At 42.3% G+C, this 59,441-nt stretch overlaps 6 protein-coding genes and 1 long non-coding RNA gene across 12 annotated transcripts; 2 read left to right on the top strand and 5 right to left on the bottom strand.

The window, feature by feature from the left end:
- On the bottom strand, positions 7,145 to 9,869 carry LOC8077319 (ferredoxin-thioredoxin reductase catalytic chain, chloroplastic). The gene is made up of 6 exons (XM_002436610.2): positions 9,511 to 9,869; positions 9,293 to 9,417; positions 8,173 to 8,222; positions 8,000 to 8,071; positions 7,538 to 7,598; positions 7,145 to 7,410 (listed from the first exon to the last, which is right to left on the bottom strand). Exons 1-6 carry the CDS (start codon positions 9,620 to 9,622, stop codon positions 7,366 to 7,368), a joined length of 465 nt encoding a protein of 154 aa, XP_002436655.1. The 5' UTR covers positions 9,623 to 9,869; the 3' UTR covers positions 7,145 to 7,365.
- On the bottom strand, positions 10,635 to 15,965 carry LOC8070746 (fatty-acid-binding protein 2). Its single transcript, XM_002436609.2, has 11 exons — positions 15,691 to 15,965; positions 14,397 to 15,000; positions 14,067 to 14,277; positions 13,589 to 13,664; positions 13,381 to 13,483; positions 12,698 to 12,766; positions 12,567 to 12,603; positions 12,400 to 12,474; positions 11,855 to 11,906; positions 11,726 to 11,770; positions 10,635 to 11,059 (listed from the first exon to the last, which is right to left on the bottom strand). The coding sequence occupies exons 2-11, from the start codon at positions 14,909 to 14,911 to the stop codon at positions 10,962 to 10,964; spliced, it is 1,281 nt and encodes a 426-aa protein (XP_002436654.2). The 5' UTR covers positions 14,912 to 15,000; positions 15,691 to 15,965; the 3' UTR covers positions 10,635 to 10,961.
- LOC8077318 (serine/threonine-protein kinase RIPK) lies at positions 26,547 to 29,218 on the top strand. The gene is made up of 4 exons (XM_002437977.2): positions 26,547 to 27,105; positions 27,265 to 27,400; positions 27,493 to 27,629; positions 28,324 to 29,218. Exons 1-4 carry the CDS (start codon positions 26,719 to 26,721, stop codon positions 29,014 to 29,016), a joined length of 1,353 nt encoding a protein of 450 aa, XP_002438022.1. The 5' UTR covers positions 26,547 to 26,718; the 3' UTR covers positions 29,017 to 29,218.
- LOC8077317 lies at positions 32,157 to 34,417 on the bottom strand. Its single transcript, XM_002436608.2, has 2 exons — positions 33,527 to 34,417; positions 32,157 to 32,479 (listed from the first exon to the last, which is right to left on the bottom strand). Exons 1-2 carry the CDS (start codon positions 34,189 to 34,191, stop codon positions 32,476 to 32,478), a joined length of 669 nt encoding a protein of 222 aa, XP_002436653.1. The 5' UTR covers positions 34,192 to 34,417; the 3' UTR covers positions 32,157 to 32,475.
- LOC8077316 (40S ribosomal protein S17-3) lies at positions 41,811 to 42,576 on the bottom strand. The gene has a single exon (XM_002436607.2). The coding sequence runs from the start codon at positions 42,463 to 42,465 to the stop codon at positions 42,037 to 42,039; it is 429 nt and encodes a 142-aa protein (XP_002436652.1). The 5' UTR covers positions 42,466 to 42,576; the 3' UTR covers positions 41,811 to 42,036.
- Positions 44,447 to 51,290, top strand: LOC110431221. 6 transcript variants are annotated; one of them, XR_002448604.1, is made up of 9 exons: positions 44,447 to 44,787; positions 44,872 to 45,279; positions 45,359 to 45,438; positions 45,715 to 46,314; positions 46,741 to 46,945; positions 47,043 to 47,829; positions 49,047 to 49,127; positions 49,954 to 50,011; positions 50,535 to 51,290. It is a non-coding gene; the product is annotated as an uncharacterized LOC110431221 (long non-coding RNA). The 6 variants fall into 6 exon arrangements; XR_002448606.1 differs by having other exon boundaries at positions 44,449 to 44,787; positions 44,872 to 45,010; positions 45,715 to 45,810; XR_002448603.1 differs by having other exon boundaries at positions 44,449 to 44,787; positions 45,715 to 45,810; positions 49,038 to 49,127.
- On the bottom strand, positions 56,643 to 57,314 carry LOC8077315. The gene has a single exon (XM_002436606.2). The coding sequence runs from the start codon at positions 57,312 to 57,314 to the stop codon at positions 56,643 to 56,645; it is 672 nt and encodes a 223-aa protein (XP_002436651.2).

Below are 59,441 nucleotides of genomic sequence, written 5' to 3'. Positions count from 1 at the left end.
CTTATTGTTCCCATATACCAGTCATTGTTGTCAAGGCCATGTAATTCTCTTCTCTCTTCAAGGATTTTTGCAAAACTTGTTTACATCATATATTGGTAGAAGAAATAAATAATTTCTCATAGTTGTTTATGCCTCATGGTCTAAACCATGTTATCATACTTACAACGACTCGATCTAAGGCTAAAACTTATAGCAATAGAGTATTCCTTGTACTCCATTTGTCCTAAAATATAAAGTATGATTTGTTTTGGTGCAGTCTCCAAAGTCATGCGTTGATCACTAGTTTCTCTTATAGTATATCATTTGTGGCAGCAAAAGTTTAAAAATTAGAGATTTTAAATACAAATCTTATATATCTCATAGGACAAACTTCTCATACTATTAGACTAATTATTGATGAAGTTTAAATTTTACAATATGTGTGCATCTTAAATTTTAGAGGAGAGTAGTAGGCTTCGGACGGTCACTGTGATCCACAAAGAACTCTAGTTGTAAATGTCACTTCCATTTAGAAACTACTTTAAATCTCTTTTATGATGTGAGTCTTTTAGATATCTTCCATTTTACTTTATTTTGTGCAAGAAGTTAAACTTTGTGTGTAGTATATACATATACATATACATACACACACACACACACACACACACACACACACATATATATATATATATATATATATATGTAACTTGCTTTTTTTAATGGAAGAGATATCTATCGCTAGAGTTCTCTATCTGGATCACACGTTGACCTAAGGTACGTTCTAGATGTATAATAAAGGCTTTCATCGATCTTTATTAACCCATTCACTAATTTGCTAAAGTGATGAGTATGCCAACAACACAAGAAAGCTGCAAAGCCGATGCAGATGCAAATATTGATTTACGATTAAACTTAGCACCAATTGTAACGAATTATTCATATATGATATATACCATTATTATACAAAAGTGATCCAAGAAATACTCATATATTAATTCTCTATCTCTATCTCTATCTCTATCTCTATCTATATTTATATCTATATCTATATCTATATCTATATCTATATCTATATCTATATCTATATCTATATCTATATCTATATCTATATCTATATCTATATCTATATCTATATCTATATCTATATCTATATGTATATCTATATGTATATCTATATCTATATCTATATCTATATCTATATCTATATCTATATCTATATCTATACTCATATTAATTACTTATCTCTATACTATATCTATATATAATACTCACATATTAATTCTCTATATCTATAACTCTCTTATGAACTTAATTAATTCACTTGATGTCAGCAATTCACATCACCCCACTAACTATCCATAACATCTCCCACTAATTAATAGCCATATTATTCCACTAACTTCTAGTATTTTAATTGTAAGCCAACCACATACACCATACTTAATTTTATTTCGAATTCTTTGCAAATGCCCTCATAATAACGCGTGGGGTATATTCTAGTTACCAAAACATTATATGAAATAACATTGGTGGATATGAAAAGCAGGATGTTGGAGCAAATTGTATGAAAGATATGAACTATTGCATCAAGTTTGGGATATATATCTCTCTAGGTTATAGCGTTAACCAACCAATGAACAAAAGATGTACAATAAACACTAACGAAGCCAATGACTAGAATAAGACGTGAGAGTAAAAAATGGGTGAGAAGAGTGTAAGCTAATTTGCATAAAAAAAACTGAAATGATACATTAGCCGAGCACTTTACAGTTTACACGGATTACCTTGTAAGATGTATCATCAACACTACCTTGCAAAAAAGGGAATCACCCTTATTCCTCCTAGCGACTTTATTTCTTGTCGTTATTTGTGTAAACCTGCATTGCAACACACGTTATTAGACTAGGTCCACAGCATTTTGGAGCACTACAGTACTAGTTGTATATACGATCAAAGCCCGCAGGTTCCCAACATCTTGTGCAGCACGCTGTCCTTTGCGCATGCCTTCTAGCGGCACCCGTGGTCCAATGCCCCTCAAGACACAAACCCAAACACCAACCTTCTCTACCTCCAAGAGTCCAGGGTCCAGTCCAAGCTTTCTCATTGGTTGGCATTTAGCCATGCATGGAGCGCTGAAATTGCCAAGTGGCCAAGCTCTCTCAGATATATATATATATATATATATATATATATATATATATATATATATATATATATATATATATATATATATATATATATATATATATATATATATATAATCGAGGCAAGAGCTCGTCAGCAAATAAAGCTCTGAAACACTCTCGAAACTAAGCACAGGATTCACCCCATAGTAGAAGGTATGCATGATTGCATGGGTAGAGGGTAATGGGTAACGGAGTCCTTACAAAGTAGCTAGTCTTGGAAATGAAAGGATCGATGGCCCACTGGGGGGAGATTTGGAATGAAATGCTTTGCTGAAGGGAAGACAATGGCCGGATCAGGTTTGCCGCTAGCTGCCGGCAGGTGCTGACAGCAGTGACTACCAGGTGGGTGGAGAGAGGACAGACGATGAGATCCCTCGAGCCGAGCTAGCCAATTTTATCAGCTTCTTTAATCGCTGCATGTACGCCAGGCACATGCGGGTGCCGCCGGCTGCGTCGCGCTCCGGCTCTGCAAGAAGGGGAAAAAAAAATCAATGCGAGCGCTAGCTCCCCGCGCTGATCCTGAGCTCGTGGCGTCGGAGGGAGAAAGTGGATGCGGGTCAGGGGAGCAAAACGGGCAGAGGCAGACCATGCATGGTGTGCGTCGCCAACTCCCATCCTGCGTCTGTTCCCAAGAGTCAAGACATGCTTCAGTTAGGCCAGTCTGGGAGTTTCACCGGGATGTCATGCATATTTATTAGAGCGCCATGTCAGTAAAATTGCACTTTTTGCATGAAACGAAGAGGAGAGAGAAGGAAGTAGTTTCACCATGGTGAAACTCCGCGGGCGTTGTTTCCCACGCGGTGAAATGAGATGAAATCCCCATTGAGGGCTAAATCGTTTCACCATCTTACATGTGATCCAATCATTTTGCAGTAATTAAATGCTTTGCCCAGTCTAGAAAACGTCAAGATGAAACTCATGCATTGTGGAGGTTATTTCATTATTCGTTTTATTGATGCCTTGTCAGTGAATTTGTTTTGGAAATAGTGCATTGAAACAGACCACTGAGACTGACCTTAGGCAATGTTAATGTTGACTGCCGCAGCAATGCAACAGCCGATCAAATGTTCAGTGAAGTGTACTAGTGCTTTGTTAAACTCTGTGCTAACGTGGTACTCCCTTTGTCCTACAAGAGAAGTAAGGAAAATAGAAAAAAATATAATACTCTTTTCATCATAAAATGAGTGACGTTTTTTACTTTTCAGACATCATGTTTGGTTGTTCATCTTATTCGAAAATTTCTATAAAGTATAAAATAAATAAATAATTACTCCCTCTATTCTGGTTTGTTAGGCGTTTTTACGTTTTGGAGTTAGTCTGCTATGTTAGGCGTCAATGCTTTGGAATACTCGCGCAGTAAATGGACTTCCATGGCGCTGGGTGAGAATACAAAGCATTTGCATGCATGCGACTCCAAGAGACGTGGGTTATGACGAAAACTCTTGCCGCGCGATTCGGAAAAAATACGAAACTACTCCGGCTATACACGCGCGCTCGAGGAAGATGGATCGGTTCAGCTTCTCCGGCTGCGTGGCAGCTTCATGCATTTAATCCCCGTAATCACCGTACTCTGTGCTGCATGTATTAATGTGTGTGTTTATTACTCTCCTTGGTATCTGAGATTTTGTTGATATGCCTAACAAACCAGAATGGAGGGAGTACTAAAGTATACTTAATGATAAAATAAGTTATAATAAAAAAGATAATATTTAGACAAAAAATTTGGATAAAACAGATAGTCAAACAAGATGTCTCAAAGCAGACAAAGGGAGTACACGAGAAGGTGAGAGATAGAGACGATTGAGAAGAGAGAAATATGTATTAAGAAAAGACTAAAAGAGAAATGTGTATTGGAAAATGAAAATGTCAAGTATTTTGAGATAAAATTTGAATTATATAAGGTCTTCTGTTATGAGACAGAGGAGAGAAATACTAATATCGAACATGGTGTGATTTTTAGGCCAACTAACCCATGCTCATGCTTTGTTTAGTTCCAAAATTTTTTAGACCAAAAGCAAATTATTTTACATTTTCGTGTTTTGAAAATAAACGTGGTCAAAAAAAATTCGGTCCCAAACTGTACAGTCCCAAACAGAGGCATTAAATAGGGGTTGTTTGTGTCCCTGTTTTGCAAAATGTTTTGAAACTAAACATCAAAATCAAAAAAAAATGGTGCAAAATTTTTTGTGGGTTTTGGGGTTTTTGCAAAAAAAAAAAAACAGGGACTAAACAGCCCCTTGTTTGTTTAACCTAGCTAGATATTCACTCTATTATGTAGTAATACAGAGCCCTTGATTGATCTCGAGTTAGTTATTCAAGGGCTAGAAATCTAAGATCGTTAGCCAGCCAGGTGAGCAGACAAAGTGTGGGTTTGTAGACATGATCCAGGATATATGGGAGTGTGTGTTCTTGGACCCGTTGGTTGAATGAAGGCCATGCACTCATCATGGCTCTGGGTCATGCCTGTGAGGCTCAGACATCGGAGGTGACCACTGAAAAATACTCCTACACGCTGCTGGCCGGCGTGTTCGAGTTATGCACTGGCCAAGTCTTTTTTTTTTTTTGGCTCAGCAGCTCATATCTGCTAGCGAAGTTACCTTTTTTGTTCTTCAATCACAAGCATCGCAACATTTTCACACGAAATGAACCTTGTGCTTGTGAAACCCGTCCACCAAATTCGACTATAGTCCGTATGTACATTCTTGTTAAATTGAACAAATATTACTTCAACTCAAAATATTTGTATCAACAATTGAAGACGGTCTTCAATCTGTTGACACCAATGCTTTGAGTTAGTCTAACAAGAACGTATTAAGCAAGACTGTCCCTTCGCACAGGTTACTTGTCAGGGCAGTGCTCTGTTTGCTGGAGTGTCACTACATCATACTGGTGTTGTGCGAGTACTTCAATTACAAAAATCACATATAGCACCTGCACACGAGCTAAGCCTGCTATGGTTGAGTACAAGTCATTCATGTGTACCTTATTTTGAGCCTTGTGGTCATGAAACTGCCAATAAGGTGTTATATGTCTTGTTCTTATTAACACTTACCTATATTACAACTCAAAATAAGGATGCAAGTCCGTACCAATGATGTTTTTTTGGGGGGGGGGGGGGGGGAGGAGGATCAGCTAACTAAATTATGATAACATGGCATTCTCGTTCATTTTCCTCACTTAAATAAAGTAAAATATCATTCTAGTTTATTTAAGCAAGTTTTTGGATTGATCCAGTGAAGAACAATTAGAACTTACATCCCTAACTCAAAACATTCATGTCAGCTAATTGTAACCAATTAGTGTGAGAAGGAGAAGCACCGCACACATGTGAAGTCCATCTTGGATGATCCCATCGAGGCACACACATTGATATGGCTTTTGTGATTCCATCACCATCTTGGCCACCAACACATATTCTTCCACAGTGCCACCATCGTGAAAACTTTCAATTTTTGAGCGACTATTGTTGGAATTGACATGGACTATTCCATTTGGTTGTTTCCTCTTCATTGGCGTCAATAGTGATTTTACTTTCCGGCGAGGAACAGGAAAAAAGCTTGAAAAAATCAAATAGGACCAAGAGGGGGTGAGTAGGAGTTCTACTGTAGGACCACCTAAAACTAAAAACATAAACTAAAAAACAAGTCAGGCAACTTGCTCCACAACTTCATGGAGTATTAGCAGAAATCCCAAGATTACCCATAAGTTGACTGACAAGTGCTCACAACCTTGTAGAAAATTAGATTAGTAAATTCCTAGGTTCCTTCAAATCAATAGAAAAGTAGATCAGGACCTGACCGTTAAATACTACAACACAAGGCAAGAACAAGAGAAAGAGTTGTGATTTGAGAGAAAGAAACAAACACACAAGGCACAAGATTTAACTCATGATTCAGCCCTACTACCAAGATATGCCTATGTCCACGTGATTGAGAAAGTCATAAAGATTTAGGTCTCTTCGAACACTATCCACATTGTAAGTCTATGTAAAGGTATCCCTCTTGATTGTATGACATCTCATACTCAATTATAAGCATAAGAGAAAAATTTTAGAACAATTATCTTTATGTTCCATCCTTGCGTTTCCATTAGAGGAGACGTTAAGCACATGTAAGTCCTATTCTTCTGTCCTTAGAACCTATTCATATCTCAATATATGTATTAGTCCCATACTTAGGCCTTGTTTAGTTCACCAAAAAACCAAAAACTTTTCAAGATTTTCCGTCACATCGAATCTTAGAGCACATTCGTGAAGCATTAGATATAGACGAAAACAAAAACTAACTACAGAGTTTGCCCGTAAATCACGAGATGAATTTTTTGAGCTTAGTTAATCCATGATTGGATAATATTTATCAAATAGAAACAAAAATGCTACGTTACCGAAATCTTTTCGGAACTAAACAAGGCCTTAAGTGGTCATCAACACACACACACACACAAAAAAAAACGTAATTGAGCTGCACGGCTGCGTGGGGTACTTCGCAAGTTCGCACAACTGCACAAGGACACGGCGCCACGACCACGCTTCACTAGTCATAGTCACTACACACGCCTAAGGGAAGGGTCACGGGCTGCAATGTGCCCCCATGACATGGCTTTCCAATGGCTGCTGTGATTGCGAGGAGGTCGCACTGTCGCAGCCCAAGCAGTGGGCAGTGTAGCAGCCCATCTTACACATGGCTCCACCTTTAATCATACTCCCACCATCCATAAATAACTATCATCTTATATCTCTAAATAAATTTATTAAAGAAACTAGATTCAAAGATCTTTCCAATAATACTAATTATATAATATAAATATTAATATCTTTTAATATATATTTAGTCAATGTTGTTTCTTGAAAAACACAAATGACAGATAGAGGAAGTATTCAACACTGGAGGCTAGAGTCCCATTCTCTTCTTAGCGTGTTTACGGTGTGAGTCTATTGGTCCAAGTTGTACCCAATAAAAAAAAAATCAAGTAACACAGGATTAGCAGAAAGAGAGAGAGAGAAAATCAATTCACGAAATGGAGCCCAGGTACAATAAAAGGCTAAAAGCAGTTCATATCATCGACAGCCTTGCAAGTGCTGTTTACTGCACATTTTATGAAAGATTTCCTGACGGATATCTTATAGATGCTACTTAAGTACATATACATATAAAAAAAACTACTAGCTGTCAAGTAAACATTTCGTGAAAAATACAAGGGGTTAGAACTTCGATGTCGCCTCTTTGATCTCCTCCAAGGAGATAACCTGCCACAGGTAATCAAGTATTCAACAAAATTCATTATTCCCGGGGGATTTGCACCGAACATATCATGGTTCATGGATGCAGATATCAGAGACAAGAAAGCATTGATAGTATGGAAAAGGGGCATGCCTGGTCCTTCCCAGCAAAGTCATTATCCGGAGTAAGAAAAAGCATACAGTGGCATTCCTTCCTGCAGAAGTAGATCGCTCACATAAGAAATTATGCTTCCAGACACAATGTTTGTTGTTTATGATTTTCCTTTCAAGGGAAGAGAACTAGAAAATACATTCCCCAAATTATCTAGCAGATTTTGTAATAAAAAATGGATACATGGCAGGCTGGAGTTTGCAGTTTTTCAAGGAATATGCCTTCGTAACCAATTGTTATGCTGTTATTGCTGTGGGGTTGGAGCAGAGATTAGCTGGCCAGTTATTCATATGGTACGGCAAGTGAAAAAGAACCTCAGCCTGTTTTGCAACAGTACAGGCACAGTACTATATCTATAACTTTGAACATAAAACAGTGCTGCCAAAGTATTTTCTCTATGCACTATCATAGAAAAATAGCTGGAAGTGTAGTTCATAAACACACCTCTCACGCATCGGGACGCATGGACAGTTCCAAAATCCTTGTGCTACCTCCGCAGCTTTGTCATCATAATGCCTGGTCAGATTTACAAGAAGTTACACACGAGGAAAAATAGTTGATACCCTGTATAAATAATGGATGAACAATTGAGGGGGGAAATACATAAGATAAATTACCTACAAGGGCATAGAGGAGCTCCGAGAGTGTCTCTGTGATCCGCAAGTCCCTGCAAACATGTTATAGGTCATACCCACAATGATGGAGACACAATAAGTATTCTCATTTGTGCTTTATCATCAAGAAGGAATTACAGAATTCCTATATACACCTATGATCAAGAAAAGGTGATGGTTGCTCTGAGGAACCAGAGTAGAGCACTTGCATTTAACATACCCATGTGCTTAGATATAAGCTTGCTGATTTATAATGGTAATGCAGTTGCTCCGTCCATTCCTAAAATGGCACTGAAGCTGATATCCTTAACCCTAAACTTCTTAATAGATCCTCTCCAACAAGTCATAGATACACTGCCCACAGGATGTGTGTGTTTTGGGTTGGGATCAAGAGAGGAAAAAAAATCATTCAGCATTACCACCGTCCTCAACCTGGTGGTGTCCTTATACACAATTGTTCACTTTGCATGTATTTAGAGCAATCTTATTTGCTATGAAATAAACTATCATTTTCGAATTGTATTTCTCTTTTGTTAACAAATGTTTACTAGGGATTTGGATGAATAAGCTGAGCCATATTGCGAGCACCTGATGCACATAAGCTGGCTGTGCAAAACAGCAGCTGAAGTTCAAGCCCTGCCATCTACTATCTAGACTCTCCTCTCCACAGTTACCATCTCATCAGGTTATAAATCAGGAGCTTAACCACCTGGGAGGATTACCACTACCAAGGAACATCTAGAACGAAGGCTGGGAGAATTAGTTCTCTCTAATCCATATTACTGTTCCTTTCTTTCAGCCTTATCGTTAGCATGAAGTAGCTTCTGTTCTTCCCCAGTGCGAGACCATAGTGCTATTCATGGCTTAACCTTAACCTGGATGTAACATTTTGTTAATTTCTAAGCCTTATACGACATCTATGTTGTCCCCCCAATCCGCTACTTTCCAGTCTAGATTGATATTCCCGGCCTTCGCTTTCTATTCTCCCCTAACATATATCCCAAAAACCTTGTGCTGGGATGCCAATACGCCTAAAGGTGGGCGTTAATCGGTGGATGTCCTTGATGTTGGGTCGAAGCATCACCTAGGAGGACGGTGTTGAGGACTATAGGACGGCACTGACCTTGATGACGACGGCAGTGACTGTCTTGTCGGCGCAGAAGAAGGTGTTGGAGCGGCGGGCGTACTGCTCGGAGAACTTACGCATGACCTCCACTGACTTGTCGTTGGAGGCATCCGCTCCTGCGGCTGCCCACAACAGATATCATATCAGTGAGGGGAGGGCAGAAATTGGAGGAGTCCGAGTCCTCCACGAATCTCGGGGGATCGGCGCGAACGTACCTTGAGCTCGGACGGCGCATCTGCGGGGACGTCCTCTACGCGCCGTCGACGACGACGACGGGCGGACGGGGAGCCCCCCGCACCCGACGGTGGTGGTGACGGTGGATGTCATCGCCGGCCGGCCGGTGCCCGCCCCGCCGATCTGGATGGAGTAGGCGGTGGTTGGGCGGAAGGGAACGGAGCGAGGGGAGCTGGAGAGTGAACGGTCCAGAGCGGAAACTGGTGAGGAGTGGAGCCTTGGAGAGCTCGGTCGGTGGAAGCAGCGTCAGATGGGGTGGATGAAGCAGCGGCGGCTGTGCCTGTGTGCCCTGTCCCCTATCTGTGGATAGAGAGGCGCGAGGCGGCGACAACGCGATGCGGGCGTAGGAAAAATATCCGGTGCTTCAATAGTTCTTTCAATCGTAAGACAGCGACTTTTTTTTTTGTCTTGTTTAGTTGGTAAAATTTTTTGTTTTTGGTACTGTAGCATTTCGTTTTTATTTGACAAACATTGTCCAATCACGGAGTAACTAGGCTCAAAAGATTTATCTCGCAAATTACAGGTAAACTGTCTAGTTAGTTTTTATTTTTGTTTATATTTAATGCTCCATGTATGCGACCAAAGATTCGGTGTGACGGAGAATCTTGAAAATTTTTGGGAACTAAACAAGGCCAAAAGAGAACAAAAGGAACAAACTGGAATATTTTTCAAGATAATGGATGGAAGAACGATATTTCGGGGCTCTAGATCAGGAGGGCATTGAAAATAGCTAGAGAAGCTGAAGCTATTTTGGTGAAGCTACAAATTGTGATTTGGTTTCGGATTCTCTGTTTTTTACTCAAAAACAAAAAATATTTGAAAGGAGCCTAAGTCGAAGAGAAGTCCTGCCGAACAGGTCCTAAGTCACAAGTTTATCATTTCTATTTTTCTTGTTCCTAATGTGGCCATTGTTTGAATTAAATTTCGTAGTTTGTTTGATGATAACATACTGTAATACTGTAGAATAAATTTTGTACTATCTAATATTTTATTTATGCAGTGTAGCGCTGACAGTAATAGCGCTTATACCTCTGTTTTATGTGGGGAGAATCGAGACCAAAGTAGCCAGGCACATTGAAACGCCAAACCCACCAACATGCCAATATGCAACAAAGATTTAAAGGTGTGCATCATTTTATGGAAGAAGCATATTCAATTTAATATTTTACAACTCCTGGCTCAATGGGAGCATTTACATGATACAGCAGCTACGAAGAGGCAAAAGGCCCATCCAATCCAAACAAAAAAAAAGAATGGGGGGGCCTAGCACAACTGAAGATGCTATCTTCCACATATACATTGGAGCTTTTGCCTGCTTTCTTTACAAGACACAGATCACTCTATATACTTGCAATGATTCTCGCCTATTTTCCCGCTCATACGAATCCTCCCTAACTGTACAGAAGAATGAAATAATCATCTTTCCCTTTCCTCAGCGTCTTCCAATGAGTCCGGCCACGTTCTGGGCAACAACTTTTTTGGCCTCCATTGAAATCGGTGAATCACCAATATACATGTCGAAGAAAGCCTCTGTTCATCAGACAAGAAACAGTTACAAAGGAACTGTACTATATTGTAAAGCTGCTCTAGTCATCTTAGATGCATGGCAAAACTTTAGCCATGCATACACAGCAAGCGCCCCATGACGTTTTTTGCCTAGTTTTGGGTCTCTTGGATCCCAAATACCAAAAGTTTAGCAGCCTAAGTTTTGCTCTTTTTTGCCCATGTTGTTTAGATCCATTTTGCCAAAAGATAGGCTAAATCAGCAAAGGTTTTGGCAAAAGAGGGGAATTAAACACCCCCTAATTTGTGATAGGAGCCACAGAAGCAGCAGCCTGCTGCGGCTTATCTGAGATTTCATATTGTCTTTCAGCACTTCCATATGTTCAGGGAATGGGAGTACAAGGAAAGCAAGGATACACGTTGTTCAAAGTAAATATCATTTTCCGTAAATATTTACTCGCTCAAATCTATCTAAATAATAGGCCGCTGTAGTTTTTTTTCTAAGTCAAACTCCTTTAACTTTGCCCATTAAATTATTTTCATTAAATCCTCCATGTAATATGTTTTGATAGTGCATTTATTTGTACTTGCAGATGTTAGCATATTTTTCTAAAACTTGGTGAAATTCAAGAAGTTTGACTTAAGTGAACTATAATTTGGAATAGAGGGAGTACTTAGCAAGTTTTTACTTACTGCAAAGATCTTTGCTCTGAACAGCACCGATTTGTTTCCCATCAACTGCATAGAAATGTTCTTGTCAAGGTGGATCCAATATTGCAGTGGAAACAGCTCAAAAGATTTTTGTGGGCATAAGGTACTTACTTTCTGTTATTAGTTTCCCATCTGATGTTTGACAGAAGTCAATCTTTGTACCCTGCAGTTATATTTACATGTTATCCTTATAGTAAAGCTGAGTACAAAGAACAGCTATAGACTGGGTAACATCATAACATTTTACCACTATACTCAAATCCAGAATTTGGCAAAATGAACCAAGGGATTTTTTTTTTCTGTATTATCAACCTACTAGAGATTTATAGGGCACAGTAATTATTTAGCTAGTTCTACTTGGTTGCAATATTGTTCAGACAGATTTTCTTTAATCTTCTTTATAAAAAATATCGTACTAATTGTAGGAACCGAGCCTATCTTAATTGATGGTAGGTGTGGTTTTACATCACTAGCCAGGTTTGAGTCCACTTGGACTCAAAATTTGGGAGCACATTTCTTCTTATTTACAATGCCACGTAGTTTCCTAGGTTGGTAAAGGTAAGTTTATTGCTACTGCAAGGAACAGAGGGTGTAGTTAATTAGTCAAGCGATCATGTTTAAACTTATAGAACCTCAAATGATGGATTAGACCTTACCGAAGGTATGGCGATATCTTCTGTGAAGTGAGAACCAAAGGTCTTCAAGCAGTGAAAGTCAGTGTTAGGATTTATCTGGTTGAAAGGAAATGCAGAAGACCTGTAAGTCAGTTCTACACTCGACATAACTAGAAAAGAATTGCAGTAGCAGCTGAGCCACAAAGTACCTTCTGCAGACGCAGGCCAAGGGACTTCTCAAACACGCTGCAAGAAACATAAAATGATTGTGAGTTTTGTCTTCAAAAGACAACATAATTTCGCTGAGAGCGAAGAATCATGACAGTTTTGTTTTTCTTACTCTCGCACTGCACCAACGCTAAGGCCATTGTAGTTAACCACCAACCTAACCCTCATATCAAGGTTTTCCCTGGAAAATACCAATACAAGTTTATTAGCATCAGAAGAAAACAGGATGAACAAGGAGAACTATTGTCCTACTCCAAAACAACAGATTCGATGTAAACATTCAGAATCTTACGGTATCTGCTTGTCCCCTAAACAAAAATCTGTACTCTGAGGATTAATAAGTGATTGTATATATGCAAATGAGGCTGTAAACTTTGCATGAGCACCTGTGTCACATACATTCTGACATGGATGACCTAATACAAATGCAGATATAAGCAGGAATGTATTTAATGATAACATATCAACTGATAGCAAGTATTGCTACCAGTAACCACCTAGCACAAAAAATATCCAGCTCAGTGGATGTTCCATATGCACCTTTGGTCTTACATTACTTAACAAGGGAGCTGAATTTTGTGCAGCCGCATTAGTCAGTGCTAGGCCTATGCATTTCCCAAAATGTATGGCCACCAAAAACTCACGTAGGGCCTGACTGGGAGATGAGATTTGCTCTAGAAATTTTAGGCTTTAGAACTAAATCCTAAGAAACAGATCCCAAAACCTCCTTTACAAACAGGACCTTGCGGTAAGCAACAAGTACAGAACTATCATGAAAATGATGTATCAATATACCTGAGAAGATCGCTATAGAAATCAGGGTTGTCCATCAGCTTGTCCGTTGGAAATGAAGCATACTTAGGACCCAGCTTCTCCTGGATAGAAGTCGGTTGCATATCTATAAGAAAATTTCATCAGTAGCAAAGAGAGGCTTGTCAAATAAGCAGTATTCACTGGCAAACTGATACATAACAGAACCAATTGAAAAAATTCTGTAACTCACATAAACCAAAAGCATACAGGTTCAGATTTTTGACCCTCATTACTCTCATGCCTTTGAAACCTATCCCAACAAGGACCTGAAGGTTTAATTATCAATGGAAACTGTCACAAGGAGGGATCAAAACGAAGAATTTTACAGAACTATATGAAAACTGAAAAGTAATATACCAAAACTGAAAGCTTTAAGTCAATGTTTCAAAACCATAAAAAAATTTGCATTGTGCAGATACTGGATGCATAACAGTATACAGTATATACAATTATGTAGACTTTAAGTTCTAAATTGTCAAAGAAGCAAGTTTCAATAGAAAAAAATCACAAACATGTACCCAGCTGGTACATTTATGTATTGATTGTTATACACCACTAGCTTGCATAACAATGAAAATGATTTAAAATGAAAAATTCTATATACGTAAGAAATAAAATCAATTCCACCGGAATAAGAGAAACTATGGTTTTAAGGAAAAGGAAAATACCGCTGCAGATGGACTGGAGTCATCTTCCAGAAATGCTGGGAATTTGATTCCAGTTTTTGGTTCAATTGGATCTTCTTGAAATATAGTACTAGGCACAGAAGGGCAAGCACAACTTAGGCCTTTTCCTTCTACATAAGGCTGATCAACAAGTCTTCGGATATCACTATCAATATTTCGCGATGCGATTGACTCGGCAAGCATCATTGGAGATCTTGTCCATTCAAAAATGGAAATCATCAGTTAACTAGAGATAACTATACAACAGAAAGAAACGAATAAGGAGAGTACATCACAAATACAAACAAAACTGTATTGGAGCATGGTCCTCACATATTTTCAAGTGGTGGTACGATAGCAGCAGCGCCGGCTAGAGTAAGAAGATTGGAGGCATGTTGCTGCTCATTCAATAGTCGCCCAATCGTTCCACTTGCAAGCCTAGCTAAAATTAGTTGTATTGCTTGCTCTTGTCTCACTAGAAAGCTGAACTGCAGTCTAGTCAACTTCTGCATGTGAGAACCCATTTGGTTGAAACGCAACTGACAAGATCTAGAACTGGTCGCTGCTACAGCTGCCAGCCAGCGCAAACTCTTAGGATCAGATGGTCTAGAAAGCCAGAAATAGAGAGCTCGGGAAAGCTTGTTGAGGCGATTGAAAGCTCCATGGACCATTACATTTCCTGAAGAACAAATCTTCCTATGATGTCTTAAAGAAGTACCCAGCACTGTACCAGCTTGTGAAAACAAATTCAATCCAAGATCATGAGACATTGGAAACTCTGGTTGGAACTTGTATGGGTATCCCCTGTCTATATCAAGATTGGATAGAATCAACTGACTGGGCTTCATTGTGAAATATCCTTCCAAAACACAGGCTTCTGAATGTAGGAGGTCTTTATATCAAGGTTGGGAATGTATGACAAGGAAAATTTAATGATCTGTCAATTGGAACAAAGTAAGCTGAATCAGATAAACAAGTTTTCACAGTAAGAAGGTGCAAGGAAATGACGCATATCATGTCAAACGAAATATTTAGCATAAGTTGCTGGAAATAAATCTATAAAGACAAAATACAATTCAACCTAGCTCTTGCTCTTGCTACTTTTCAGACCAGTCAACGATTAATAGGCTATATATGTAATAAAAAAGATTTGAAGAACAACTTGAATTCTGGCATGGTTGATTTGCAACATAGTCTCTCTACCGAAACAGGCCTTAATTGACAATTAAATCCAGAAAATTAAAAACAAATCCCTTTTGTTGATGAAACTAATCACACGAACCTATCACCGAAACAGAATGTGTGTTTGCATGTTATCAAGTATGTATACATTTTTTTAAGAACATAATGACAATTCAATCTGAATTACACTTCAAGCCGACAATTATGCCAGCCAAGCAAATATTTTTCCTCTACGAACAAAATCCCTCTAAGCTAACACCAACCACCCTGCCACCTCATTCCAACGACCAAAAAGATGGCTCTGATGACCAGCAATACTGTACAAAAGCATGCAATTTCCTCGCCACAGATCAACAACACGCCCTTAAAACCACCCGCATTCACATCTCCCCCATCACAAATGGAACAGCACCGATGCAAAAGCTCGAGCGATCACCAAACCAACCTGTCGGCTCCAAATCGGCCGGAGGGGAGACCGCGGCAAGAGCAGGCGAAGGAGGAGCAGGGGCAGGAACGGACTACCGCCTACGATCCACGCCTGGCTTGCTCGATCCCTCGGCGAATGGGATTGTTGCGGGATTCGGTCGCCGGACTAATCGACGCAGCAGACCAAACCCAAATCAGGAGGGAAAATGGGGAGGCGAAAAGGAACTACAGCTCTCCGGAACTTCCTTTGCCTCCCCAGGTCCGATTGCGCCCGCCCGCCCGCCCGCCGGCTCGCTCGCCGCGCCCTCGCCTCCCGTCCCGTGGGGTGAGAGGCGAAGAACGCGTGCAAGTGCTCCGACGACGTCTGCCTCCTCCTCCTCCTCCCCCCCCCCCCCCCCCCCCCCCCCTATAGGGCCCGGTAGCTTCCCTCCTTTACCTTTTCCCCGGACGGCCACACAAAAAATTCCTATTTTTATATGAAGTCCTCCTCACGTTCAAGTCTGGATCGGTTTTGGATAAGAGAAAGTAGTAGGGGGTCCAGAGCATTAGCTCCGGACCGTTCCGAGAAGGTGCTGGGGGGGCTGCACCGGGAACCGCGGGGATATTCCGCGGGATGATCGGACGGCCACCAGAGGCTCTGGGCGACTGTAAACAGGTTGGACGGCCGGACGGTTGATGTGACGTGTCCGGGGAATTTTTATTGCGCGCCGACCGCGGAGAGAAACACGGTCGTCGGCTGAAACACGTTTAAAATGGGCAGGTCTTTTGCTTCGACCACGTCGACAGACGACAGGTCCAAAGCTTTCGCGGGTAATTTGATTTTGATTTGTCTGTGCTTTGACTTTCTGTTTTCGAAACAGAAGACTATTATGCATGTGCCTACGCACATCCTGTCATTATGAAAATCTGCATATACATAGTTTAATAAAATTGATTACTGTTTTCCTTCCAATCATTGCAGGCTTGCGGCGGTTAGGAGAAGGAACGTCCTAGATTTCCAGTGGACTTTCTTGTAGTTGTAGGCAGCCACAGCCCTGATTTTGTCAGCTGTCACGCACAACTTCGACCGAGTCCTGCGAGCAATCAGCCTGGCCGTAGCCCGCGCATGTCATTTGTCCAGGACCAGGACTGATTATACGTCACTTTACAATCAGTACACTGAAGAAGCGAGTGATCTAGAATTTTTTTGTTCTTTTTGAGGGGAGCGAGTGATCTAGATGATTCGTCTCGGAATGAATCGTTTGATTACAAAGACGGTGTCAACGTGTCACTCGAAGAAGAGAGCGTTTTTTTTCCCCCGAGGAACAAGATCAACCACGTGTCCTGCCAGCCCACCAGCTCGGCCCGCGGAACGATTTTCTACCCGCTGAACTAGCCAGCAAACCCCACTCGGGCCCTCGTGTGGTGCTGGCCTAGTGCCTCGGCCCCCTAGCGGCCCGATACGAACAGAACAGAGATGGAAACCATCTGACAAGGCAGGCCTGTTGCTCGCGGAACCCAGCCCACCAACAACCCAGGTAAGGCCTTGTTTCGGATTCGCATCAATCCACGTGCGTTGGGTGGATTGGAGTGGAAATTGAACTAAATTCCACCCAATCTACTCCAACACACGTGGATTAAGGTGAATCTGACAACATCCAATCAAGGTCTAAAGCGAATCAGACAGACACTACGGCCGCGCAGCGCGTTGGAATTCGGAAAGGAGACGACGAGACGAGGGAAGCGACACGTCTCAGTTTCGCCCGTAGTCGCCGCCGCGGAGCGAGTTTATTTGTTTGTTTGGAAAGTTACAGTAAAAACAGGGGCGGATCTAAAGGGGGGGCTGCCGGGGCTATAGCCCCCCCTACCCTGTCCGAGCCAGTGGAGCCCCCCCTTAGCCCCCCATACAAGTTTGAGCCATTTTCTATAGGGAAGGAGGGGCTGGATGTATTCTCGACGGCGAGGACAGAGGTTGAAGACGAGTGCTGGCGCTAGTCTTGTTCCTGGGCTTTTTTTTCTTGTATTTGAGTCATTGAGTGGCCCAGTATATAAAATAGAGAAGCTGTTCGGAGCCCATTAAGAAGCAGGCCTTTTTTCATTGTTTTCCTGTCCATCGTGAGGGAGGAGGGGAGGCCAGTCGAGGTCGAGCAGAGCACCTAGGTTTTCCTGCACGCGGGCGCGCGGCGCGGCGTTGCGGCGGCCGGCGGCGACGGCGACAGCTGCGCGGCCAGCAGCACGGCGGACGGGATCCCAGCGACGCGGCGGACGGGATCCCAACGGCAACGGGCAGCGGCAGGCCGGCAGCGGACGGGCGACGCGGCAGACGGCAGCCCAGCACGCCGTCGGTAGGCGGCAGCGGCCACTGGCCGGACGGCGGACGCCCACGCGAGCAGGGACTGCACGCGCGGCGAGCAGCCGAGCAGGCAAGGCGCTGAGGTGTATTGCAATTTGCAAGACGCCAAGACGCAAGCCGCCGCCGGCAAGCAAGCGACAGCAAGCAACCAAGCACCTAGCGGCAGGTATATACTAATATACATGTTCGTTTTCTTTAGAATTTTCCTTTTAACTTCAACTTTGTAATTTTTAATTGTTTCAAATTCTATTATAAGATTTTATAAATTGCAGATTGTTGAAAATGTCCAAAAGAACATTGCACGCATATTATTCTGGCTCAAGTAGTGCATCAACTTCGTATTTTGGTGATGTGGGAAGCTGTCACAGACATTCTTGAGATAGTCAAGAAAGACTCTGTTAAACCAACAAGCAATGGTGCTGGATTTGGTTTAATTGGTAAAATGGAGAGCTTTGATTTTGTGTTCATAATGCATTTAATGATAGAATTGTTGAGCATTACTGATAGTCTATCACGTGCTTTGCAAAGGAAGGATCAAGACATTGTTGAGGCAATACATTTGATCACAGATGTGAAAGAGCTGTTGCAGGATTTGAGGGACAGTGGATGGGATCCCTTGTTGTCAAGAGTGATAGCATTTTGTGTTAAGAATGAGATTGAAGTGCCAGATATGGACAAGGAAACAAATGCTAGAGGGACATCTACACGTAGAAAGCTAAAGGTAACAAACAAGCACTTCTTCCATGTTGAGGTTTTCCTTGCTGCCATAGATGCCATTTTGTGTGAGATGAATCATCGATTTGGTGAAGTTAGTTCAGAATTATTAGTCTGCATGGCATGTCTTAACCCAAGGAACTGCTTTTCTAATTTTGATGTGGAAAAACTTGTAAGACTTGCTGAAATTTATGCTGCGGATTTTTATGTTGGTGACCTTGCTCGTTTGCCTGCTCAACTTAGAGGATTTGCCAATCGTGCTAGAAAAAGTCCAGACTTTCTTGGATGTACAGAGCTTGGAAAGGTTGCTGAAATTATGGTGAAGACCAATATGAAAACATCTTATGGATTGGTTTATCGGCTCATTGAATTAACATTAATTCTTCCAGTGGCAACAGCTACAGTTGAAAGGATATTTTCTGCTATGTCTATTATAAAGACAGATTTACGTAACAGAATGGGTGATGAATGGCTCAATGACCAAATGATATGCTACACTGAGAAGGAGATATTTAGAAACATCAAGAATGACAAAATCATAAAAAGATTTGAAGACATGAAAACACGGCGTATGTTAGTGCCTCGGAACAATTTAGTGGTATGATATGTGTTCTCTTGTACCTCCAAAACTTTGAAGTTGTATACTTGAAATTTGTGTCACTAATTTTTTTCTGTATATAGATTGCTTCTAATGATTCATGAAGAATGCAGCAGTGCGAAAGTGCGGAACGTCGATCTTTGTTGGTTAGTTATGAAAAACTGTATCTTTTATTTTTATACTTATGCGTTTTATAATACGCTTTCGATTATTTATTATAGTTATCATGTAAAAGGTTCAAAACTGCTATAGTTTAGCTTCGTATGGGATATAATTGAGTCCAATTGCTCTAGCTCTCTTTGGCCCAGCCCCCCCTAAATATTATTTCTGGATCCGCCACTGAGTAAAAAGTATGTTTTTAATTTATTATAAGATAAAAATAGAGTAAAGTCCATCAGCGGTCCCTAAACTTGTTCGGATGTGTCATCCCGGTCCTTAAACTCGCAAAATGACCGTTTAGGTACCTAAACTTGTTCGGTTGTGTCATCCTGGTCCTTAAACTTAAAAATCTCGCATATAGGTCCTCAAACTTGTTCAGTTGTGTCATCCCGGTCCCTAAACTTGTTTTTAAGTCTTATCTGGGTCAAAACAAGACGAATCTAAAAACTCTATATTGAAAAATAATTCATAACTTTTTCATATGAACTCAAATGAAGATAAACTTTATATCAAAATTGTAGGCAGCAACATGATCTACAACTTTGCAGTTGAAAAGTTTTTAAATTAAAATCGTTTAGGTTCCCAAAATATTTTTTATAAGTTTATAGATTTTAAAATTTAAAATTAAATTTATAACACTAAACGACTTCAAATAAAAAACTTTTCAACTACAAAGTTGTAGATTGTGCTGAGGACTATAACTTTGGTATAAAACTTGTCTTCAATTGAGTTCATATGAAAAAGTTATTAATTATTTTTTGATATAGAGTTGTTAGATCACTTTGTTTTGACCCAGATGAGATTCAAAACCAAGCTTAGGGACCGAGATGACACAACTGAACAACTTTGAGGATCTAAACGGATGATTTCTAAGTTTAGGGACCGGGATGACACAATTGAGCAAGTTTAGGGACCGGGATGACACATATGAACAAGTTTGAGGACCTAAACAATCGATTTGTGAGTCTAGGGACCGGGATGACACGACAACACAAGTTTAGAGACCGGTAGTGGACTTTACTCATAAAAATACTACTGAATAATTAATAGATTCAGTTTCAAGTCTCCAAAGGTGTGAGATATAGACGAAAATAAAAAACTATTTGCACAGTTTACCTGTAAATCGCACGATAAATCTTTTAAGACTAGTTACTTTATGATTGGATAATGTTCGTTAAATAAAAACGAAAGTTGGCCGGTCTGTGCCCAATTGCCCATCTCGTTCGGCCGGCATCCATGTGGCAGTGAACGCACTCAGTTGCATGCGCCTCCGTCCGTCTGTCTGTCCGTCCGATGATTGACCAACAACGACGGGCCGGCGTGACATGCGGTGCGCCGCCGAAACTTTTTCGACGATCGACGTCGTGTGGCGGTGTCCGCTGTGTTGTGTAGAGGTAGAGTAGAGTAGGTCCAAAAGGGGTGGAGCTCCATCGAGTCAAGATAAAGGGATGTTTGGTTGCTAGACACAATCTACCACAACTAACTTTAGACAAGTGTGGCAAGCCACAAAAAGTGTGGCTAGCAAATTGGTTGCCATACTTTACCATACCTAAAGGAATCTTGCCACACTTTTTAACTCTATGACATGTGAAGCCCAAAAGAATCATACCTAAGGTTAGTTGTGAACCAAACACTTACCAACTTGGTCAAACTTGCCTAAGGTAAAGTGTGGCAAATTGTGGCTAGCAACCAAACACCCAAAAGGGCGTCCGGTACTCATATCTCATCTGAGATGAGACCAGCCGTGGTCGACCACAGAAACCGGGGAAACAAGGCCATGCCAGGCCACGCTTTTCCACGTCGTAAGTCTTCTTGGTTGGATTCATATCATTGTTGATTGGTTCTTCATCCAACCAGAGCCGGGCTGGCAAGCATTCTGGGAGGAGACGAGACGACCGTGTATCTATCCACTAGTGCGCTAGTGCATTGTTGATTCTTCATCGATTCAGGTATGGATGGGATGGTTTCAAGTTCCGGCGCACTCCCACCAGCAGAAAGATGCTCATCATTTTTTTTTACTGGAAGTTAGTACAAACCTATTCATTTACATTCTTGTTAACTTAGATTTTGCTTTTGGCCTTGTTTAGTTCATAAAAATTTTGGTTTTTAGCTACTGTAGCACTTTCGTTTTTATTTGACAAACATTGTCCAATCACGGAGTAACTAGACTCAAAAGATTTATCTCACAAATTACAGATAAACTGTGCAATTAGTTTTTATTTTCATCTATATTTAATGCTCCATGCATGCGACCAAATATTCGATGTGACAGATAATCTTAAAATTTTTTGCGAACTATACAAGGCCTTTACAAAACATGTTGCACAGCAGGAATAGAAAACACAGCAGCAATGAACGGATTGGACGTTAATAGCCCTTCTTTCAATGACTCTGTGTTTTGAAAACACTTGTCATCTGAGTATACTAACCACACTTGCACTTCAATATGAACACTCTAACCATCAACAGTGACCAGTCTGATTGAAGCCACTGAATCCCCCTACTACACTGAACTAATTAAACTGGTCCAAGAAATAGAATATAGTACAAAACACGCTCTGTGATGTTGCCGCGACGTGCTGAGTTGCTGACCGTGCAACCAACGACTCCAATATATAGTAGTAGGTAAAAGTAGGAGTATAAACATGAACAAGTGAGCATAAAAAACGTGCCACAAAATGCGCAGCCGTGCATTCACAGTTGAGGCTCCAGACCGGTCGATCGGCCGGCACTCGGCAGGCAGGCACAACGGCGAGCCGGTCAGAACAGAGAAGACCCAGCAGCAGCAGCAGCATGCAGCCCCAACAGGACAGCGCACCTGCTCCCCGCAGGACCAGCAATCAGGACAGCGCGATGGGTACGGTACACGAGGAGCGCTTCCGTTGACTTGAAGCTCGTGTGCCCATGGGAAGGGAAACCGCCAGATCTCGCGAGCCCGTGACGGTCTGACGGACCCAGCCCAGCCGGAGCGGAGCCCCCCGTTCCCATGCCCATTCCGGGACGGGACCCGGAGTAGCCGTAGCCGTAGCCGTGCGTCCTTGAATTGAAGTCAACACACGCGACCGCGCGCGGGTCAGGACTCAGGACAGCAGGGCATCGTGGGCCTCGTTTGGAAGCTTCACCGCGTTTTCTGTGGTCGCCTTTGATCGCTCTCCACCGCGTTGCACTAGGTCTGATAACAGCACGTGCAACTGTGTGTGTGTGAGAGTCGTCACTCTATTATCTTTTGGGACGAAACATAATTGGTACCCACAGAAAGGAGTGTCACCACTCACCCAGATGTGTGCCGATGTTGTCGTTGTTGCGCACAGCGGCGGTCATCATGTCACGATCTTTTGCTAGAGGTGGGACCAGGGAACTTTGATGTGGGCCAGGCCCGGGGGCAACTTATATAATAAAGTTAATAATGCTTCAAAGAGTACTATCCCCTAGAAGAAAAAAAAAATAAAAGGTCACGTCATTTACTCATGACTATCTTTTAGGAATTAAATCTTGGAGACAGAGGACAAAATAGCTAGGCTAATTTTTTTTAAGTAGGAGTTTTATCAAAATGCATGTCATCGATATTAATAATTTATCACATAAGCACTTCTATTACCTAGCAATGTTTTTAAGAAAAATAGAGTTTAGATCAATTTTATACATAGATATAGCACTTTTGGCTCAGTTTCTAACTCTAGATGGATCATAGAACTAAATGTCTTTTTAGTTTGTACTCCCCTTAGCAGTAACACTTAATGGGCAATGTTTTGTTTAAGCCAATGTTTGTGGGAGTAAAAAAAGGAAACCCATCGTGAAATGCACTTCTTTCACTCCTATCTTAATACAATGGAGTGTAGGGTGATAGGAAACCCTCCAAAATCACCACTCAAGAAAGTGCTACAATCACATGAGAAAGAATTTCAACTATGACAAAGGCAAGCACACATTTGCCGAGGAGTGATTGGGGAAGTACAAGAGGAAGGTGAAAGTAACAAAGGGCTAGAAGCACAAGTGTCGAGCATCTAAATTATCTTTTCAAAATATCTGATCTAATAAATAGATTTGATTACATGAAAAGGAACAACTATAAGATTCTATCTGTAGGCAGAAATCTTAGGAAAGATGGACAAAATAGCTACTCGTTCCTTTCTAAATTATAAGACTATTTTAGTTTTATTTTCTAATACATCAGACATTTATGACTTTAACTAAGGTTATACAAAATACATCAACATCTAATTAGTTTTTATTAAAATTTCTATGTAATAATGTGTTTATTTGCATTTAATAGATACTAATATATATTTTTTAAAGAAAATTTGATTAAAGTTACACATGACGTAGGGTGGAAAAAAAAACTAAGAACTTATAGGTTGTACGTACTCATATTCACCTCAAGTCAATCCACGTGTATCGGAGTGGTACATATGGATTAAATAGCCAAACAAGATCTAAAATGAACTATACCTTAGGAAAGACGAATATGTGTGATCTCAATCATAGCACTAATCCAATGTGGTGGCAGAATATTGTGCCCACACTTTTGTCACAAGACACAATTGACGACGTGGCGCCGAATGGATGCACGATATATAAGCAAAAGCCCCTTTAGTTTCCACTCAGACACAACTTTGCAACATGACATTCCACATTTCCTTTCTTGTACCAGAAGATGAAACAGCGACCTTCTATCCCTTTTTATCATATTGTCGAGGATACTGTTTTACCACTTTATTGCTGGCTGCATTTAACTTATGATTACCGTGCATAAGCACCAAGTAGCGGAGTCAATTTATTCCAACATCCAACAGGTTACACTACCAGGCTTCTCCACCAGTTTTCTTCTTCTTGGTTTGGAGAGAGAGACAGAGAGAGGAAACTTTTTTTTTTTGAGAGAGAGTGGAACGAGATAGAGGAACAGCAGGCTCGTTGAAAAGACTTCAACAACTGCTGCAACTACTGCTTGTACCCATCCACGGGATTGTGGAAATAACAATGACGACCAACTAAATTTTCTAATCTTTTTTGGGGAAAAGGACGAAAGGTCTTGCCACTGGCCATCTGCTAATATACAAGCAAATATGTGTGAAAGATAAAACCGGCCTGTTCAAAAAGGACATATGAAACAAACTCCAATTCGGTCAGATGGCGTGTTTACGTAATAAATACTTGGGCCAGGTGACGCGTAGTATGTATCTTTTGAAGCTTCCACGCGATTTTATGGTTTGTGCAGTTGAACCGTTTAATAGGTCGTGGATGACAGGATGAGTTCATACATTGGTTTTGTGTTGAATGAGAGATGTTCTTTTTAGAGAATGTTGAATGAGATGCTGTCTTAAGTGTCTAGGGATAGTATGAGCATAGCTAGTAGTAGTAGGGGGGAAATTCAATCAAATAAGGCCTTGTTTAGATCCAAAAGTTTTTGGATTTTGACACTGTAGCACTCTCGTTTTTATTTGACAAACATTATCCAATCATGTAGTAACTAGGCTTAAAAGATTCGTCCCATAATTTTACAGACAAACTGTGTAATTAATTTTTGTTTTCATCTATATTAATGCTCTATGCATGTGCCGCAAGATTCGATGTGACGATAAATCTTGAAAAGTTTTTGGTTTTTGGGGCGAAAGCAAGGCCTAAGTTTTCTAAAAGGCGGAAAGAGCTTTGCTGGAATTTTATTCGACGAAAAAACCAGTTACCAAAAGTAAAATGCCACTTAAAGATAAATACTCCTACATATTTAAATTGAGCTTAGCTCAGTCAGGCAAACTAATTTTTTAGCGGTAGAAAGTAAATTACTGTGCTTCACGAATGGGGTGTTGGTGCGTGTATGTTTGAGTTGAAGCAGAACTCTGGATGGCGCGCGGTGGGAACGAAATGGTCAGACCTTTAGCTGTGAAGGGCTTATTTTAACACACCTCTAAGAAGTGGATGATCAACCTTTGGTCCTTTGTGCATCTTTGAGCTTCTCGATACATAAATGTGAAAAAGCTCTCGTGTCTTTGGAGAAAAGCTAACAACAGGGGCTGATGGTTCAGTAGCTAGCTCTCGACTGTATTTTTTAAGCACGTGAATTGCCTCTATATTAAAACAGGTACAACGTACTACCTTTTCTTCTATATTTAAGATCAATCATGCAACTAACCAAGGAATCGAACAATACAAAAACAAATAAAAAATGAACAAGAAGGCACAACCGAACCAACTAACGAAACCACCCGCTAGTATATGACGAAGAAACAAAAATGCATGAGCAATAATAACGACAAAGATCGAGTTTTTAAAACAAACAACAAAAGGCTGCGCCAGGCCAGGCCTGCAAGTACGAGTGTACAGTATACAGACGGTCAGTCGTGTTGGCCTGCCGGGAGTTGGAACGCAACCATACAAAAGAGATCCATAAGCTGCCCTACCAATCTACCATCCATATCCATGACTCTATTTAGTTCCTGAACCATTTTACAAAATAATTAAGATTTCTCGTTACGTCGAATCTTACGATACATACGTGAAACATTAAAATATAAATAAAAAAATAACTAATTACACTATTCGTATCCAATACAAACGAACTTGCTATAATACCATTTTATAAAAAAATTCAGCAACTAAACAAGACCATAAAACCGAGAAAACAAATACTAGCAATGCGCAGGCCTGTCTGGTAACTAGCACACATCACTCTAACATAAACAGTCTAACTAACTGCCCTACCACTCCCTAGTCCCTACCGATAAGAACGGGGGGCCGGCCTGTTTCGTCCCCCAGTTGTTGGCGCGTCCCCATCGGCTCCGGCGAGGCAGGCAGGCAGGCATCGTCGATCCATACACGTCGATGCCCACATCAGCGATCACCAACGCCATATGATAATCGTTCACAAAAAAAAAAAAAAACGCCAGATGAGATGATAGTACGTTTCACGGAGCTTTCACCCGATAACCCCGGCATCACCAATGATTCAAGCACTCACTCCTGCTAATTCCATCACCTGCCCAATTAGATTAGCGATAATTAACCTCCCGGCCACCCCCCACCCCAAAGTCAAAAAGGCGACGCTTCCCCAACCTTCACCCACCTCGAAGCCACACCCACACCCACAGAAAGCCGCTGCCTACTTGCCTTTATATACCCTGCCGCCACCGCGCCGTGTCCTCCACCTCGCCAATCGCCAGCGACCGACACCCTCTCTAGCTCCGTCCAAGGCTCTCTTCGCCGGCGAGCGTAGACGTACGAAAATTATCATATTCCAAGGTTTGGTCCTAATGGGGCTTCGGGAGCGCCTGCTGGGGTGCTTCGGGGCCGGCGGCCATCATCAGGAGCAGGAGCAGGAGTCTGCGGCGCGGCCGGCGGCGAGCAGGCGTCCCGGCGGGAAGCCGACGCTGCGGCGGCTGAGCACGGCGAACCTTCGGTCGCTGTCGCTGCAGGACCTGTCGCGGAAGCTGGAGACCACCAAGCTGCACGCCTTCACGCTGGACGAGCTCAAGGCCGCCACCAAGAACTTCTCCACCTCCAACTTCCTCGGCGAGGGCGGGTTCGGCCCCGTCTACAAGGGCTTCGTCGACGGCCGCCTCCGCCCGGGGCTCCAGCCGCAGCACGTCGCCGTCAAGTACCTCGACAGCGACGGCGTCCAGGGCCACCGCGAGTGGCTGGTACGGTTTTCCCATTTCCCATCCGTCACCCTCTCTCCTCTGCCAACCTGCTGATTTATTTGATTCTCAATCGCATACAGTTCTGATCTGGTTGCGTGCTGATGAAATCTGAATCGAGTCCTGATCTGGTTGCGCTGTCTTGAATTGTTTTCATCACAGGCGGAGGTGGTGTACCTCGGGATGCTGAGCCATCCGCATCTGGTCAAGCTGGTGGGCTTCTGCAACCAGGACGACCACCGGATGCTGGTGTACGAGTACATGCCCAGGCAAAGCCTCGAGAACCATCTCTTCAAGAGTAAGAACTACTGCAACTTATTACACTATAATTTGAGTGTCTCCGATCGATCAGTTGAGTAACGGATCCGGTTTACATGTGCTTGGCTGCAGATCTCCTCGCGTCGCTGCCGTGGTCGACGCGGCTCAAGATCGCCGTCGGCGCCGCCAAGGGGCTGGCGTTCCTGCACGAGGCCGAGACGCCCGTCATCTACCGCGACTTCAAGGCCTCCAATATTCTTCTCGACTCGGTAAGCAAGCCTCACCGAGTCCAATCTCTTTTACAGTACTTTTTTTCCCTTCCTCAGAAATCAATCAACAGATAACAGCTAGCATGCAGCACATTTTAGGACCTCTTTACTGACGAGCGAGCAATTTTAGGACGGTAAAGAATTGCCTCATTGGGTGCTTAAGTCGTTGTCATGCACGTTGCAGATTCTTTATTTACCAAGGGAACTGTATTTTTCTCCGCTATATATTGAAAATGTTTCTAACCTACACGCCAACCATGGTAATTGCTCGCACGTTGTCAACCGTTCCGTGTCAAAGCCTTCCTCCTCCTTAAGAATTCAGTCAGGAATAGTCGACGCACACTCGTGCTCAAATCTGATTTGCTTTGCAACTACCGACAAATTATAGCAAAAGCCTCTGGTTTTATTCTAGGTGCCGGCCGGCCGTTAGGAATAACATAGCTGGAGCATTATAATACTGTGGTTAGTTTGGATTTTGGAACCAGATGCTTTTGTAGCAGTTGCAGAACGCAACAAACACTGATGTATTTGTATTCATCTCAACCACTACAAATACACAGTGGTCTTCCTCAAACAACTGTTGCCGAATTTCCCCAAAAAAACACAACTTTGTTGCCGAATTTCCCTAAAAAAAAGACACACACAAATGTTGCCGAATCGTGTCTGACCTCAAGTTTGCAATTTCATTTTTCAGGACTACACGGCGAAGCTGTCGGATTTCGGGCTGGCCAAGGAAGGGCCGCAGGGTGACGCGACGCACGTGACGACGCGGGTGATGGGCACGCACGGGTACGCGGCGCCGGAGTACATCCTGACGGGCCACCTGACGGCGAAGAGCGACGTGTACAGCTTCGGCGTGGTGCTGCTGGAGCTGCTCACGGGCCGGCGCTCCGTCGACAAGCGGCGCGGGCGGCGGGAGCAGAACCTCGTGGACTGGGCGCGCCCCTACCTCCGCCGCGCCGACAGGCTGCACCGGTTCATGGACCCGAGCCTGGAGATGCAGTACTCGGCGACCGCCGCGGAGAAGGCCGCCAAGGTCGCGCACCAGTGCCTGCAGAGCGTGCCCAAGGCCAGGCCCAACATGCGCGACGTCGTCGACGCGCTCGAGCCGCTCCTGGCGCTCGACGACGACGTGCCCATGGGACCCTTCGTCTTCACGGTCGGCGCGGCCGAGGCGGCGACGGCAACGGCGCAGGTCGTCGAGGACGCTGTCGCTGTCACTGTGGCCAACGACGACCAGGTGGAAGCGGAGGCGGAGGCGGAGGCGGGCAGCCGGCAGGGCAAGAGGCACGTCATGTCGGCCGTGCACGCGGAGAGCCCGCTGCGGAGCCGGTACGCCAGCGCCGTGAAGAGACCGGAGAGCCCGCCGACACTGAGCAGGGCATGAGTGGGGATTGCGAATTTGCAAGTGTACATAATTAGCTGACAGATTGTTCATCAATTCTTTTGTTTTTCTGTATTTCTTGGTGATGCTATTAATTTGTTCTCTCAAGAATTTGAAGGGGAGAGGTTTTTGTTTCATTTTTTTTTGTTGTTGTTTTGTTAATTGATACACTGCCGAGAATACCTCAAGTTGTGAGGTGTTTGTATACCGAAAGTTGGAGGCAACATGCATGACTGACACTAATTACCAAATAAAACAAAAATACTACATATCTGTTAAACTTTAACAATCCTAACCAAACATCTCCTTAGAAAGTTATAGAGCCAAGATAAAATTCCCTCCTGTCTTGGCAGCCGTCTCCATCGCTCCCTGTTGAGATACGCTCCTCTAAGGTACGTCGCCGCCTGAGGAGCGTATCATCAGAGGAAAGTAATGTATCATCAGCATATTGAAGGCTGATAATAACCCCAGGTTCAGCCTGAGGTAGAAGACCAGAAATGAGATTAGTCCTAGCCGCTCTCATGAGCATCTAGAAAATGATTTAGACAAAGCAGAAAATCTAAAGTGGTTGCTAGTTTGTTATGAACAGTTATTTGGCATGAAAATTAACTATGATAAGAGTGATTTGTTGGTAGTTGGGGTAGGAGAGGACAGGGCAAACGAGTTTGCAAAGATTTTCTGCTGTAAGAAAAGTAACTTTCCAATTAAATACTTGGGAGTGCCTTTGCATTTCAATAAACTAAGAAGAGAAGATCTACAACCTATTGTAGATAAGATTTTAAAGAGGATTGCTGGCTGGAAAGGAAGACTTCTGTCCTATGCAGGCAGACTGACCCTTCTCAAGTCATGTTTAGCCAGTATCCCTATCTATCTTCTCTCCATTATCAAATTTCCTAAATGGGCTATTGATTTGATCAATTCCCATATGAGCCACTTTTTGTGGAATAATACCGAGGACAAGCATAAGTATCACCTTGCCAATTGGCAACTTGTTTCTCAGAAGAAAGATATGGGTGGCTTAGGTGTTCCTGACCTGAGAAGCTTAAATATAGCATTGTTAAGCTCTTGGATTTTTAGATACCATATGAACTCCAATTCCATTTGGACTAAATTGGTTGACTTCAAGTATAATACTAATAAACCTAATATTTTCTGCTGTTCTAATCTAGGGGTATCTCCCTTTTGGAAGGGGTTATCTGGGCGATGCAAGCTGCTCATATGGGCATTCGTTGGGTAGTTGGTAATGGTAGGAAAGTTAGGTTCTGGGAGGATCATTGGCTAGGAAACACTAGTCTTGCTATTTTGTTCTGGCCTTTATATGTCTTAAATGAGCAGCATGGGAAGACAATTAGTGATGTCTGGAATGGAGAGGAATTACAGCTTTCTTTTAGACGTAATGTGTCAGAGCGTTTGATGCTTATGTGGCAGGATTTGAGTGAAGTTGGTGATAGCATTAGGCTTACTGAAGAAGAAGATAATATTTTGTGGAGCTTTAGCTCTAATGGTCATTATTCTGTCCAATCCTTATATGCTATTATAAATCATAGAGGAGTTACTCCAGTGTTCATTCATGCTGTGTGGAAATTGAATATTCCTCCAAGGGTGCAGTTCTTCTTGTGGCTTTTAGCTAACAATAAGCTGCTAACTAGAGATAACCTCGCTAAAAGAAAAGAAGTTAGTGATCCGACTTGTATGTTTTGTAATGATCGAGAGTCGATTTTCATTTGTTCTTCCATTGTTGTGTGGCTAAACATGTTTGGGCTTCTTTTACGGTCTGGTTGGATAGGAGGTTAGAGGAGGGTTTTGAATCTGTTGCCTCCTTGTGGATTGCTAACAAGAGATATATGATTTGTAATATTGTGTCTTCTGCTGTTCTCTGGGTTTTGTGGAAATTACGTAATCTGTTATGTTTTCAGGGGATACCGTGGAGTGGAATGGGGAAAGTTTTTGCAATGATTGGGAGAATGCTAAGAGGATTGTTGCCAATGTTCAAGATGGAAGTTCAGGAGAAGCTGGAGAGGATAATTCAGTTAGTGGAGGCAGAAGCTGGCTCAGTACCAATGATCATGTGGATGGATTCATTAGCGTCGGTACAATCCAATGTTCCAGTTTCGGAGGACTCAGCAAGTGCGATCATTATACCATGTAATAGGAAGTAGTTTTGTCTGGGCTTTGCACTTTGTTCGCTGCTCAGTTTTTAGTCTTATGGCTGCGGTTGTGCTCTGGGTGCACAGACTAGGATCTTGACTGTTGTGAATCGCTTTATGGTAATAAAACAAGGGAAACCTTTTATTAAAAAAAAAAGGTACGTCGCCGCCCTTCTGCGTGTTGCATTCGACGTTGCCCCAAGTCCGAGCACGACGAGTGAGCTGACGTGCCCCCGCGATACTCCAGCTGTCCAGCAGCAACGGATAAGTGACTCGCTCGATCGGTGCGTTTTGCATCCTGCAGGAATGTTCCACTGCACATCCCAATCCAGGGACAGTTTGCCATTGCTTATTGTAGTTATTACTGTACCTTGATATATAGTACTAGTAGGATTTATGTGACGCATATCAGACATAAAACCAAGGCCTTGTTTACTTCCATAAAAAACCCAAAAGTTTTTAAGATTTCCTGTCACATCGAATCTTTAAATACATGTATAAAGTATAAAATATATATGAAAATAAAAACTAATTGCATAGTTTGGTCGGAATTGACGAGACGAATCTTTTAAGCCTAGTTAGTCTATGGTTAGACAATAGTTATCACAAACAAACGAAAGTACTACATTATCACAAAATTTTTTTCTTCGGAAACTAATTATAAATAAGGCCCAAATGGGAAGAACCTTTATTGGTCCACATCGAACCCGTCGAGTAAGTTCATGAATCGTGACGTTCATGGTTCATTCATTCAACCTGTCAATTATGGCCGATGGCTCCCACGAAAAATCAGAATAGGTAGTCAAGATACTATTAATAATGCTTATGATCAGGAGTTGGAACATTTACGTCCATCAAGTCCATATATCTTGGCTAATGTTTAGTTTCTAAAAACTTTTGCAATTTTTTTAAAATTTTTCATTACATCAAATCTTATGGCACATGTATGGAGCATTAAATATAGATAAAAAATAGTTAATTGCACAGTTTGTCTGTAATTTGCGAGATGAACATTTGAGGCTATTTAATTCATGATTGGACAATATTTGTCAAATACAAACGAAAGTATTACAGACTCCATTTTGCAAAAAAAAAAAAAACTAAACAAGGCCCAAACTGTCGTAGGCCTCACTTTTTTTTCAAAATAAATAGCCAAGCAGAAGGCACTTATCTTTCAGGAGATTTTTATTACAGCCAGATCATAGTATATGCCAATAATGCACGAACCATCAGATCAGATGGTTCACCAAACTACGTAAGTAGTTTAGGTATGTAATTCTCAGGTTCACCAACGCCTCAATTGTATATTTGAATGTCACCTGCACACAGAAAAATTGATAACGAACATTCAGGGAATTTCTCAGCATGTAATAACAAAATAACTGAATATTGCAAAGAGCGAACAAGTAGATTTTAATGGGGAAAAGGTCAGTGAAAGAGCTGATTATTGACAAGTTGAATTCAGCTACTGTAAGATATATAAGATATTATTGCCTTCAAAAAAAAAGATATATAAGATATTGAATTCAGCTACTGTAAGATGTAAGCGCCCTCGAGCGGCGATATAAGAACAAGATCATCAGAAGCGCACGACCGTACAGTCCCCAAACGGCCGGCCAAGCCCAGGACCACGCGGTGGCGCTGCCGGCTGCTCAACAGCTGAAGTGCGTCCGGCGGCACGTTCGGCCGTTCATCCTGTCGGTCTTGGCGTGCGCCGGTGCGCGTCGCCCTCGCACTCGTGACTACGTGACCCGACGCCGTCGCAAAGCGTGTAGTGCAGGTCTGTCGTCGGGCACGAGACGACAGGATGAACGGCCCCTAGTCCGCTGGCGCTCGCTCCCCACCTCAACAAGTCGCTGAGATTTCACAACGAGAGAGAGAGAGAGAGAGAGAGAGAGAGAGAGAGACGTCTTCCAGCTCAACGGCTCCGGCGACCTCACCGGCGGCAAGCTAAGGGAGGTGGGCGGCCCCTGCTAGTGGGGTGGGGTTTTATAGGCCGTCACGACGCCTATCCTTCACCCAAACCAAACCCAACCTCAACGGCTCAACATGGTGTCCGGTGATGTTGGCTAGAGCCTAGAACGCCCGCGATCTTGACCTATAGCATGCCTTTGGTGAGCACTCCAGCAGCAGCTTGCATGCATCAGGCATCAGATTCAGTGCACCACTGACCACCACCTCCAACTCCGGCCTCAGCAGCTGTGCTCCTGCTCCCCAAAGAATTGAAACCGCACGACGTATCCCCTTCCTCATCGAGCGGCGGAGCGGGGAGCGGTCCCCGGCTCCCCGTTTCAGAATTCCAAATCCCAGAAATGAAGAGAACAACGACAGTATTTCATTATTTAAGGAAATGAACTCATACTCACTTGGTTTTGATGTAGAACAAGGCGAGGATGATGCTCATCAGGCAGGCTAATGCAGCCCCGAGCGTCATATCAGCAAGAAGCCTGACGGTGGCCGTGGCGGGCGCCGGGACTGGTCCATCGCCAGCGACAGCACCTCCGGCAGCTCCGCCGCCGTTACCAACGTCAACGTGCGCGTAGATGAGCGTGATGCCCAGGAAGAAGGTGACGAAGGCAACGCAGGGCAAAGCACGGGCAGCACTGGCCCCGAGCTCACGGGCAGCTGCTGTGGGCTCCTGGACGAACAGGACGAACTGGAGGACGCCGACCTGCAGCTGCAGGCACAAGACGAAGAAGGCGAGCTCCGAGACACGCCAGTTGCCGCCGCCGCCTGCGCCCACGGCGGCGTGGTGCGTGTGGCGGCTGTAGATGACCGCCGCGGCGATGACGAGTGCATCCATCCCGGCCAGCGCCAGCATGGCCGCCTTCATCAGAGCGCCGTCGTCGAAGAGGGGAGGCGGAGCGGACGCGGATGCCGTGACAGCAGCTGCGGTAGTAGTGCCCGCACTAGTACTAGTACTAGTACCCCGCTCGTCGTCGATGATGCAGGATGGGACTTGGAGAGCGGAGATCGACACGAGCAGGGCGAAGCAGGCGATGACGATGTTGTTCCGATCTGAGCCCGCCATGGGATGGGGGTAGGGTGAGACGCGACGCGGTGCGTGGTTTCTTGCTCTCGTGGGTTCGTGCTGGTGTCAGCGAGGGACTGGGTCTGGAGTTGCCTCCGGGCTTCCGGCCATGGGAGCTTATTCATGAGCGAGAGAGGGGATTGATTGGCATCATCAGCGAGCAAAAAGATGGCAACTCTGTGCTCCGATTTGATGGTAGCCGTCACTTTCAGCGGAATTGGTCAAAGGAGAATATTCGAACCACGGACAGAAATGGAAGCCAAGATTTTGTTATGGCCTTGTTCTCGTAACCAAATTTTTTTTAAAGATTTCCTGTCATATCGAATCTTGTAGCACATACATAAAACATTAAATATAGATAAAAACAAAAACTAATTATACAGTTGGTCCGTAAATCGTGATATAAATTTTTTGATCCTAGTTAGTCTATGATTAAACAATATTTGTCATAAACAAACGAAAATGCCTATGTATCATTGTCCAAGAAGCACGCGTCAATTTTGCTCTCAACTCATAAGCTCCACATTACTCCTATTATATCACAAATCCAGTTCCACAATCGTTCGCTAGTAACGAATCCAGCAAACCATCAGCTACTCCCGCAACTTTCCTTATTTAGAAATGATAATTTCCGTAACTTTCTACTTTTAGAAGATAACTAAGTTATACATATATGTTATAACTTATTTCTATAAATTATACTAACAACTTGGTATACCACTTTGCAAAACTTATCACCATATGACTTATACCATGTAACTTAGAACTTATGTCAAAACTTTAAAACACAAAAGTTATAAAACATTTTTTTAATTTTCTTTTGCCTATTTTTCTCTTTTTATTTTTTATATAAGTCTATCATTTTTTTCTTTTTATATATGTTGTCAACCCTTATTTTATTTGGGCGACCGTTCACTTAGATTTGATATATCAAAGGTTCAAACTACCTTCTTTTCTAGCGTGCTTTTCCATAACCACCGCTGATGTCACAAAAAAGTAAAACATTTATTTTCAAATGCTAGATGTAAATTTTATAATTATTTACTTTTTGCACGTAACTTTTATATCTAACTTTCTGTACACAATTTTTATATTTAACTTTCTACATGTAACTAGTAGATATTAACTTATAATTATAATCTTTTATGTCTAACTTTTTGCAAAGCTATTTGATTTATTATATTTTGTGCTTAACTTGCAGTTATTAACTTATATGTTAAAATTGGTTTAATTAAATTATCTGCTTAAGTTTTAGTTGTAACTTTTTTGAACTTTCGCTAAATTGTCTCGTCATAAATTATGTTGATAAACTTGTTCCATAAAATATTATAGATAAAAGTTATGCGTATAACTTTATCATGTAGTAAGTTATATGTATAAGTTATGTGTGTAACTTTGTCACAGTGAAGGTATATATTAAAGTCATGTATGAGTCATACGTAAAAGTCTGTTCCATAAGTTTTACGTAAAAGTTGTGAGTACAAATTTTCAAAAAAGAAAAGTAGCGATTTTTTTGCCTAAAATAGAAAACTTTCCAAAAATAGAAAATTGCGGGATTTCTTCTTTTGCCAAAAAAGGAAAGTTGTAGGGGCTGTCTGATCGTTCGCTAGATTCAAATCTGATGAACGTTCGCTATTTAGTGAGACCGCTATTATATTACTCTTATGATCTTATCTTCTTATGTACTAGGAGTAAAGTAATCTAGAGAGGTTCATAGGCTCGGTTAGCATAGATTCTTATGCCGTCTAAAAATAAACCGGGAACCTTATTAGTAACGTACTCACTATGTCTCTTTTTAATTGTCGTCGTTGGTGTTTGTATCACAAGTTTGACTCGATTTGTAGAAAATACGTGTAACATTTGTATCTCCAAATAAATTTATTAAAAAACTAAATTCAAATATCTTTCTAATGATACTAATTATGTATTATAAATATTAATATTTTTTAATATATAATTGCCGACAATTGTTTTTTGGAAAGCGCAAGCGGCAATTAAAAAGGGACGGAAGAAGTAGCTAGTATTTGAATTGTCTTTCTTGAAAAACAAAATCCATACATATCACTCTTTCTTAAGTACCAAGATACTTTTTTTAGCAAAAGTACTAAGATACCTAATCCGCACAATTTCAAATGATTGTCATTGTTTGCCATTGGTTTTGCTAGCTCTTTAAGGCCCAGTTGTCATTAACACAAGAAAAAAAAGGCACATATGGTTTTGCTAATAATGACCCTTAGCAGACTCTAAATGAAACATATGTATAGGGCACAATGGTATTAGGTTAAAGAGAGGTCCGGCAACACACTTGAAACAAATAACAAAGAAGCATGGATCACATTAATTGTGGTCATTCTCTCTGCGCATATGAAAAGGTAACCGTGGATGTATTAATTAGGCCAATATCAAGGTTTCAGAAATGTCATGGCACAGTTCTTAAATGGTAAAGCCCCCATGGATCTGGCTCCAAGTCTGTATCCACTTGCATGAGGAAAGAAGAGATCGATCAGTCAGGGATGATGTGACCAACCATAACTGAACAAGGGGTCTTTGGTGAATGGAATCAGTACAGCAAATGGCAGAATCTATTCATCTTTGGGACCTTGTTCAGCACGTTCAGCTATCTAATCAGGCAGACAAAATTGAATGGAAGTGGACATCAAATGGAGAATATAGTGCTAAATCGGCATATTTGGAAGGTGCACACATTCAGGGGATCCTACTGCATATGGAGAATGTAGTGCTAAATCGGCATATTCAGGGGATCCTACTGCACATTCAGTGAAAAATCTATCTGGAAGGTGCACGCTGAAGGAAAGCACATATTCTTCGCCTGGTTCCTTTGTGTTCAAGAAAAGATTCTAACCGGCGACAATTTGGCCAAGCGGAATCGACCTGCAACGTTGTGTGCGTCTTGTGATCATGAACCTGAATCTACGACGCATCTTTGCCTCTAATGCCGGTTTGCCAACGAAGTTTGAACTCTCATGAGTTCTTGGGTTGGTGGTAGCCCCTCTCGCGCCGGCTACTGACGATCTCATCACTCTGGAGGAATGGTGGGCATCAGTGCTGCAAGGAATAGACTCCAACCAACAAAGAACAACCGCGGCCTTTCATATGTATGCAACCTGGAACATCTGGCATGAGCGAAACCGGAGAATTGTTGAAGGATGGACGCTTTCACAGCGTCAAGTGTTCGGCTTGATAAAGGAGGAGATTCATCTCAGGAGGCTTGCTTTACTGAGAATATATGTCAAGTTCTATCTGTTATATAGGGCATGTTTAGTTCACCCTAAAAAGTTTTTGGGTATTATAGCACATGTATAACGCTCAAACCAGGCATCTAATATGGTGCGTTCTAAAAATTTTAAGATAACTTAAGGGAACACATCCCCATAGATTATTTCAATTATAAAATTTCTCCTCAAATCATGACTTTCTTTTTAACAAACTTTGTTAAATCGAAACAGTCATTATATAGAATACATTGTATTTCAATATAAATTTTAGAAGTCATAGTGCACTCTATTGCAGGATAGAGGGAATAGTGTTTAGTCATAGACTAACTAGGCTCAAAAGATTCATCTCGCAAATACATAAAAACTGTACAATAGTGTTTTATCTATATTTAATGCTTCATGCATATGTCCAACATTCAGGCCTTGTTTAGTTTCCAAAAAATTTTGCAAAATTTTTCAGATTCTCCGTCACATCGAATCTTTAAACGTATGCATGGAGTATGAAATATAGATGAAAATAAAAACTAATTGCACAGTTTGATCGGAATTGACGAGACGAATCTTTTGAGCCTAGTTAGTCTATAATTGGATAATATTTGTCAGATATAAACGAAAGTGCTACTATTCATATTTTGTAAAAAATGTTGGAAGTAAACAAGGCCTCAATGGAATGGGATGAAAGAAAATTTAAATGAGAACTAAACAAGGCCATGTAACACTTTTGTAAAACTCCGTTTGCTCCTTCTCCTCAAATGATATGCTTCCTCTCCTTAAATGATATGGTAGTGCTCCGGCCGTTTAGTTTTTAAAAAATGGTCATGGTTCCCATTGGGACAGTGGATGCAGTAATCAACATTCAGTAGTGGTATGCAGGATTTTCCCCATCTTTCGAATCTACACATGTCCAAAGAAAACCGATCAATGGGACTTGTTTAGTTCACCCCAAAATCCAAAAACTTTTCAAGATTTCCCTTCACATCGAATCTTGCAGCACATGCATAAAGCACTAAATATAGACGAAAGTAAAAACTAATTGCACAGTTTATTTGTAAATCGCGAGATGAATCTTTTAAGCCTAGTTACTCTAGGATCGGATAATGTTTGTCAAATAAAAATGAAAGTGCTACAGTTTCGAAAACCAAAAAATTTTCGGAACTAAACAAGGCCCAAATCTTTTATTTTTGTGATGCCACTGTATTCTACTAGTAGATGAGAAGAAAAGAGAAAAGAAAAGTAGAAGGGTCATTGAGCTCTTGTAGTCAAGTCGAGTTTTCCTCTCAAAACTGAATTAAAGAAAACACCATATTTTTCAACACTACTTTAACAGTACTAAATGTTTTTCTCTCAACTAATCAGCGTAAACATCACCAGAAGCCAAACTTCGGTGCGTGGCGATCATAAATCACAATCCAGTGCTTCTTAACTTCTGGTGCACCTATTAAAATCAGTGATCACCTTTAATTTTCTTATAAGAATATATCAGATCTATAAATGACCTATTCCAATCTTTTTCCAACTCCTACAAACAAAAGAATCGGACTGCTATGTACTGTGAAAGTAAGTACCTATCGAGCCCAAAATACGCCGAGCAAAATTATGCCTTGTTGTATATCGCAAAAATTTTGGCTTTTGACTACCGTAGCGCTTTTGTTTGTATTTGATAATTATTGTCCAATCACGGACAAACTAGGTTCAAAAGATTCACCTCGCAAATTACAGTCTAATTGTGCAATTAGTTTTTATTTTCGTCTATGGCCTTGATTAGTTCCCAAAAACTACCAAAAAATTTTCAAGATTCTCTGTCACATCAAAACTTACGGCACATGCATTGAATATTAAATATAGATGAAAACAAAAACTAATTACACACTGTAAATCGCGAGATGAATCTTTTGAGCTTAGTTAGTCGACGATTGGACAATGTTTGTCAAATAAAAACAAAAATGCTAGATTTGTGACAAGGAATCTTAAAAAATTTTATGAACTATAGTTCCCAAATTTTTTTGCTTTGGGCTACTGTAGCACTTTCGTTTTTATTTGACAAACATTGTTCAACCATAGAGTAACTAGGCTTAAAAGATTCGTCTTACGATTTACAGACAAACTGTACAATTAATTTTTATTTTAATCTATATTTAATGCTCCATGCATATGCTGCAAGATTTAATGTAACAAAAAATCTTAAAAATTTTTATTTTTTTGTTTTTGAGGTGAACTAAACGAGGCCTTAGCATAAGATGCACCAGACCAAAGCGAGGAATGAAACCTGAGATAAAGAGGCTAGAGGAAGGACACGCACTAGTCACTGGTCAAACCTGCCGGCTGCCGGCATGCGGCGATGCTAGCGCCGGCGCCCCAGCGGCCGGCTAACGAAGGTGGGCGGGCAAGCTGCCTCTGAGGCGGAGAACCGGAGTTGACCTGGAACATGGAGTCGTCGGCTCCTCGGAACCAAAATTTTTAGGGCCAGCAAGGCTAGTGGAGCCGGATGGCACCCGCACCATACCAATCATTCTGGCATATACACGGATCCACGGCCTTGTAGAGTTGTGTCCTGATGCAACATCAGTTGAGTTGCCTCACGCCTTTGTAATCTTCACCGTTTCAGAAATAGTCTTATCCTAGTCGATGATTAAAATTTGATTATATCTTGTCTACAGCGATTTATAATCTACTGTTTCGAGTCATTTCCTTAAAATGCAAGACGAAATATGGGTCTACAAAGCCCAAATGACGGATGGAAAACAATATTTGGGGCACTTTCCTGTGCAAGATCAGCACGCAGGATACACCGGCTGTCACTTTGCAAGTCTTCTACTCGCCTTTCCATGTTGGCCCGAGGCCGAAAATCAAGAAAAAATGAACGCTTGCGTAAGATTAGAGTGAAACAAATCTAAATCGCCTATAAACGTATGTGTAGAGCTGTATACGAATTTGTAGGTCGAGACAAAATACCGCGGCACCACGGCCAACCATTGTACAGAAATCGCTAACCGTTACACCACATTTCAGCGGTCAACAATAAAGGCAGCTTTCACATTTCAGCAGTCAGAATAATACACATGAATAATTGCAAGTCCCAACATCTCATACTCAGTTTTCAAAACAGCGTCCATCACGGACTAAAGAATTTTAAATTTTACCATAACTGGTAAGTTTAATGCTCAACACAACAGAAGCAACCATGTAAAAAAGTTAAACCACAGATCTGCAACATGTTTAACTTAGGGGAGCAATATTACCTATGGCAAACAACAGGAACCATACAAAAAAACAAACTTGGCAAAAGCAAATGATTCCTGATGCTAATCAGGTTGTGTTTATATTAATTCCATAATTCATACAGCCTCACACGGCTCATCAGCGATCATCTTTATTCCTCTACTCTGCCCCCAAAAAATAAACACCAAACTCTGCCCGCAAAAATAAAACAAACGGTAACAGATTAAAGTAAAAAAGAATCAGACAGGCACCACTTTGCTTGCTGGACAAAAATATGAGGCTTGCACCTCCAGCAGTTCAGAACAAGCATATCTTGTGAAACTAATGAAGCTGAGATTTATGGATTTAAAGCAACAAGTTGAACAATATTATTCATAAAATAGAAGCAACATTCTACAAAACCAAACATCATCAAACAATGTACAATTGGCATGACATACAAACAAACATGGTATTTTTGAATTCAAGAAAAAATCCACTTTAATGCTGTACCAACATATCACTATTTACCTCTGTATCATAGAAAGATTTCAGCATTAACAATGAATTTTAACCCCAAGTTATTTTAAACTACTTAAATGAAACAAAATTAACCAATTAGATTCAAGCAAGCTATGTTTCCTATATAGAAACAAAGAAATGAAATGACCACAGTGCTGACAACATGTAGAACGTTTATGGCAAATATGGATGAAAGTGAAAGTACTAGAAACGAAGGACTGAAAAAACCAGTGCTGACGACATGAAGGACAAGCGTATGGCAGATATGAAAGTGAAAATGCTATGCCATAAGAAAAGGTTATGGTAATACTTGAAAGAAAGCAAACCCAATTGCATGTGTTCAAAAGAGGCTAACAAATATGGCCAGCCAATTCAGTTCACTAGAAAAGAACTAATTAAATTGAAAATGTGTAACACTGTAACTAAATCTCATTGGACTGATAAGACTTCATCAACCCAGATCACAGCAGCCCTAGCTAACAGCCACACACCTAGGCAGCATGGAATTGTACAGCGATGGAATGAATATCGAACAGATTTAATCTGCATAGGACACAATGAACAAACCAGCAACACCAATTTAAATATAGATCTAAAGGCATGCAATTTACTAAATCAGATATCCCTATGTCACATGCACGATAACGAGCAAACAAACAAAAATGTAGGAACATCTCATAGTAACTTATAAAATATCTTAAGACTTCATTGGCGCGAGAATATAAATCTCATGTCCATCACACGCAGACCCAAACACTTAAGAATTTATAGCATAACACAAGTTCAAAACTTAACCGCCTCAGAAGCAACCAAAGATAAGTTTAACAAAGTAGCATAGTAACTACGAATGGCAGATCAAGAGGCAACCACGGCGATAACAGCGTGAAGCCTAGACGCGGTCACGGCGGGGACCACCGTACTGCGGGCGGCCGTAGGCGGGGGCGTTGGAGACCTCTTGCTGGCGCTCGACGCCGGGGAGGTCGGCCATGCCGAGGGCCGCGAGCATCTCCATGGTCTCCTTGTCGACGCGGATCTCCTCGACCTCGAGCGCCGACTTCTCCGGGACGAAGTCCATGCGCCGCTCGCGCTCCTCCTCCTGCAGCTTGAGGGAGATGCCGCGGACGGGGCCGCGCTGGATGCGGCGCATCAGGTGGGTGGTGAACCCCGCCACCTTGTTGCGGAGGCGCTTTGAGGGCAGGATCGAGACCTCCTCCAGCACCTTCTTGTTGGTGTGGAAGTCCAGGGTCATCCGGGAGTAGTACTTCTCGATCACCTGCCTGGAGGTCTTCTTCACGGTCTTGGTGCGGACGCGACCCATGGCGGCTGGTGCTGGCTCCCTCCTCTTCTCCGGAGGCGGCGGCGGCTGGGCGCTGGGGGCAGTGGTGGCGGCGGCGGCGGCGGCGCGAGGAGTAGGGCAAGGAATTGGGGGAGGAGAGAGAGGGGAGTTACTTATAGGAGAGGCGGGCGAGCTGGGGCTAGGGTTTTCGCAGTTTGCGGTGGATCTGAGCCGTTGATTTGAGATGGGCGGACAGATATGGAGGACGCAAGTTTGGGCTTTGTTGGCTGGCCTGCTGGTGTTAGGAGCTCTTTTCGGCCCATCGGTTCGTTGTTGCGTCCAACCGCTAGCGCTCGTACCGGGCCTGCAGGGGTTACCACCAGGCACCAGTGGCCTTTTTGTTGTGCGTCTTGGGCCCTGGAAAAGTTACTTGGGCTTTATTTAGTTCACAAAAAAAACCAAAAACTTTTTAGTATTCTTTATCATATCGAATCTTGTGGCACATATATGAAATATTAAATATAGATAAAAATAAAAACTAACTGCACAGTTTATCTATAAATCGTGAGATAAATCTTTTGAACCTACTTAGTGGACAATAATTGGCAAATAAAAATAAAAGTCTACGATATTCAAAATAAAAAAAAAAATCCGGAACTAAACAAGCCTCAGCAATAACAATTCTAGGGCCTTGTTTTTATGCCTTTAAAATTTCAAAAATTTACAAGATTTCCCATCACATTGAATATTTATACATTTGTATAAAGTATTAAATATAGATAAAAGATAAGTAATTGAATAGTTTGTCTGTAAATTACGAAACGAATATTTTGAGTCTAGTTAGTCCACGATTAAACATTAGTTGCCAAATACAAATGAAAATACTAAAGTAGCCAAATTTCAAAAAATTTTGGATCTAAACAAGGCCTAAGTTTGCTAAAAAAACAAAAACAAAAAAACAATTCTAGATATGTCTAGCCAATAAACTGCAGGCCTTTAAACTGTTCAATGCACCTGGTCCAAGTGTTTGGACACCAGCGGAAGCGGAAGTACTCAGGCCTTGTTTAGTAAAAAAATAAAATAAAATGAACACAGTAGCATTTTTGTTTGTATTTGACAAATATTGTCTAATGATTGACTAACTAGACTCAAAAAATTTATCTCGTAAATTACATATTATTTTTACCTATATTTAATACTCTATGTATACATCATAAAATTTGATATGACGAGGAATCTAAATTTTTTTATAAATCTTTTTTGGAAACTAAACAAGGCCTCAGTGACTCTGGTTGTCTAGCCAATTCAACGAGGTGTCGGCACAGAGCCTCTTTTCAAAATTTCAAAAGTTTACAAAATTTCTGTCACATCAAATCTTATGGTGTATTTTTCGTACCCACGGGAGTAATTACTCTCATCTTCAATAAATCACATTGCATATGTATTCATACTCATTTATCACTTTGAATTTGTTCATATACTTATATTAAGATACTCTAGATTTTATTATGCGAAAAAATTTCAAAGAAATCTATATTTTTTAATATATTACTAAAATGTTATTACTGTAGTATATATAATAAGTATAACCACATACTCTATGTATGTATGCATAATTAACCTACATAATACCTTAGATGGTTTACTATGATCATATACTTCGTCTACACACACTTTATCGGGCCATATACGCCTTAAATCTAGAGATATACACATAAGAGTAACTACTACTGGGAGTAAAATGAATTATCCTATATATATACTAATTATATATATATAAACTAATTATACAGTTTATGTGTAAATCGTGAGATAATTTTTTTAAGCCTAGTTAGTCCATTATTGGACATTATTTAATAAATAAAAAAAATGCTACTATGACAAAATTCTAAAATTTTTTGCATCTAAACAAGGTCTGAAACGCTCAACTCCAATTCAAACGGAGTGTGTGAAAGTGAAAAGAAAGGGAAATGTCTCCTACAACTAAAAAAATTAAAAGATGGACATTTTCTTCGTTTCGTCCGTCTGCCCCGCCGTGCGTCCGCTCGTCCGCGTTGTCCGTACTAGGAAACAGTCGGGCGACCATCATCCCCTCCCCGATTCCCTCCCCGTTTCCTACCACGTCCGCGCGGGCGCCGTCAATCACGCGCCCCAATCTCCTCCACGAGAGCGCCCCAATCCGTCTGTGAGGGCGCCGTCCTCTAGCGTCATCCTCGAGTGCCGTCCGCACGAGCTCTGCCCCGCGACAGCTTCGTCCTCGAGCGTCGTCTGTGAGAGCGCCGTCCTCGAGAGCACCGTCCTCGAGCGCCAACGTCTACGTCGTTGTAGCCTGCTTGCTCACCGACATCAAGGCCGACCTCCGAGGTATGTTTGTGCATGGTCGCACGGGTCTCGCCCCTGATGTTGGCTTGTGCGTCTGAATCTCATGAGCTCTGGTCGGGAGATTAGTTGTGGTGGGGGCGCAGATGCCGATTCAACAGCGCATCAGGGGCGCGTCGCCATGGATGTCCCTGGCGGGAAGCCGAAGTGAGTGCCACGGGGTGGGAGCGTGACGTGAAGATGTCTTCGCGCATGATGAGCTGATGAGGTACGGGTTCCAGTTACTCTACTTGTCCAATTTGACTCTGCTTCATTCAGTGTGGTGCTCGCGCTGTGTTGGTGGATTGGTGGTACAAGAAGGTGAACTGGGTGCTGAATCCATCCACTTGAGGTGGAAGCAATTGGGCTGCTGTGATAGTGAGATTGGTGGACATCATCACTGACAAAGTGGTGAATTAATGGACTTGTGGTGGAAGTGTTGCTGTTCCAGGCAATTGAAATGTTACTCTTCTTGTGTGCTTCTTTGTTCTCATAGTGGTGCGCAGCAGAATTCTGAAGCTTTGAATTCCAGCTTTGTGGGGCTTAGAAAAGTTAACGTTTCAATTAATACATGCAGACATGCAGTTGCCTTGTTACTTATTTTTTGGGCTCCGTCAATGCCCCAGGGTGTGGATTCCATAGACGCATATGGCTGAGGTGAGCTTCTTTTGAGCATTTTTTATATGACGAACTAACATAGTCAAATGGAGCATTCGTTTCTGGTGAATTGGACCGGATATTGAGTTTACGGGAGCTGTCAGGGACAATATTCATGGTTCTATATTTAGTCTATTTTTTATCTTGGTTAAGCCCACAAAAGTCCTCTTTGTTGAATGCTTAAATTCTCTAATTTATTTCGTTTGGTGTTATAAACACAAATTGGTTATTTAACCAACTGCATCTTCACGTATGCTAAAATCTTTGTGGTTCCAGGAACTAGAAATGAGCCTCTCGGGGAATGAGGATTTCTCAAGCATATCAACTGAGACAACTTATTCAATAAAGTTGACCTTTCCTTCAGCTTCAATAGTTAAGCAACTGGTGTCTACCATTGAGAAAGATCATGTTCCTTACCAAGCATTTTAAATATGTTTAGAATTTTCACAGTTTCTGAATGGTTTAGTTTGGGGTATTTCATATCTGTTGGACCTCTAAAAAAATGAAAATTGTGTGCTGATGTTTGAGATTGTTGAAGCCTGGTCTAAACCTGAGGGCAACAACAAAAGGTCATTCAGTTTAAGCTCTGAATGCTCTAACCTTTTCACTCTTAAAAATAAACTCAAACACTCAAGTTCTGATTGCTTTTGCATTCTATGATGGCAGTGGGATGAGAGTTGAAGAAGTCATGTTTTTTTCTTTGGCTACCCTCTGACAAACCACATTGGCCTCTACATCTTTTTTAGTTTTCCATTATTTTTATTAAGCAGACAGTACCTACTAAATTTATTTTGTGGTTGTTACAATTCAGTAAACTACTACTCTTGGACAGTTTTGGTGTCGAACGCTAATATAGCAGAACTCCACCAATTCATGGTATCAATATTCTGTTGTTCATTGATTCATTTGTTTGAAGCGGTTTGCTTGGCATTCCATGGTTTACCGGTTGGAAGCTGATGAATCTATCCTTTTTTTTTAAAAAAAATATACCAAATATAGTTTCAATAGTCTATGCAATACCTTTTTCAACGAGATCTCTTTAATTGTTTCCAATAGAGTCTCTGTCTTTTGTGTCATTAGAAAATTTCAGCTTATCCCCGGTACCTGGTAGTGAACATCAGCTTGTAGTGGGCATCACAGAAAATGATTTAGACAACACATAGATTTTGGCAACTCGAGAACGAAGAAGCATAGTTTTTTATTCACTGACATAATAGACCCGCTACTCAAAAACTGGTAATTTATGTTATCTACTGGGATCTAGGTTGATGAATTTATGTTATCTCTATTTAATGTGTGCAGGAAACCATGGAAGAACATGCACCCACCAGACAAAGTAATGATAAGGATGAGCCATCTGGTGAGGAGGCAAACTATGATATGGAGATGTTGTTAGGACTAGAGGCTTCCGTAAAGATGGTGATATAATTACAACCAATGTGGAGCACAAAGAGTGCGGTGACTAGGACGATCAGGCACACTATGAGGAGAAGCTCGTGCTGGACAGGTAAAACAGGAATATTTCTTCAGGTCTTTGCGAGGTTACAATAATAAAGAATTTTATTACATATGGTACCCTTATTTTTGCAATATACAATGCTTAGGTAGCCGACCATGGTGACACGAGCCATATCTCCTACAACTAAAAAGAGTAAAAGATGGACACCAGTTTCGTGCGACATTCGTCCATCGGGTCTTTCGTCCTGCCTCCTGCGATGAGGAAACCCGCCCGGCTCTCTCTTCCGCAGCACAAAAAAAGGAAAGCGCCCGCTATCTCCTCCACGAATCCTCCTCGGCGCCGCCTCGACGAATCCTCCTCCACGCAGAGCGCCCACCTCCTCCTCGACGAATCCTCCTCGGCGCCCCCTCGACGAATCCTCCTCCACGCAGAGCGCCCGCCTCCTCCTCGACGAATCGGCGACCGCCTCCTCGGCGCCCCGCTCCCAGATTTCGGTGCCCGCGCGAACTCCGGTGCGCATATTTCGGTGGCCGCGTCCCGCTGTCCGCGCAGCGACCCGCCGTGGGAATCTCGGCGATCTCCGGTGGCCGAACAACCGGTCCGCACCCGCGCGGACTCTGGTGGCCACGCTGCCCGCGCACCGCGCACGCCGGTGGCCGCGCCCCTCGCCCCCGCCGCTCACTCGCTACCTGAGCGGCCGCGCCGGTGCCCGCTGCCCGCGCCGCGTACACCGGTGGCCACTGCTACCCGAGCGAGCCGCGCCCTGGGCCGTAACCCTAGCCGTCACCGGTTGACACAAGGTCGTTGCGGGGCGCGCCGGCGTTGGCAGGCCATGGCAGACTACAGTGTTGCCATGGCTGGCCCATGCGGTGACGGTGCACCGCCTCTTCCTCTCCCCGCCGGTGGCTACGCTCACCTCCGCCCTACGCCAGGTGCCCATGCCTCCATCTTTGCACAACTCTTCTCTTTCATTCTTGCTGTGCGAGATTGGCCACCCAAACCCTGTCTATCTGTATCCCGATCTGATCTGATCTAGGTACAAGTGTTGATACATGTACTATACCTACAATCTTTTTCTGTTTTGTTTTTGCGAAAAAAATTGGTTTACATGTGGACGAGCATGTTCTTTACTCGGTTCGACCCTGCCTCAAAGTTTACCCAAGAAAAAGATTGGGTTTACAAGTACTCCTGTTGTTTTTGTTCAGAGTTGCATCCACCTGTACCGAACCAAATGTCCAAATGCCAAGAAACGATTATATATTAGTTCTTGGATCAGCTATAATGTTCCGTAGAAGCTAATAGATCTTTGGTTAGTTGCTTTTATACTCTGCCTAATTCTTTAGTACTCAATGCGAGAATGATTCCAGTATAAACTGTTGGCAGCATGGCTTCCTAATTTCTTGCAATAGTGTCTGTGAATTGTAATTAGTTGCTTCATTTTATTTCTTGAGAGCCAAAACCATGTAGGTTTGAACATATGGTTCATAGTTCTGAATAAAATATTTTGTGACATGCTTGTTTGCTTAATATTGCATTTCTTACATTCTTGCTATTGTCGGTATTGTACCTTTATGAATATATGATAACCGAAGATCATTATACTGCATACCCTATATTCTTCAGCTTTTTTGCTATATGCAACTCCTGATCGAAGCGAGCAACTTTTCTTCGTGCTTTCTGCATCAATTTGACATCAGTTGAATTTTATATAGGAGGATGTGATTCTTTAAAGAAGAAAAACTCAGGAGGATGTGAGCTCTGGTTTTAGTTTAAATCTGAATCTCCTTGTGATAACTTGTCTGCGATGCCATGTCTATACCTGCATATCGTTCCCAATTTCTTGTTGACATCTTTTTTTTCCAATTCCATGTGTCTGTCCAACTTGAGTTACTTAACAGCTCGATGTGCTTGTCAAGACCGTAAAACTTTGTCTACTGTGAAACTATGTTTCTTGGACTTTTTGCAATTTACCAGGTTCAGTTAATGGCAAGTGCAATAGTTGATTTGGCAAGTGCAATAGTTGTCGTGCCTCTGTGGCACACTGACATTACAGATTCTCATATGTTAACATCTAAAATATGTGAGAAATGTTTTATGCCTCTTAAGCATTGAGAGATAACACTACATTAATGTTCTAAAGCAATGGCAGGTTTGCTGGACTGACATTATCCGCTAGATGTGGGCACTCTTTAAAGAAATTTGGGCATCATGGAGAAATATTGTTTTTACAGTGAGTATTATCTATAATTGTTTTTGTTTGTATGCTTTAGAGAACAGGTCAGTGCTTTGTGTAGTCCTATTCCCAATATGCTTTAGTAGTCCAATTGAATTAGTCTAATAAATTTCTAACATAGGTCTGTCACATAAATAGCATAGAGAACAGGTCATTGCTTTGTGTAGCTCTGAAGCCCTTCTATTTTCTACATAGAAAAAACATACTAAGTTGAAGTGAGCAAAGATTTTCTTAAAGATGCATGGATGTGCAGCTGAATTTTTGCCCCTGTGTCATTAAGCAATAACCATGTGGAATAGCACACCACTGAAGTTGGAAGTTAAATTGCAGTTTCCTTTGCTGCATTCCAATTAGAACTAGGAATAGTACTTTGCCATTCCACCTAAGGAGATCCATGCCTCACCATTCCATCATGTATCATGAATCCTGTTACTTATCTAGCTATATGAAGTTTTGCTTCAGAAATAGTTTGCATTTCCAAACCCTGACTGCACACCACCCTGCTCTCTTCCTTGCAGCAGATGTGAGGTGAGAAATTTCTCTCATCACCATGCAGCTACACTTGGTTTGCCTTTTTTTTTCTATTTTTCACATGCTAATTTGTTCCTGGCTTCCTGCACTAAATGAATCTCATAAAAAAGATGAAGTTGTATAAAAGATGACAATTATTATTTATTTTCTTTTGTTCATGACACCACACACCAGACTTGGTGATTAATGTTTTCTCCTTCAAAACTTATTTACTTGTCAAATATCATCTACGTTTTATAATAAATTGTCAAATATTTCTTGTGCTTTGATGACATTTTGTGCCTTGAATCAGGCCCAAGAAAAGGACCTTTTCGATGCACTTGCTAAGCTTTCTGAAGTATCATATGATGGTACGTTATTTTGTAGAATCTTTTAATTTATGTTAAATAAAGTAAACTCTAGATTCCCAGAAATGAAAGATATTATAATCATGTCTTGAAGCAATGCCATAAATGCATAAACATGCCTAACAAAATCTACACTCTGAAGATTTTAGTTATCCTTTTCTTTAAAAAAAAGCAATAATTTTTCTTTAAACGAAAGAAAGAATGAAAGGCAGCAGTGAGTTTACTAATTAGACTAATGAGTGATTGGAACTGTCCCCTGGGATTAGCAAGAAAGAAAAAGCTTGCATAATTTAAGGTTTCGTGAGTACTTTGAAGATGAGTGGATTGTGGACATGACAGATTTTGGCACTTTGTTAACTGCATTTTTTTTTTACTATTTCATATATTGTTTTTGACCATATACACACACACACACACTAGATATGGAGATTGTTGTCTTTTGCCATTTTCATCACCATTTAACCCATTCTCACCTACACCTACCTAAAGTTGATTACTTGACCCGTTTTACCCTTGTGCGTTGCAGTTGTTTATTTCGGTGCTGACCATAACCATCGGTCGGTCAACCTCAATGAGCACGACAATGGCAAGGGCGATGAGGCAGTGCTGTTAAAGCTTGTGAGTTCAAGTGACGAGATGTCATCTGAGATTAACAAGGTAAAGATCCAGGGCGTTGCTTCCGTCCCCCTCAGCTGTGACCCTCACCGGTGGCACTGCCAGCTTATCTCCGCTCCTCCTAGCGCCGCCACTGCTCGTGGCTGCGTCTTCCGCCTCTGGCCCACTGATGGCCGTGGGGTTGACCTTCGTGCCCTCGGCTCTGTGCAAGAAGCGGTCCTTAATTGACCAAGCTCACGGCGGAGAGGAGAGGATGCTGGAGTTCGCTCGACACTTTAGGTGGCGCATCCACAAGGCCAGTGCGGAAGCTATTGACGCCTTTTGCGCCCATATTGGTGTCCCCGGAACCGGATGAGCAAAAACATGCACCTCGCCTCCACGCTGATCGTGCCCGTGCGTGGGAGGTTCCAACGCCTAAAGCTCACTGCGGACCAAGCCTAAAGTTCAGAGTACAAAAATTTGGGAACAGGAGGTTCCAACGCCTCAACAAGCTATTTGATTGTTGTACTGTCCAATCATTTTTTAATATCTAACATTATCTTTATTAGTTGTTTTTTGAATCTCTAATGGTGTGTGATCTACTGCGTTCAAATAATTTGCCCTCAAATCCAATTGATAGCCTAATCCAACCGCTCTGCGGGATGGTATGGAGATATGGTGAAACTTATTTATGGATTTACTGACACATGAAAAAATAAATATTGGAGATTTCATATTACTAATGTAAAATATTATCTTAGCTGCATCATAAAAAAGTCTATATACCTGCGACACCATGTTCTACGTGACTGTGTTAACTTCATAAAGTTTACTTTTTGATTAAATAACACTTTAACATTGATATTTAATTTTTACACTATTATTATCTTATCATTGGATCTGTGTGTTTTAAGTATAAAATATTAGCTATCCCGTAGCAACGCACGGGCACGCTACCTAGTAGAGTATAAGAAAGACGAGAGCATGGTGAAAGGCACTGCCAAGGACGAATGGAAAGGTGCAATGAGCTTCCAGTTGAAGGACAGTACCATCGAAGACGGCACTAATGTGACAAAGGTTGATGTTCACATGCCCCCTCAAAGGGATTCTCGAGATGCATTCCATAAAAAAAAGAATTGTGGGTTTGATAACAAACCTAAAAAAATCATTATCGGCTTGCATCTTGCCCATAAGGTAGTGTACTTTTTTCCATTACTCCATTTATTTATTAGCGCACGAAAGAAATAGATATATGAGATTTCTTCAATTGTTCGCTGGTCTCAAAAGTCATGGCTGAAAATACTGTTCGTTGGTTTATTGTGAGAGAAAAATACTGTTAGCTGGCAGAAAAAGTACGGCTTATAAAACAAGCGAACGGGCTGAGCCCGTGACACCGTGCACTCTGTGACAGTTAAATTTACGAACTTGTTTTTTTAGATTAAATATTACTTTAACATCATATTTCATTTCACAGTATTGTTATCTTATCGTGTGATCTTTGTGTTTTTTAAATAAAAATTTAGTTGGTATGAACCTAGTTCGAGTAGTAAGCCTGAACGGGACCGATCGAATCCATGCAAACATTCCAGAATTCGTTCTCGTAGGTTGAAAAATCAGACCCCATGATCTACGGCAAATTGGACTTTGTTTAGTTCTATTTTTTTTTAAAAAATATTATAGCACTTTCGTCTATATTTGATAAATATTGTCTAACTAGATTTAAAAGATTCGTCTCATAAATTAGAAGTATACTATACAATTAGTTATTTATTTTATCTATATGTAATACTTTATGTATGTGTCGTAAAATTTAATATGATGACAAATCTGAAAAAGAATATAATTTTTTTTAAAGTAAACAAAGCTACCAAATGACCGATCGTGGATTGCCATTCGCGTGCGGGCGGCACCACATGGTCACCGTCACCCGCGTGAAGGCAGCAGGTTGGTAGAAGAGCGGCAGGCGCTTTGCCAGTTTGCCGTGGTGGACCGCGCTTCTGTCCACAACCCGTGGACTTCGTGTGTGTCCCACTCCGCTCGGGCACTCCCACTCCCACATGTTGTCCAGGGCGTTCGGTTATAACCGCAAATTCGGTTCGGTTCGGTTAAAAATATTTCGGTTTCCAACAAATAAGCACGATCGGTTATTAAAAAAAAATTAAAACCGCAGAATTTCGGTTCGGTTTGTAAATTCGGTTTTCGGTTTTTAACCACAATAACCGAACATAATGGCATCAGCATATTCAAACAACAACAGATTGCAAGCAACAACATATTAAAATAATATCTTAACATGAAAATTTAAAAGTAGTGCATCTTAGTATCTCACATTCTCATAGTACACAAATCAACAAGGCAGCAAACATAGTTTTAAAAGTTCTTCATTATTGAAACAGTAAATAACCCGCGATGAAGGAGTGAAAGAGGGTATTTCGGTTTATTCGGTTATTTGGTTCGGTTTTAGTATAAAACCGAAGCCGAGGCCGAACACCGAATACCACAAAAACCATAACCGAACCCGCAACCGAAAACCGAATAAACCGCAATTTCGGTTCGGTTCGGTTCGGTTTTCGGTTTGCGGATAAAAAGTGCCCAGGGTGACCCACATGGTCCAGTAATACAATGCAGCATGTATTCACATTTCTCCCTACTATTTCATATATTTTGATGCATATTTAACGGTATGGATAAATAATGCCCGGTATGTACATAAAAAACTGCTTTCCACATGGCCACATTTCCTAATCCCTACGCCCCCGATGTGACAGTGACACCTGACCTGACATCCATAGGTGCGTGGTGCTGCTGGCCGCCGCCCCCTGGCCTGCGCCGGCGGCGTCGAACAGATTTGACTGCATGAGCTGATGATTTGTTGTGACAGAAAATCATAGATTGAGCTGGTAAGTTTAAACGACAAAAAAATTATAGAGCGGCCACTTTTGCAAGTACGCACAAGATGCAACTCGAGTGTCGCTTTCATGGAAACGTCAAACGTCTCTCGAAGGCAAAGCCGGTTGCCTTGGGCCTTGCTTAGATGTGAAAACATTTTGAATTTCGCTACTGTAATATTTTTGTTTGTTTGTGATAAATATTGTCTAATCATGGACTAACTAAGGTCAAAAGATTTGTCTCGCGATTTATAGACAAACTATGTAATTAGTTTTTGTTTTTATCTATATTTAATGTTTTATGCATGTGTCGCAAGATCCAATATGACGAGAAATCTTCAAAACATTTTGGGAACTAAACAACCCTTAGTCGCGCAGCGCGGCGACAACGAGGAGTCAGCTTTCGCTGTCAGCCATCACTGTCCACAGGGCCATGGGCACGATGGCAACCACGGATATGAAAACGAAAGGCTTATCAACCTGCATCAACCTTTGCGAGATGAGGTTATTACTTATATTCAGAATCACACAGAAAGTCAGCAGTACATATAGGAAAAGGAGAAAAGTACATTGACTGGAGGCCGGAGTCCATCAGTCCATATAATGTGTGCTTGCATTGTGCGTCAGGTACTTTCAAGGATTTATTGCCAAATCATACATTTCATGACAAACATGTCCTATTATATATATTAATACCCCAGGACCAGGATCAAATACTAAAGAAAGCAAGTCCAAATGTTCAATGGACTTGGGGACGACCAACAATTTCATGGTGGACAGATAACAAATCAACAAAATCAGCAGAGTATGCATAACCTCACAGACCAATTCATACTTACCAATCTTACAGAAGAAATTTTCTTATAAGATGAACAAAATATCATAATTAACAAGAAGTAGCTAGCCGCAATCATATTTCAATTATGATTACATAAGGTTAGAATGTTAGATACGAAGCAAAGATGGCACTGGATGCGACCAACTTCTTAAAACCCTCAAAACAAGTATAAGTAGTTAATCACGGTCCTATTAGTGTCTTACTTTAGTCAGTTTGGAAGCAACCTACATAATCATACAAATATTTATGTGTTAACTGAAGTCCTGGGCATGACAACAGTAAAAAAAAAAACATCTTTCCTATCACAGCAACTACAGAAAAGGAAAAGAAAACTCAAAGACACCTAACAAATGCGTCTCTGTGTTTTAGCCTAACTGTAAAAAGATGTTGGGGTCACTTGTTATCATATCGGGAGGTTTTAGTTGGTGGGGAGCAGCTCTGTTTTTCATTTCGGTGCCTTCGTGCACACAAAACTGAGATGTAAACTGGTTTCACCAGTAACTCCTCTTTATGCTTTCAATATAAGCAGGGCCATATGGGTCTATGGTCTAAAAAGGTACCTAACAAATGTACCATTACGAGCAAAACAAAGAGAGGAGCCTACAAAAATCTGCAATCCCACGGATTATTTTTAGATTAAGGAATAACATATTCCGGCCTCCAACATCCACGTATATGCATTCCCACGGATATCACTAATCTCACAAAATAGCATGATCAACAAGAACTTGCCACAAGACCACAACCAGATTTCAATAGAGCTAACTTTTATAGTAAGCATGACACTAGATGAGACTAGGGGAGTATTTGGTTCCTGGCTAAATATTGCCACATCTCAAGATAACTCATCATGAATAAGTCTGAAAAGACACCTTAAGTGATCAATCAGGGTTTTACTATTTGACAGGTTTAGAGGCAAGACTTATAGCATCATATCTTATCTCTGGGCAACGATATGATTAAGATGTAGCTGGCAAAATATGCATATAGGCCTTGATTGCTACCTGCACACAGAACAGATCGAAGCAATTCAGAGAAATTGTTAACACCCGTATTCAAATCTTTTTAGAGCAAAGTGCATGTGTAGTAAGTAGTAACCCCATACCTAGGAGAAGTTTTACAGAAGCACATAACAAAAGGCTCTAATAGGAACCATCAAAATAGAACTAGATAATTACTCCAACAAGCCCCCAAAATACTGAGCCAACTGAAATATGTAATCTGCAATTTTAGAGAAGCATAACCTGCATCAACTCCTCTCTCAGCAAACTCTTCAAGCTCAGCTGCCAATTCTCAAGTTCTCAACCTGTACATGGAAAGAAAAACAGGTCCAATTCCTAGGCAAAAGGCAACATGCATTTATTGCACATTTGCATATGCCAGTGCCAATACAAGGATCTCGAATCAAATTGGTACACTTATTAGCAATCATCAGGCACATTCAGCAACACGGAAGATTATTGTACCATATTACTCAACCACACATTCCCATGTCTGATAGTACGAAATGGTGACTAATGCATAGGAAAGTTTCGACCATAATAGACACACAAGCTCGAAACAATATCACGGCATCCGGAGTCACAAGTAATAACCACCACAAACATATTGTAGTACATGGTCTGTCTGAATTACACACACGAAAATTTATTATGGAGATGCAGTTGAAATCTGCTGTGTGATGGACCTTAATTGTAATGCGACCAACCAGCACCTCCACTTCCATGCTTTTAGTATCTGCAAGACACAAGATTGCCCACATTTTATGTTTAATCATCTGTACGTGTATGCAACCACCAATCTTGAACATCGCAAAAGGGAAACGATCAATTGTAAAGATGCATGATTGTATAAGTATAATGAAGGGGTTGTGATTGGATGACCATTAACCACATCCATCTGTTCTAGGGCAAATAAAAAGGTGCTCGAGGAAGCACCGAAGCAGCTCGCGGAAGCAAAGCAAATGGTGGCAAGCAGCCGGCAATGCTGCGCCCTGCGGCACTCCAATGGATAATTGTTGACTCCTTCCAGCAACACGCAGCACCCGCCACCATCACCACCAAAGCAAAGCAAGAGGGTCGAGGGGTTTGGGGGTTAAGGGCGAACGGGGAGCCGAGCCGGGAACGCTGGGGAAGAGGCACGGGCGCACGGAACACCGAGGCAGCAAGGGGAAAGGGAGGCGGATCGCGGTGCTGCGGTGCAGTGCAGGCACCTAATCACCTATGGTGCGGGGGCGGATGCGCGGGCGCACGCCGCACGGCGGGCAGGGAAGGGTGAGGTGGGTCGATCGGCGACTGGTAGAGTTTGAGGAAACTTACTTGGCTCCGTGGAGGAGGACGAGGAACATGGCCATGGCCATGAGGCTGACGAGCGCCGCCGCCGCTCCGGCCGCGATCTTGGTGAGGAGGCGCAGGATGAGTCCCTGGATCGGCCCGTCTCCAGCGACCGCACCGGTACCGCCAGCAGCCTCGCCGCCGGCGCGGACGTGCGCGGCGCCGTCGACGATGATGAGCATCATCCCGCAAAAGAAGGTGACCGTCGCCGCGGCAGGCAGTGCGCGGAGAACAGCCAGGCCGAGCGCGCCGTGATCGGCACCACCACCGGCGGCAGCCTGGCCCCCGAACACGATGAGCTCGAGCGTGCTAGCGGAGACGCACAGCAGGAACATGACAAGCGGCCCCGAGATCGAGAGCTGCCCCTGCCCGTTGCGCGCGCCGGCCACGGGGACGGCGGCGCCGACGTGGCGACCCATCATCAGGTGACGGTACGTGAGCGCGACAGCGACGTAGAAGACCACCAACGCCGCAACCAACGGCGGGAAAACCTCGGCCGCGGCCGCGCTGTTGTGCAGTGGGGCTTCGTCGGCGAGTGTCGTGGTGCTGGTGCGGCCCGCACCGCACAGCGGGTCCATGAAGGTGGTGAGCTCGAGGGCGGCGAAGGCCAAACACAGGTAGAGGTAGGCGAAAGCAGCGACGCCGCTCACCATGGCGTTCGGTTGGGGAGGATCACGAGGCGTGTGGTGGAGGGAGGGGAAACCGAAGAAGGGCGGCTTGCTCGTTGGAGGAGAGAGAGGAGCTTTGTAGTTGTAGGGCGCAACGCAATGCAAATTGGCAAAAAGCTGCTTGGCAGGAGAGGGTGCGTCCAACTGCAAGAGAGAGAGAGAGAGAGAGAGGAGTGTGTGTGCTCTAGTAGACACAGAGAGAGAGAGAGTGCGTGCGCTAGAGAGAGCGCTGTATCTTCGTCTCCTCGTCCAATTTTCTAGAGAGAGAGGGGGGGGGGGGAGAGAGAAGAATGACGGTTGACGGGATCCCTCCTGGTGGCTCCTGGCAGACATGAATGGATCTCTCCAGGGTCTTTTTAGTCTTTTTATTTACTCGTCGAGTGAGAACAGAGAAGAGGCTGGATCAACGTCCGCGTCGAGGCGGCCGGTGTTCGCTGCAGAAAAAACGAACAAAGGCAAGGAAGCTTCCCTTTTATTTCCCTCAACGGCCTTAGGAGTGTTTGTTTTTGGAGTGGTGACAGGGTAAACCCGTAGCTGAAAAGGGTAGCGCGCGCGAACGCAGAAAAGGGACGCGATTTTCCGAGGTCATCACCACCGACCAAGATAACTGTCGACACGTCGCACGTGTGGAGGTCATAGAGCCTGTGGGGTGGTGACCCACCTAAGGCATTGTTTAGATGTAGTCGGATTCGCATCAATCCACGTGTATTAGGGTAGATTGGAGTGAAACTTGAACTAAATTTCACCCCAATCCACTCCAACACATGTGTGTCGACGAAAGCTGGTCGGCAGTCTACCTTGGGGTATACCCACGGTAGTAGTTTATCGGCAGACGGTGTGCAAACTACGAACTCGATGGTGACGCAAGACACGGACAAGCTTTTTATCCAGGTTCGGCCGCCGAGTTGGCGTAATACCTACGTCCTGCGTCTGGTTGTATTGATTTGTGTTGAGAGAATATGATGTGTCCTAGGGGGTCCCTTGCCCCTCCTTATATAGTCTGGAGGACAGGGTTACAGATCTGGAAACTAATCCTAGTCGGTTACAATTGCCATAGATAGTTCGATATCAATTCCTATTCTAACCGACTAGAATCCTGCTTGATCTCCACGCCTTGTTTCCTTGCGCGAAACTCCAAGCTGTTGGATCAAGCCTTGAGCCTGTCTCGTAATGGGCCAAGCCTCCTGGCCCAAGTCTAGCCGTAAGGGTATAGGGGTTTATACCCCTACAGCTAGTCCCCGAGCACCATGTATTGTGAAGTAACACGCCATCTTGAGCTTCTTCGCCCAATGAAACTTTGACATCTTCAATCAGCATGAAAAATTGCCCAAACAATTGCAACGGTATTTTGACCAAATCTAAATATATTTGATCAACATCATCATAGAAGAAGCTAATTGTCCGAAGAATGCATGGTGCTTTTGAGAAAAAATATTTCTTTTCCGGTGAAGTGTGCCCACTTTACTTTTCTGAAAAGTACGGATCCTCAAAAAGGCAAGCATATTCACCGCAAGGTGAAGTGTGCCCACTTAGTCCTCGAGCCTGGTAGTAGGTGACATAGGCACGTGGTGCCAGGGTCAAAAGAAAATTCCCCAAAGTAGTTTTAAAACTGAGATGCATCGCCAGATGCATCGTACCGATGTAGTCCCCGAGCTTGCTGGAAGGCGAAGTATGAGCCTTGTAGCAAGGTCTAAAAAATTAAAATTAGCCAGTCCCCGAGCATCTCATGCTCATTTATCATCGAATAGATGTATCAATTTGACCAACTGGTCAACCAGTCCCCGGGTGTACCATGCTCGGAGATCGATACAGCCCGCTGATTCTTGAACTAATAGACTAGGCGACCAGTCCCCGAGCATCAAGCACTCGGTGGTCGGTGCAGTCCCAACAAATTTGACGACCAGTCCCCGAGCATCAAGTGCTCGATGGTCGGTGCATTCCTTGAAGTTCTGAGTTGATAGACTGAGCGACCAGTCCCCAAGCATCAAGTGCTCGGTGGTCGGTGTAGTTCTTGAAGTTCCGATTTTATAGACTGGGTGACCAGTCCCCGAGCATCAAGTGCTCGGTGGTCGGTGTAGTTCGCGGATTGCTGACTCTCTGCCATTTTTTGTC

This window comes from Sorghum bicolor, chromosome 10 (assembly GCF_000003195.3).
Source record: "Sorghum bicolor cultivar BTx623 chromosome 10, Sorghum_bicolor_NCBIv3, whole genome shotgun sequence".
NCBI lineage: Eukaryota > Viridiplantae > Streptophyta > Magnoliopsida > Poales > Poaceae > Sorghum > Sorghum bicolor.
This window is presented reverse-complemented; position numbering and strand designations above follow the sequence as displayed.

What these genes read in the sequence shown, in the direction of transcription:
- LOC8077319 (XM_002436610.2), bottom strand. Translation starts at nt 9,622, where the DNA reads ATGACATCCACCGTCACCACCACCGTCGGGTGCGGGGGGCTCCCCGTC. An exon ending in ATGCGCCGTCCGAGCTCAAG is followed by an intron (nt 9,418 to 9,510) that starts GTACGTTCGCGC and finishes TGTTGTGGGCAG; the next exon opens with CCGCAGGAGCGGATGCCTCC. An exon ending in TCACTGCCGTCGTCATCAAG is followed by an intron (nt 8,223 to 9,292) that starts GTCAGTGCCGTC and finishes ACATGTTTGCAG; the next exon opens with GGACTTGCGGATCACAGAGA.
- LOC8070746 (XM_002436609.2), bottom strand. Translation starts at nt 14,911, where the DNA reads ATGAAGCCCAGTCAGTTGATTCTATCCAATCTTGATATAGACAGGGGA. An exon ending in ACTCCAGTCCATCTGCAGCG is followed by an intron (nt 13,665 to 14,066) that starts GTATTTTCCTTT and finishes TTAAACCTTCAG; the next exon opens with GTCCTTGTTGGGATAGGTTT. An exon ending in TGGGAAACTAATAACAGAAA is followed by an intron (nt 11,771 to 11,854) that starts GTAAGTACCTTA and finishes ATTTCTATGCAG; the next exon opens with TTGATGGGAAACAAATCGGT.
- LOC8077318 (XM_002437977.2), top strand. Translation starts at nt 26,719, where the DNA reads ATGGGGCTTCGGGAGCGCCTGCTGGGGTGCTTCGGGGCCGGCGGCCAT. An exon ending in AGGGCCACCGCGAGTGGCTG is followed by an intron (nt 27,106 to 27,264) that starts GTACGGTTTTCC and finishes TTTTCATCACAG; the next exon opens with GCGGAGGTGGTGTACCTCGG. An exon ending in CGAGAACCATCTCTTCAAGA is followed by an intron (nt 27,401 to 27,492) that starts GTAAGAACTACT and finishes GCTTGGCTGCAG; the next exon opens with ATCTCCTCGCGTCGCTGCCG.
- LOC8077317 (XM_002436608.2), bottom strand. Translation starts at nt 34,191, where the DNA reads ATGGCGGGCTCAGATCGGAACAACATCGTCATCGCCTGCTTCGCCCTG.
- LOC8077316 (XM_002436607.2), bottom strand. Translation starts at nt 42,465, where the DNA reads ATGGGTCGCGTCCGCACCAAGACCGTGAAGAAGACCTCCAGGCAGGTG.
- LOC8077315 (XM_002436606.2), bottom strand. Translation starts at nt 57,314, where the DNA reads ATGGTGAGCGGCGTCGCTGCTTTCGCCTACCTCTACCTGTGTTTGGCC.